Source organism: Argopecten irradians, chromosome 13 (assembly GCF_041381155.1).
Source record: "Argopecten irradians isolate NY chromosome 13, Ai_NY, whole genome shotgun sequence".
NCBI classification, from domain to species: domain Eukaryota; kingdom Metazoa; phylum Mollusca; class Bivalvia; order Pectinida; family Pectinidae; genus Argopecten; species Argopecten irradians.
In genome coordinates, this window is record NC_091146.1 from 36,539,471 (window position 1) to 36,599,646 (window position 60,176).

General features: G+C 39.0%; 3 protein-coding genes and 1 long non-coding RNA gene across 6 annotated transcripts; 3 read left to right on the top strand and 1 right to left on the bottom strand.

The window, feature by feature from the left end:
• Positions 1–2,196: 2,196 nt before the first annotated feature.
• On the top strand, positions 2,197–54,139 carry LOC138306359 (hemocyte protein-glutamine gamma-glutamyltransferase-like). The gene is given in 16 exon segments (XM_069246801.1): positions 2,197–2,818; positions 3,323–3,547; positions 3,767–4,027; positions 4,488–4,606; positions 6,591–6,698; positions 7,029–7,154; positions 7,157–7,205; positions 13,236–13,374; positions 19,184–19,290; positions 21,873–22,032; positions 28,076–28,197; positions 28,536–28,624; positions 29,296–29,494; positions 32,122–32,282; positions 32,449–32,585; positions 53,573–54,139. Coding segments are annotated over 16 exon segments (2,280 nt in total). The 5' UTR covers positions 2,197–2,685; the 3' UTR covers positions 53,718–54,139.
• LOC138306360 (uncharacterized) lies at positions 33,603–36,732 on the bottom strand. The gene is made up of 4 exons (XR_011205836.1): positions 36,521–36,732; positions 35,342–36,096; positions 34,194–35,051; positions 33,603–33,946 (listed from the first exon to the last, which is right to left on the bottom strand). It is a non-coding gene; the product is annotated as an uncharacterized lncRNA (long non-coding RNA).
• LOC138306358 (uncharacterized) lies at positions 38,417–41,802 on the top strand. 3 transcript variants are annotated; one of them, XM_069246800.1, is made up of 6 exons: positions 38,417–38,566; positions 39,161–39,225; positions 39,583–39,668; positions 40,086–40,175; positions 40,625–41,384; positions 41,416–41,802. In XM_069246800.1, the coding sequence occupies exons 4-5, from the start codon at positions 40,088–40,090 to the stop codon at positions 41,011–41,013; spliced, it is 477 nt and encodes a 158-aa protein (XP_069102901.1). In that variant the 5' UTR covers positions 38,417–38,566; positions 39,161–39,225; positions 39,583–39,668; positions 40,086–40,087; the 3' UTR covers positions 41,014–41,384; positions 41,416–41,802. The 3 variants fall into 3 exon arrangements, with proteins under 3 accessions (XP_069102901.1, XP_069102898.1, XP_069102899.1); XM_069246797.1 differs by having other exon boundaries at positions 39,583–39,651; XM_069246798.1 differs by lacking the exon at positions 41,416–41,802 and having other exon boundaries at positions 39,583–39,651; positions 40,625–41,403.
• On the top strand, positions 41,403–43,770 carry LOC138306554 (uncharacterized). Its single transcript, XM_069246998.1, has 3 exons — positions 41,403–41,481; positions 41,672–41,991; positions 42,155–43,770. Exons 1-3 carry the CDS (start codon positions 41,403–41,405, stop codon positions 43,280–43,282), a joined length of 1,527 nt encoding a protein of 508 aa, XP_069103099.1. The 3' UTR covers positions 43,283–43,770.
• Positions 54,140–60,176: the final 6,037 nt, after the last annotated feature.

Sequence of the window (60,176 nt, forward strand, 5' to 3'; positions counted from 1 at the left end):
TTTGTATTTCAAAAGAGAGAGGGCTTCTTCAAATAACTTGGAAAACGTGTGCCCAATCCCAGTATATATAAGATATCACAATAAAATATGTTTAAATCAATATTTCAAAAAAGGTATCCCCCCAAAACAATAATACATACAGACTCAGATGAAAAATACTACATATATTTTTACTCAGATGAAAAATTCCACATATATTTTCACTCAGATGAAAAATACCACATATATTTTCACTCAGATGAAAAAATACCACATATATTTTCACTCAGATGAAAAATACCACATATATTTTCACTCAGATGAATTTTCACCATAAAACCTTACATTTTTGTATTTTTGTTATTTTTTCTTGTGACCGTCTGGTATGTAAGACGTTAGAATTGTGCCTGCTGTCCCCATTGCATGATCGTAAAGGACGACTAAATCCTATCTTTTCTCTTTTTCCTTAATGAATCATTTCGTCTTTGATTGGACTCCACTTTTTAACATTAAGTTGAAAGTTTGCAAAATGTTTTAGTATCATTCTTACATACTGGTTTAAAACAAATTGTATTGTCAACATTAACTGATGGTGGCTGATATCGGTCAAGTCGCACTGTCACATTGGCGACCCCGCCATGCGATAATGCGCCAAACGATTGTATGACAGTGCGCCAAGGGACAACGCGAATACGCCAAGCAAAGGCCGACATTACGACAACGCACCATGCGATTGTGCGACATTACGCCATGCAACACTGTGCTATGCGACAGTGCGACCACATGGCACATTGAAATGGTGGCTGATTTTGCCCATGTCGTACTGTCATATTGGCGTCCCCGTCATATGATGATGCGCCTTGCTACGAGCGACACTGCGCCAAGCCAAGAGCGACAATCCAGCATGCGACAGAACGACAATACGCAATGCGCCATGCTACATTACGACAATCAGCCATGCGACAGTGCGACAATACGCAACGCGACAATGCGCCAAACAAAAAGCGACAATTCGCCAAGAAAAAATCGACAATGCAACAAATCGACATTGCGACTATGCGCCAAACGAAGAGCGACAATGTGTCATGCGACAGTGGACAATTCGCTATGCAACAGAAACACACTGTCGCATGGCGGGGTTGCAAATCCGGTACACTAGCTTTGCAGTAATATATAAACTTGACTTATTTCACATCGATTGAGAAACAAGTTATGCTTCTTATAGAGAATACACGGTTAGTATCTTACATTACAAGGTTTATTTTGATGCGAGACTTAGGAAAGCCGAGATCTCGGCTTTCCGTGTCGAGCACCAAAATAAACCTTGTATTGTAAGATACTAACCGTGTATTATGTTTATCCTGCAACCATTATGATATTCAAAACGAAAGCAAATTGCCAGTTATTTACTTGGTTTTGCTCGAAGCGAGACGCTTCTTTGATGCGGAGGAAAAGATTAATTCACTTATCCGAATGAGAGTGTACTCCTTTTTACTACCGTGGGAAATATATAAGCGCATTCGCAAACAGTACCAGTAATTCTATTTAGTGTGTAATATCACTGAAACGAAATGAAAAAATTGAAAAAAAATAATAATTACCAATTACAGGTTTTTTTTTTTTACAATACCTACTTTTGCAATGAGCAAAGAAAAAGACGCCATCGCCGTACGAAATGTTCGATATCGTAAAAATGTCGTCATTCCGGTGAATGTGACATCACTTATTAGCGGGACTGAATGACGTTTCATTCACTGGAAGGTTAAAGTTCAGGTTCAAGTTAGAAAATGCTCCGTCAGATTTGGAACAAATTCACGTGATTGTATTGACGGATAAAGCATATCGTATTGACGAATAAAGCATAAGTTTTATCCGGCAGTAGTTATCCGTCAGTATGTTGGACAGTTGCAGAGTAAAAAAAAAACACTTTTGATGGTCTGGTTAAAAGCGCATTCGTGAAGTGTCTTAGTATACAGTAAATCCGGTGTAACGAGAAGCATTCTATCTCGTCCAGATCTTTGAATCACTCTTTGCACTTTCGATTCACTTACATTTAAGATAGTTGATAATGATGTAAGAAAACGCTATGAAGTTAAATGATACAGACGGTGTATGTGTGTAACACATACTCAGAGTCATGTACAACAGGAAATGTCGATCATATGTTTTTATTTATATACACATACATGTACTAGGTCTGATGCTAGCTCCGCCGTGTAATTGTGTGTAACACTCTAACGGTATCTGCACTATTAATGTGTGTGCTGGGTAACGGAGACTGCAGTTTCTATCGGGTTTAAAAGCTGATTGGGACATCACGTGTACTTACACCAATAGAAGAACGTTACGTGTTCCAGGACGGATTTAACCGAACCAGATTTTGAAGTTTCTTTGTATTTTTCTATTGAATCAGTATATATATAGTAACGATGCTATGATTGGTTAGACACGAAGTTATTGGCAAGTTCTGACCAATCACAAGAACCGTTATATCACAGATAATTGATCTTACATGCCTACTAATCAGTGCAAGAGGGATTTTCCACCTATGACTGAAGAGGAGGCTTTAGAGTGATGACGTCATCAACTAAATGCAGATAAGAATAACGCGGAGCAATCGCAGCATTCGCAGCAGGGGACCAGACTAAGTTTAATGTTGAACTATCGAATCGTATCAGTTTAAAATTAACGTTAAAGGGAACAAGGATGGGCACTATATGTTCATGTCTAAAGCAGGGGAAAGGGGCTCCACCCCAACCTGTCAGTGACACAGTGACACGTGAAGGCAGATTCCCCCTTAACACGACCCCTAGCGGCGGCCAGCTTGACCCGGATATAGGTGGCGTATTGGCGTTTTGATTTACTAATATTTACATTTCCGTTTTTTGTCCAGCGATTCCATCAATTGACCGGCTGTTACATTAATCGTATAACGTTGAAAAAACGAAGTGTTATCTGATCGGATCATTAAAATTGAAAAGAAATAGTCGGTTGAAGTGTAAATATAAGGAATAATTGTTATTTTGTGTTGTTTACTGGGATGTAAACTTCATTTGTTGGACAGATATTTTAAATCATTCCTGAAATATGTACTAACAGAGACAACAAAGTGTCACTATAATAGTTTTATCTGATAACAAGGTTTTATACAAAAATGGAGTGAAACCAAGAGTATTTTTAATGCAATTAATACTATAAAATTCCTTTGTGTAATCTAAATTGAATTGTTCTATGGCTTCTGTATTTCTGTCTCGGCTTCTTACTCTGTACTTACAATGCATTCCGCATTTCTATTTCCGCCTCCCCTCAGTATTTACAACGCTTTCCGTATTTCTATTTTCAGCCGCCCCTGAGAAGGTCAAGGACGTCATCACTGTGAGTGACGTCAGATTTAACCTGTATGACGATACTTTCCACCATCATACGAACATATACGAGCTCACTGACAAACGCCCGGGCAAGGACGAGTTTCTCGTTGTCCGGAGGGGTCAATCATTTCAGACGACCTTGACCTTGGACCGACCATATGACCCGAAAAGTGATGAAATATGCCTTATCTTCAGCACAGGTAATCTCTTGAATTACAATAGAAACTTGTCATTCCAAACGACAAAAAATAACGATCTATCCTTGAATGATGTATTATTGGCTCGTGTCACGTGACTCATCAAAGCTTCAAGACCATGTTCATATCCACCAAATCACAAAATGAGATTCCCGCGGTAAAGGATTAGGTAAAGGTGATAGGTATGACGTTACTAATGTTGTTAATTTGTTGCGGTGATAGGTCCCACGCCAAAGCCTACCAAGGGCACTCTGGCAAAGGTCCCCGTCTCCGAGGACAGTGGGGCAAAACAGTGGGGAGCCAAGGTCACCAAACGCTCCGACAATGACCTTCAACTAGACGTCATGACCCCGCCAATTTGCGCAGTAGGACGCTGGAATATAAAGGTGCAAGCTGTGAAGAAAGGAGGAGATTCGGGCTCCGGTACTAAGGTTTATAGTCACCCGAAGCCTATCTACATCCTGTTCAACCCCTGGTGTAAAGGTAAACCTGTCTTTAACGACCACCACTTTACTAAAAACCTAACCATAGCGACCGTTATCATATAACCTGTCTACAACGACCACCATTGGACATAAGCATGTTTATAGTGACCATTCTGATAAAGTATGTACTGTATATATAACAACTATTTTAATGAAACTTATTTAAGGGGACATTCCCATATAACCCGTCTATAACGATCACCACTTCAATGACACCTGTCTACAGCGACCATTACCATAAAGTCTCTTTATAACGACCACTTTACTGAGACTGTCTATATCAATCATTTTCAGATAACCTGTTTATAAAGGCCACTTCACTGAGACCTGTCTTTAGCGACCATTTTCGTATAACATGTATATAACGACCACTCTTTTGAGACCTGTGTAGATTGACCATTCTTGTATCAAATACCATTTAATTCTCTCTGTTCACTGTTGCCTTATATTTTACACAGATGACCAGGTGTACCTCCATGACGACAAGCTGCTGGACGAGTACATTATGAACGAGACGGGAAAAATCTACGTCGGCAACACCAAGTCCATATATGGTAGAGGATGGAGCTTCGACCAGGTAAACAGGTGTCCATGTCTGACAGGGTGTTTGGGAATGGTTAGAGTGAGTGAGTGAGGAATGGGTGGTTAGAGTTGGAGATATGTTGAATGAGAGTGATTCGGAGTGAGTGGGAACGAGAGAGTGATTCGGAGTGAGTGGGAACGAGAGAGTGATTCGGAGTGAGTGGGAACGAGAGAGTGAGTGAGTGAGTGGGAACGAGAGAGTGAGTGAGTGAGTGGGAACGAGAGAGTGAGTGAGTGAGTGGGAACGAGAGAGTGAGTGAGTGAGTGGTCATTAAATTTGCAGTTTATTGTAATTTCAAGGCCAATTAATATTGTGTGTTAACTTTGTAGTTTTATGTTTTTAAGTTTTTTTGTGTTGTCGTTGTACATGGTTTGAAGGCCGTTAAGTTTTGTTTTCGTGAACGTTGAAGTTTGAAGACTGTTAAGTTTTGTTTGTTACGTTGTAGTTTGAAGACCGTTAAGTTTTGTTTGTTTGTAACGGTGTAGTTTGAAGACTTTTAAGTTTTTATCTATTAACGTTGAAGCCATTATTTTTTTCATCTGATGATGCTGGGCTATTCAAATCGTTTTACGTCCGTCATCCATCGTCCGTCCTGCCGTCCGTCTGGCCGTTCACATTTCTTGTTATCGCTATTTCTCAGAAAGTGCTGAAGGGAAATTTTCAAAATTTCACTTGTAGGTTCCCCTAGGGCCCTAGTTGTGCATATTGCATTTTGAGACTGATCGGGATGGCCGACAGGATGCCATCTTGGATTTTGACAATTGCAGTTTGTTACTGCTATTTATCAGAAAGTGATGAAGGGATCTGTCTCAAATTTCATGTGCAGGTTCCCTTAGGGTCTAGTTGTGAATTTTGCATTTTCGTATCGATCGGTGAACAAGGTGGCCGACAGACCGCAATCTTGGATTTTGAAAGTTAAAGTTTGTTTATTTATCAGAAATTTCTGAAGTAATCTGTCTCAAATTGTATATGTAAGTTTCCCTAGGTTTGCATATTACATTTTAGGACTGATCAGTGAACATAATGGCCGAGAGGATTTTAATAGTTATTTCTCAGAAAGAACGAAGCAATCTGTCTCGAATTGTATATGTAGGTTCCCCTAGGGCCTAATTGTGCGTATTACATTTTTAGGACTGATCGGTGAACAGGATGGCCGACAGGCCGCAATCTTGGATTTTGATAATTGAAGTTTGTTAACGCTATTTCTCGGAGAGTACTAAAGCGATCTATCTCGAATTTTTATGTGCAGGTTCCTCCCCTAGGGGACTAGTTGTGCATATTGCATTTTGGGGACCGATTGGTCAACAAGATGGCGACAGGCTACCATCTTGGATTTTGATAATTGAAGATTTTTACCGCTATATCTCAGAAAATACTGAACCGATCTGTCTCAAGTGTCATATGCAGGTTCCCCTATGACCTTAAAAGTGCATATTGTATTTTGGATTTGATAATTGAAGTTTGTTACTGCTATATATCTCAGAAATACTGAAAAGATCTTTCTATAATTTCATATGTAGTATATAGTAAAAGTTTTAAAAGCAGAGAATAGATCCCTCTTTCCATTGTCGGACATAGATCATTCTTTGGTGGGCGCCAAGATTCCTCTTGTTGTATGTTAATGATGTAATGTTAAGACCGTTAAGTTTTATTTGTGTTAACTTTGTAGTTTGAAGACCGTTAAGTTTTATTTGTGATAACGTTGAAGTTTGAAGACCGTTAAGTTTTATTTGTGTTAACTTTGTAGTTTGAAGACCGTTAAGTTTTATTTGTGATAACGTTGTAGTTTGAAGACCGTTAAGTTTTATTTCTGTTAACGTTGTAGTTTGAAGACCGTTAAGTTTTATTTCTGTGAACGTTGTAGTTTGAAGACCGTTAAGTTTTTTTTTGTTATCGTTGTAGTTTGAAGACCATTAAGTTTTGTGGGTTAACATTGTAGTTTGAAGACCATTAACTTTTGATTGTGTTAACGTTGTAGTTTGAAGACCCTGTTTTAGACTGCGTCCTTGACCTTCTGGACCAGAAAGGATTCCCAGCATCCAGCCGAGGTGACCCGGTCAAGGTCGCTCGTAAGCTCTCGGCCTTGGTGAGTTCGTGCTATAGATGCAATGAAGTACTTTACATTGGCTTATATTGATGATATTCTGTCACACCAGAGATTGTAATCCTTTCTCACGTAACAGGAGTTAAGTTTTTCAAAGTCAGGCGCTAACTTATTAACTGTATAAAATCATTATATCCATTTCTCCTATATACCCTTTGGTCCGTGTGAATATTTAGGATTTGTCACGTTTATGGATTCTATGGATTTTGTTTATGTTACTTTTTTTCATACCATTCTCCGCAGATTTTAATTTACATGTTTTTCCATTTTCTTTTAAATTGAATTATCTAAATTCGGCTTGGTATGCTTCAGGTTAATTCGTCGGATGAAAGCGGTGTCCTGGTTGGAAACTGGTCGGGAGACTATGAAGGAGGAAAGAAACCCACAGCCTGGACCGGAAGTCACGCCATCTTGGAGCAGTACCACAAGACCAAGTCACACCGGTCATGTTTGGTCAGTGCTGGGTCTTCTCTGGAGTACTGACAACATGTAAGTGGGTTTTATTGAAATATTTGTAGTATTGACCACATGTAAGTCGGTTTGATTGAAGTCTTTGTAGTACTGACCACATGTAGGTCAGTTTTATTGAAGGATTTGTAGTACTGACCACATGTAAGTAGGTTTTATTGAAGGATTTGTAGTACTGACCACATGTAAGTCGGTTTTATTGGAGGATTTGTAGTACTGACCACATGTAAGTCGGTTTTATTGAAGGATTTATAGTACTGACCACATGTAAGTCAGTTTTATTGAAGGATTTGTAGTACTGACCACATGTAAGTCGGTTTTATTGAAGGATTTGTAGTACTGACCACATGTAAGTCGGTTTTATTGAAGGATTTGAAGTACTGACCACATGTAAGTAGGTTTGATTGAAATATTTGTAGTACTGACCACATGTAAGTCGGTTTGATTGAAGTCTTTGTAGTATTGACCACATGTAAGTCGGTTTGATTGAAGTCTTTGTAGTATTGACCACATGTAAGCCGGTTTTATTGAAGGATTTATAGTACTGACCACATGTAAGTCGGTTTATTGAAGGATTTGTAGTACTGACCACATGTAAGTCAGTTTTATTGAAGGATTTGTAGTACTGACCACATGTAAGTCAGTTTTATTGAAGGATTTGTAGTACTGACCACATGACCGTCGGTTTTATTGAAATATATTTGTAGTACTGACCACATGTAAGTCAGTTTTATTGAAGGGTTTGTATTACTGACCACATGTAAGTCAGTTTTATTGAAGGATTTGTAGTACTGACCACATGTAAGTCGGTTTTATTGAAGGATTTGTAGTACTGACCACATGTAAGTCGGTTTTATTGAAGGATTTGTAGTACTGACCACATGTAAGTCGGTTTTATTGAAGGATTTATAGTACTGACCACATGTAAGTCGGTTTTATTGAAGGATTTGTAGTACTGACCACATGTAAGTCGGTTTTATTGAAGGATTTGTAGTACTGACCACATCTAAGTCGGTTTTACTGGTGGATGTGTAGTACTGACCACATGTATGTCGGTTTTATTGAAGGATTTGTAGTACTGACCACATGTAAGTCGGTTTTATTAGCCCACCATCATCAGATGGTGGGCTATTCAAATCGCCTTTCGTCCGTGGTCCGTCGTCCGTCCGTCCTTCCGTCCGTCCGTCCGTCCTTCCGTCCGTCCGTCCGTCCGTCCGTTAACAATTCTTGTTACCGCTATTTCTCTAAAAGTACTGAAGGGATCTTTCTCAAAGTTCATATGTAGGTTCCCCTAGGACCCTAGTTGTGCATATTGTATTTTGGGACTGATCGGTCAACAAGATGGCCGCCAGGCAGCCATCTTGGATTTTGATAGTTAAAGTTTGTTACCGCTATTTCTCAGAAAGTACTGAAGGGATCTTTCTCAAATTTCATATGTAGGTTCCCCTAGGACCTAGTTGTGCATATTGCATTTTGGGACTGATCGGTCAACAAGATGGCCGACCAGCCGCCATCTTGGATTTTGATAGTTAAAGTTTGTTACGGCTAATTCTCAAAAAGTACTGAAGGGATCTTTCTCAAATTTCATATGTAGATTCCCCTAGGACCCTAGTAGTGCATATTGCATTTTGGGACTGATCGGTCAACAAGATGGCCGCCAGGTAGCCATATTAGATTTTGATAGTTAAAGTTTGTTACCGCTATTTCTCAGAAAGTACTGAAGGGATCTTTCTCAAATTTCATATGTAGGTTCCCCTAGGACCCCAGTTGTGCATATTGCATTTTGGGACTGGTCGGTCAACAAGATGGCCGACCAGCCGCCATCTTGGATTTTGATAGTTAAAATTTGTTACGGCTAATTCTCAGAAAGTACTGAAGGGATCTTTCTCAAATTTCATATGTAGGTTCCCCTAGGACCCTAGTAGTGCATATTGCATTTTGGAACTGATCGGTCAACAAGATGGCCGCCAGGTAGCCATCTTGGATTTTGATAGTTAAAGTTTGTTACCGCTATCTCTCAGAAAGCACTCAAGGGATCTTCCTCAAATTTCATATGTAGGTTCCCCTAGGACCCCAGTTGTGCATATTGCATTTTGGGACTGATCGGTCAACAAGATGGCCGACCGGTGGCCATCTTGGATTTTGATAGTTAAAGTTTGTTATCGCTATTTCTCAGAAAGTACTGAAGGGATCTTTCTCAAATTTCATATGTAGGTTCCCCTAGGACCCCAGTTGTGCATATTGCATTTTGGAATTGATCGGTCAACAAGATGGCCGACCGGTGGCCATCTTGGATTTTGATAGTTAAAGTTTGTTACCGCTATTTCTCAGAAAGCACTGAAGGGATCTTTCTCAAATTTCATATGTAGGTTCCCCTAGGACCCCAGTTGTGCATATTGCATTTTGGGACTGATCGGTCAACAAGATGGCCGACCGGTGGCCATCTTGGATTTTGATAGTTAAAGTTTGTTACCGCTATTTCTCAGAAAGTATTGAAGGGATTGTTCTCAAATATCATATGTAGGTTCCTCTAGGACCCTAAATCTGCCTATTGCATTTTGCGACCACCATCTTGGATTTTGATAGTTTAAAGTTTGAAAAGCAGAAAAAAGAATTGTAAGTTTGAAAAGCAGAGAAAAGATCCCTCTTTCATTTGTCAGACATAGATCAATCTTTGGTGGGCGCCAAGATCCCTCTGGGATCTCTTGTTGAAGGATTTGTAGTACTGACCACATGTAAGTCAGTTTTATTGAAGGATTTGTAGTACTGACCACATGTAAGTCAGTTTTATTGGAGGATTTGTAGTACTGACCACATGTACGTTGGTTTTATTGAAATATTTGTAGTACTGACCACATGTAAGTCGGTTTTATTGAAGGGTTTGTAGTACTGACCACATGTAAGTCAGATTTATTGAAGGATTTGTAGTACTGACCACATGTAAGTCGGTTTTATTGAAGGATTTTTAGTACTGACCACATGTAAGTCGGTTTTATTGAAGGATTTGTAGTATTGACCACATGTAAGTCGGTTTTACTGGTGGATGTGTAGTACTGACCACATGTAAGTCGGTTTTATTGAAATATTTGTTAGTACTGACCACATGTAAGTCGGTTTTATTGAAGGATTTGTAGTATTGACCACATGTAAGTCAGTTTTATTAGAGGATTTGTAGTACTGACCACATGTAAGTCAGTTTTATTGAAGGATTTGTAGTACTGACCACATGTAAGTCAGTTTTATTGAAGGATTTGTAGTACTGACCACATGTAAGTCAGTTTTATTGGAGGATTTGTAGTACTGACCACATGTAAGTCAGTTTTATTGGAGGATTTGTAGTACTGACCACATGTAAGTCGGTTTTATTGGAGGATTTGTAGTACTGACCACATGTAAGTCAGTTTTATTGAAGGATTTGTAGTACTGACCACATGTAAGTCAGTTTTATTGGAGGATTTGTGGTACTGACCACATGTAAGTCAGTTTTATTGGAGGATTTGTAGTACTGACCACATGTAAGTCAGTTTTATTGGAGGATTTGTAGTACTGACCACATGTAAGTCAGTTTTATTGAAGGATTTGTAGTACTGACCACATGTTAGTCAGTTTTATTGGAGGATTTGTAGTACTGACCACATGTAAGTAGGTTTTATTGAAGGATTTGTAGTACTGACCACATGTAAGTCAGTTTTATTGAAGGATTTGTAGTACTGACCACATGTAAGTCAGTTTTATTGAAGGATTTGTAGTACTGACCACATGTAAGTCAGTTTTATTGAAGGATTTGTAGTACTGACCACATGTAAGTCGGTTTGATTGAAGGATTTGTAGTACTGACCACATGTAAGTAGGTTGTAATGAAGGATTTGTAGTACTGACCACATGTAAGTCAGTTTTATTGAAGGATTTGTAGTACTGACCACATGTAAGTCAGTTTTATTGGAGGATTTGTAGTACTGACCACATGTAAGTCGGTTTTATTGAAGGATTTATAGTACTGACCACATGTAAGTCAGTTTTATTGAAGGATTTGTAGTACTGAGCACATGTAAGTCGGTTTTACTGGTGGATGTGTAGTACTGACCACATGTAAATAGGTTTTATTGAAGGATTTGTAGTACTGACCACATGTAAGTCAGTTTTATTGGAGGATTTGTAGTACTGACCACATGTAAGTCAGTTTTATTGGAGGATTTGTAGTACTGACCACATGTAAGTCAGTTTTATTGAAGGATTTGTAGTACTGACCACATGTAAGTCAGTTTTATTGAAGGATTTATAGTACTGACCACATGTAAGTCGGTTTTTATTGAAGGATTTATAGTACTGACCACATGTAAGTAGGTTTTATTGGAGGATTTGTAGTACTGACCACATGTAAGTCAGTTTTATTGGAGGATTTGTAGTACTGACCACATGTAAGTCAGTTTGATTGAAGGATTTGTAGTACTGACCACATGTTAGTCAGTTTTATTGAAGGATTTTGTAGTACTGACCACATGTAAGTCAGTTTTATTGGAGGATTTGTAGTATTGACCACATGTAAGTCAGTTTTATTGGAGGATTTGTAGTACTGACCACATGTAAGTCAGTTTTATTGGAGGATTTGTAGTACTGACCACATGTAAGTAGGTTTTATTGAAGGATTTGTAGTACTGACCACATGTAAGTCAGTTTTATTGAAGGATTTGTAGTACTGACCACATGTAAGTCAGTTTTATTGAAGGATTTTAGTAGTACTGACCACATGTAAGTCGGTTTTATTGAAGGATTTATAGTACTGACCACATGTAAGTAGGTTTTATTGGAGGATTTGTAGTACTGACCACATGTAAGTCAGTTTTATTGGAGGATTTGTAGTACTGACCACATGTAAGTCAGTTTTATTGGAGGATTTGTAGTACTGACCACATGTAAGTCAGTTTTATTGAAGGATTTGTAGTACTGACCACATGTAAGTCAGTTTTATTGGAGGATTTGTAGTACTGACCACATGTAAGTCAGTTTTATTGGAGGATTTGTAGTACTGACCACATGTAAGTCAGTTTTATTGGAGGATTTGTAGTACTGACCACATGTAAGTAGGTTTTATTGAAGGATTTGTAGTACTGACCACATGTAAGTCAGTTTTATTGGAGGATTTGTAGTACTGACCACATGTAAGTCAGTTTCATTGGAGGATTTGTAGTACTGACCACATGTAAGTAGGTTTTATTGAAGGATTTGTAGTACTGACCACATGTAAGTCAGTTTTATTGGAGGATTTGTAGTACTGACCACATGTAAGTCAGTTTTATTGAAGGATTTGTAGTACTGACCACATGTAAGTAGGTTTTATTGAAGGATTTGTAGTACTGACCACATGTAAGTCAGTTTTATTGGAGGATTTGTAGTACTGACCACATGTAAGTCGGTTTTATTGAAGGATTTGTAGTACTGACCACATGTAAGTAGGTTTTATTGAAGGATTTGTAGTACTGACCACATGTAAGTCAGTTTTATTGGAGGATTTGTAGTACTGACCACATGTAAGTCAGGGTTATTGGAGGATTTGTAGTACTGACCACATGTAAGTCGGTTTTATTGAAGGATTTAATTATACATTGTATACAGTATGTGTCACATAGTAAATCATGATAGTATTTGTTTGTTTTAAATTCAATATTCTGTACGCGAAAATATAAAATATGGAAAGCTTTATGAATAAAAAATTATTGTAATCTTATCACCAGCAAAAAATGGGATGAACTTAAATTCAGCTTCAGAAGTTCATCATTTATACAGTTTTCCTTTCAGGATATGTTTCAGTATTTTCAGTTCTTTGATTTTCCATAAGATTGTCGAACTTCAGGTGAGACCTATAGATGCTAGAACTATGACGAACTTAAATTTCACTGGTGAATTTCATTGTATACAGTTTATTTTGCTTGAAGATTTTATGTCTATATTACATCATTTATACAAATTATTTTTAACGTTTCAGTACTTTCATCGTATAGTGTTTATTTTCCTTTAAGGTTTGAGTACTTACAGTACTTTGATTTCTCATAGGTTGCCGAACGCTAGGATTACCAGCTAGAAGTGTGACAAACTTCGCCTCTGCGCATGACACTGACGTCTCCATCACTATTGACTATCACTTTGACGAGGAGGGCAAACCTATGGAGGAGTTCAACGGGGACTCGGTCTGGTGAGTCTGGGTGTGGGAAGTACAGGGCAATACTGAGTTAAAAGTTATGGTCCCTTGTGAGAGAATGAGTTAACAGGAAAAGGGGAATGAAATCAGTTATGAAATAAATAAATGGAGTAAGTGAATGGAAAAAAGGAATGAGTGAATGGAAAATGTGAATGGAATAAGTGAATGGAGTAAGTGAATGGAAAAAAAAGGAATGGGTGAATGGAAAATGTGAATGGAATAAGTGAATGGGAAAAAAAGGAATGAGTGAATCGAAAATGTGAATGGAATAAGTGAATGGAGTAAGTGAATGGAAAAAAAGGAGTTAGTGAATGGAAAATGTGAATGGAATAAGTGAATAGAAAATGTGAATGGAAAATGTGAATGGAATAATTGAATGGAGTAAGTGAATGGAAAAAAAAGGAATATATGTGAATGGAAAATGAGAATGGAATTAAATGAAAGGAGTAAGTGAATGGAAAAAAGTAATGAGTGAATGGAAAATGTGAAAGGAATAAGTAAATGGAATGAATGAATAGAAAAAAGGAATGAGTGAATGGAAAATGTGAATGGAATAAGTGAATGGAGTGAGTGAATGAAATGAGGCAATTACGGAAGCGTATTATGCTCACATAGGAAAAATATTTTTCAAAAGAACGAAAATGTTTTATTTGGCCGCCGCTTAATACGCTTCTGTGGACAATGGGATCACATGGATCTGAGAACTAATTACAGTTTTATATCAATATGGACTCGCCAGACTGTCCATAGAACATTTTAGACGCCTTAAGGATCCAGATCAAAAATCGATAAAAATCATTTTCTACATGGTACAATACATGCCCATAAAGTCTGTTATCGTATATACTGCATTTATAAGTCCCACTAGACCCGCCCCCTAATACTGAAGATGACCATTGGGGACAAAGGAGTACCAGTAACACAACAACGAACGGATATGTGGTAACTTGTACTCGCAGAAACAGTGTGTCCATGTTTTGTCTCATATCGCAAATTACATTTTTCAAAAGCAAGAAAGATAACTCGTACAAACAAGAATGACCAATGCTGTAGCTTGAACACGTGGTTTTGATTAATGGCGTGGCTTCATGAGAGTAATATTGGTTCGCCCTGGGCAGTGTCTGAATGACCATCATGTTGTCCTATCATGTAAAACTCCTACTCAAAATGTGCCTACAAAAACAGCTTATCATAACGTCATATGTTTTAGAAACTTACCGTCTTTCAAATATTTCCCTCCATCAACTCTTTCGGGAATATTTCGGAAAGAAATCTCGCGAGAATAGAAGATGGCGATATTCGGACCAAGTCAATATTAGGTCCTTGTACGTTTATGTAAAATGTGATTTTTACCGATTTTTGATCTGAACTTCTAATACGTCTAAAATTATCTATAGGCACTCTGGAGGGTCCACATTGATACACAGGGACCTGGCACGATTTTTTTTAAACTAACAGTATACATATATATATATTATAGTATCAAGGGTATGAACTCGGCGGTCGAGAAAAACTTACCTCTTTTCTTAAAACCGTGATTATTTTAATAAATGGGCTCTATACAAAATTGATGCATATCTTACCTTAAAAAGAAATAATTTATCTTTCCATTGAGTGCTTGATGAACAAAATTGGCCAAGTATTGACGAAGTTATGGCTTGATGAATCGGGAAATTTACGAAAAATATGCTAGGTAGACATTTCCCTGTCCGGTCGAAATGTCGTTTCGGCTCTAATGGGTACCTCAAAAACCAAGCCAAAATCACAAAATCTACGCTTGTGGTGATAAACAGTACCCATAACTGTGTTCATTCACAATCTCCTTTGGAGGTGTCATGTGCCGTACTTTGTAGAAATTCCGTTTAAACATCGTGTAGCTCACTTACTTTAACAATCACCGCCATGTTCATTTGTTCTTCGGAACGCTTCTCGATTTTACATATCGGTACTACATGATGCAAATTTGTAGTGTTGTGCTTGTATGTAAAATCGAGAGGCGTTCCGAAAAACAAAAGAACATGGTTAAAGTAAGTGAGCTACACGATGTTTAAATGGAGTTTCTACAAAGTACGGCACATGACACCTCCAAATGAGATTGTGGATGTTCATCATGGTTTTAAAAAAATAGGTCAGTTTTCTCGACCGCCGAGTTCATACCCTTGATACTATAATATAGAGTTGTATAATGTTGGTTAAAAAAATTTCGTGTCAGGTCCCTGTGCATTGATATACTCTCTTATTACTAATGCTCAGATTCATATGAATGGGATACGTAAATGGCACGAATGAAAGGACTGAGTGAATGGAATAAGAAATATAATGTGTGAATGGAATAAGAAATATAATGAGTGAATGGAATAAGAAATACAATGAGTGAATGGAACAAGAAATATGATGAGTGAATGGAACAAGAAATATAATGAGTGAATGAAATAAGAAATATAATGTGTAAATGGAATAAGAAATATGATGAGTGAATGGAATAAGAAATATGATGAGTGAATGGAATAAGAAATATAATGAGTGAATGGAACAAGAAATATGATGAGTGAATGGAACAAGAAATATGATGTGTGAATGGAACAAGAAATATAATGACCGAATGGAATAAGAAATATGATGAGTGAATGGAACAAGAAATATGATGAGTGAATGGAATAAGAAATATAATGACCGAATGGAATAAGAAATATAATGAGTGAATGGAACAAGAAATATGATGAGTGAATGGAACAAAGAAATATAATGACCGAATGAAACAAGAAACATAATGACCGAATGGAATAAGAAATTTAATGAGTGAATGGAATAATAAATATAATTAATGAATGGAATAAGAAATATAATGACTGAGTGGAAGAACAAATATAATGAGTGAATGAAATAAGAAATATAATGACTGAGTGGAATAACAAATATAATGAGTGAATGAAATAAGAAATATAATGAGTGAATGGAATAAGAAATATAATGAGTGAGTGGAAGAAGAAATATAATGAGTGAATGGAATAAGAAATATAATGAGTGAATGGAATAAGAAATATAATGAGTGAATGGAATAAGAAATATAATGAGTGAATGGAATAAGAAATATAATGAGTGAATGGAATAAGAAATATAATGAGTGAATGGAATAAGAAATAACGATGAGTGAATGGAATAAGAAATATAATGTGTGAATGGAATAAGAAATATAATGAGTGAATGGAACAAGAAATATAATGAGTGAATGAAACAAGAAATACGATGAGTGAATGGAATAAGAAATACGATGAGTGAATGGAATAAGAAATATAATGTGTGAATGGAATAAGAAATATAATGAGTGAATGGAATAAGAAATATAATGTGTGAATGGAATAAGAAATATAATGAGTGAATGGAACAAGAAATATAATGACTGAATGGAATAAGAAATACAATGAGTGAATGGAACAAGAAATATGATGAGTGAATGGAACAAGAAATACGATGAGTGAATGGAATAAGAAATACGATGAGTGAATGGAATAAGAAATATAATGTGTGAATGGAATAAGAAATATAATGAGTGAATGGAATAAGAAATATAATGAGTGAATGGAATAAGAAATATAATGTGTGAATGGAATAAGAAATATAATGAGTGAATGGAATAAGAAATATAATGAGTGAATGGAACAAGAAATATAATGGGTGAATGGAACAAGAAATATAATGACCGAATGGAATAAGAAATATAATGAGTGAATGGAATAAGAAATATAATGAGTGAATGGAATAAGAAATATAATGAGTGAGTGGAATAAGAAATATAATGAGTGAATGGAACAAGAAATATAATGAGTGAATGAAACAAGAAATATAATGACCGAATGGAATAAGAAATTTAATGAGTGAATGGAACAAGAAATATGATGAGTGAATGGAATAAGAAATATAATGGGTGAATGGAAAAAGAAATATAATGACCGAATGGAATAAGAAATATAATGAGTGAATGGAATAAGAAATATAATGTGTGAATGGAATAAGAAATATAATGAGTGAATGGAATAAGAAATATAATGTGTGAATGGAATAAGAAATATAATGAGTGAATGGAACAAGAAATATAATGACCGAATGGAATAAGAAATATTATGAGTGAATGGAATAAGAAATATAATGAGTGAATGGAATAAGAAATATAATGAGTGAATGGAATAAGAAATATAATGAGTGAATGGAATAAGAAATATAATGTGTGAATGGAATAAGAAATATAATGAGTGAATGGAATAAGAAATATAATGAGTGAATGGAATAAGAAATATAATGAGTGAATGGAATAAGAAATATAATGAGTGAATGGAATAAGAAATATAATGTGTGAATGGAATAAGAAATATAATGAGTGAATGGAATAAGAAATATAATGAGTGAATGGAATAAGAAATATAATGAGTGAATGGAATAAGAAATATAATGAGTGAATGGAATAAGAAATATAATGAGTGAATGGAATAAGAAATATAATGAGTGAATGGAATAAGAAATATAATGAGTGAGTGGAATAAGAAATATAATGAGTGAATGGAATAAGAAATATAATGAGTGAATGGAATAAGAAATATAATGAGTGAATGGAATAAGAAATATAATGAGTGAATGAAATAAGAAATATAATGTGTGAATGGAATAAGAAATATAATGAGTGAATGAAATAAGAAATATAATATAGTGAATGGAATAAGAAATATAATGAGTGAATGGAATAAGAAATATAATGAGTGAATGGAACAAGAAATATAATGAGTGAATGGAACAAGAAATATAATGACCGAATGGAATAAGAAATACAATGAGTGAATGGAATAAGAAATATGATGTGTGAATGGAATAAGAAATATAATGAGTGAATGAAATAAGAAATATAATGTGTGAATGGAATAAGAAATATAATGAGTGAGTGGAATAAGAAATATAATGAGTGAATGGAATAAGAAATATAATGTGTGAATGGAATAAGAAATATAATGTGTGAATGGAATAAGAAATATAATGAGTGAATGGAATTAGTAATTGGGTAAGTAATTAACTAAGAAACGAAAAAAAAACCAACTTGATGTAAAGGGAGATAACCAGTGTCAACATTGCCAGACGATACCACGTGGTTGTAAGGTGTTTTGATGTCTAATAGTTTCAGAACATCATTATAATATATGTACAATCGCTAGGACATACTGTTATGCTTACAAACAGACTTGACCACGCCGCGATCAGCGTACGATTAAGACAAGAGCTGTTGGAGAACAGCAAAGCTCGCCTATTCAGAAGAAGTTGATGTTCAAGTATTTACTATTTAAACATGGAAATATGACAAATTAACAGACTCAAAAACCCCCTAAAGGACCCCAAATTGGTTGTATTATCACGTTCAGCATCCATACACATTAGGAAAATAAAATCATAAACATTTATGATGACTTAGGCTTAAACAATAGACAAAATAGAAACTTGCTCAAAAACTTTAACATGGAAATATGACAAATTAACAGACTCAAAAAACCCCTAAAGGACCCCAAGTTGGTTGTATTATCACGTTCAGCATCCATTCACATTAGGAAAATAAAATCATAAATATTTATGATGACTTAAGCTTAAATAATTGACGAAACAGAAACTTGCTCAAAAACTTTAACGTGAAATGGGACCCCAACGCTGACGCCGACGCCGACGCCGACGCCGACGCCGACGCCGGGGTGACAACATTAGCTCCCCCTATTCTTCGAATAGGCGAGCTAATGAAATTAGAAACACAATTTATTTTTTATCCGATCAGGAATTTCCACGTGTGGAATGATGTGTGGATGGCCCGACCGGACCTGAAAGACCAAGAGTACGGAGGATGGCAGGCATTAGATTCCACTCCACAGGAAACCAGTGACGGTAAGTTATAAGATCAGGAGTACGGGGGATGGCAGGCGTTAGATTCCACTCCCCAGGAAACCAGTGACGGTAAGTTATAAGACCAGGAGTACGGGGGATGGCAGGCGTTAGATTACACTCCCCAAGAAACCAGTGACGGTAAGTTATAAGACCAGGAGTACGGGGGATGGCAGGCGTTAGATTCCACTCCACAGGAAACCAGTGACGGTAAGTTATAAGACCAGGAGTACGGGGGATGGCAGGCGTTAGATTCCACTCCCCAGGAAACCAGTGACGGTAAGTTATAAGATCAGGAGTACGGGGGATGGCAGGCGTTAGATTCCACTCCCCAGGAAACCAGTGACGGTAAGTTATAAGACCAGGAGTACGGGGGGATGGCAGGCGTTAGATTCCACTCCCCAGGAAACCAGTGACGGTAAGTTATAAGACCAGGAGTACGGGGGATGGCAGGCGTTAGATTCCACTCCCCAGGAAACCAGTGACGGTAAGTTATAAGATCAGGAGTACGGGGGATGGCAGGCGTTAGATTCCACTCCCCAGGAAACCAGTGACGGTAAGTTATAAGACCAGGAGTACGGGGGATGGCAGGCGTTAGATTCCACTCCCCAGGAAACCAGTGACGGTAAGTTATAAGACCAGGAGTACGGGGGATGGCTAGGCGTTAGATTCCACTCCTCAGGAAACCAGTGATGGTAAGTTATAAGACTAGGAGTACGGGGGATGGCAGGCGTCAGATTCCACTCCTCAGGAAACCAGTGACGGTAAGTTATAAGAGCAGGAGTACGGGGGATGGCAGGCGTTAGATTCCACTCCTCAGGAAACCAATGATGGTAAGTTATAAGACCAGGAGTACGGGGGATGGCAGGCGTTAGATTCCACTCCTCAGGAAACCAGTGACGGTAAGTTATAAGACCAGGAGTATGGGGGATGGCAGGCGTTAGATTTACACTCTTCAGGAAACCAGTGATGGTAAGTTATAAGACCAGGAGTACGGGGGATGGCAGGCGTTAGATTCCACTCTTCAGGAAACCAGTGACGGTAAGTTATAAGACCAGAAGTACGGGGGATGGCAGGCGTTAGATTCCACTCTTCAGGAAACCAGTGACGGTAAGTTATAAGATCAGGAGTACGGGGGATTGGCAGGCGTTAGATTCCACTCCTCAGGAAACCAGTGATGGTAAGTTATAAGACCAGGAGTACGGGGGATGGCAGGCGTTAGATTCCACTCCTCAGGAAACCAGTGATGGTAAGTTATTAAGACCAGGAGTACGGGGGATGGCAGGCGTTAGATTACACTCTTCAGGAAACCAGTGACGGTAAGTTATAAGACCAGGAGTACGGGGGATGGCAGGCGTTAGATTCCACTCCCCAGGAAACCAGTGACGGTAAGTTATAAGACCAGGAGTACGGGGGATGGCAGGCGTTAGATTCCACTCCCCAGGAAACCAGTGACGGTAAGTTATAAGACCAGGAGTACGGGGGATGGCAGGCGTTAGATTCCACTCCTCAGGAAACCAGTGATGGTAAGTTATAAGACCAGGAGTACGGGGGATGGCAGGCGTTAGATTCCACTCCTCAGGAAACCAGTGACGGTAAGTTATAAGACTAGGAGTACGGGGGATGGCAGGCGTTAGATTACACTCCCCATGAAACCAGTGACGGTAAGTTATAAGACCAGGAGTACGGGGGATGGCAGGCGTTAGATTCCACTCCCCAGGAAACCAGTGACGGTAAGTTATAAGACCAGGAGTACGGGGGATGGCAGGCGTTAGATTCCACTCCTCAGGAAACCAGTGATGGTAAGTTATAAGACCAGGAGTACGGGGGATGGCAGGCGTCAGATTCCACTCCTCAGGAAACCAGTGATGGTAAGTTATAAGACCAGGAGTACGGGGGATGGCAGGCGTTAGATTCCACTCCTCAGGAAACCAGTGACGGTAAGTTATAAGACCAGGAGTACGGGGGATGGCAGGCGTTAGATTCCACTCCTCAGGAAACCAGTGATGGTAAGTTATAAGACCAGGAGTACGGGGGATGGCAGGCGTTAGATTCCACTCCCCAGGAAACCAGTGACGGTAAGTTATAAGACCAGGAGTACGGGGGATGGCAGGCGTTAGATTCCACTCCTCAGGAAACCAGTGACGGTAAGTTATAAGACCAGGAGTACGGGGGATGGCAGGCGTTAGATTCCACTCCTCAGGAAACCAGTGACGGTAAGTTATAAGACTAGGAGTTCGGGGGGATGGCAGGCGTTAGATTCCACTCCACAGGAAACCAGTGACGGTAAGTTATAAGACCAGGAGTACGGGGGATGGCAGGCGTTAGATTACACTCCCTATGAAACCAGTGACGGTAGGTTATAAGATCAGGAGTACGGGGGATGGCAGGCGTTATACTCCACTCCTCAGGAAACCAGTGACGGTAAGTTATAATTTATAATTTACAGCAGCCATTTGCATGACAAGATAAAAAAGACTCGATATGTATGCTTTTGTAAAGTCGAATCCTTTTAAACAAGCGCTCCTTGTAAATACGAAGTTTATTTTGGGACAAAAATATGTATATATGTATATTTCCCACAGGCCTCTATTGCTGCGGACCCTGCCCTTTACTGGCCATTAAGAAAGGGGACGTAACTGTGCCGTATGATGGGCGTTTTATTTTCGGTGAGGTGAATGCCGATAAAGTTTATTGGCAAATGAAGGACGGGACCATCAAGAAATTGAGGGTAAAAACCGACAGGTAAATATCTATTTAAAGTGACGTCACAGACAATCGTATAAAAACCGAAAGGTAAATATCTAATGTGACGTCACACTCAATCATCATGGTTCCTCCACGCCCAACTTCAAATCCACACAGTCAACCACACTGTACCGTTATACGGCTCTTTTTATGTACATCAAAGGACTTATTTACCTGTTCTGTTCTGTTGCCCCCAGTTTTACTATGAAATAGTCCAGGGGTGTAGAGATCGTAAGTGATCGGAACCCCTGGAGAATCGAGAATGACCTTCAAAGCCACAAAGTCAACCCCAATATACCGTACTGCAATTGTTATAATGTACATCAATTGACCAAATTAACTGCATTCTGTTGGTCTGTGATTGGTCAGTTCTGTTGGTCTGTGATTGGTCAGTTTTGTTGGTCTGTGGTTGGTCTGTGATTGGTCAGTTTTGTTGGTCTGTGATTGGTAAGTTCTGTTGGTCTGTGATTGGTAAGTTTTGTTGGTCTGTGATTGGTCAGTTTTGTTGGTCTGTGATGGGTAAGTTTTGTTGGTCTGTGATGGGTAAGTTTTGTTGGTCTGTGATTGGTAAGTTTTGTTGGTCTGTGGTTGGTAAGTTTTGTTGGTCTGTGATTGGTCAGTTTTGTTGGTCTGTGATGGGTAAGTTTTGTTGGTCTGTGATTGGTCAGTTTTGCTGGTCTGTGATTGGTAAGTTTTGTTGGTCTGTGATTGGTCAGTTTTGTTGGTCTATGATTGGTCAGTTTTGTTGGTCTGTGATTGGTCAGTTTTGTTGGTCTGTGATTGGTAAGTTTTGTTGGTCTGTGATTGGTCAGTTTTGCTGGTCTGTGATTGGTAAGTTTTGTTGGTCTGTGGTTGGTCTGTGATTGGTCAGTTTTGTTGGTCTGTGATTGGTAAGTTCTGTTGGTCTGTGATTGGTAAGTTTTGTTGGTCTGTGATTGGTAAGTTTTGTTGGTCTGTGATTGGTCAGTTTTGTTGGTCTGTGATGGGTAAGTTTTGTTGGTCTGTGATGGGTAAGTTTTGTTGGTCTGTGATGGGTAAGTTTTGTTGGTCTGTGATTGGTAAGTTTTGTTGGTCTGTGATTGGTCAGTTTTGTTGGTCTGTGATGGGGTAAGTTTTGTTGTGGTCTGTGATTGGTAAGTTTTGCTGGTCTGTGATTGGTAAGTTTTGTTGGTCTGTGATTGGTCAGTTTTGTTGGTCTGTGATTGGTAAGTTTTGTTGGTCTGTGATTGGTCAGTTTTGTTGGTCTGTGATTGGTAAGTTTTGTTGGTCTGTGATTGGTCAGTTTTGCTGGTCTGTGATTGGTAAGTTTTGTTGGTCTGTGATTGGTCAGTTTTGTTGGTCTATGATTGGTAAGTTTTGTTGGTCTGTGATTGGTCAGTTTTGTTGGTCTGTGATTGGTCAGTTTTGTTTGTCTGTGATTGGTCAGTTTTGTTTGTCTGTGATTGGTCAGTTTTGTTTGTCTGTGATTGGTCAGTTTTGTTTGTCTGTGATTGGTAAGTTTTTTTGGTCTGTGATTGGTAAGTTCTGTTGGGCTGTGGTTGTTAAGTTCTGTTGGTCTGTGGTTGTTAAGTTTTGTTGGTCTGTGATTGGTCAGTTTTGTTGGTCTGTGATTGGTAAGTTTTTTTGGTCTGTGATTGGTAAGTTCTGTTGGGCTGTGGTTGTTAAGTTCTGTTGGTCTGTGGTTGTTAAGTTTTGTTGGTCTGTGATTGGTCAGTTTTGTTGGTCTGTGATTGGTAAGTTCGTTTGTCTGTGATTGGTCAGTTTTGTTGGTGTGTGATTGGTCAGTTTTGTTGGTCTGTGATGGGTAAGTTCTGTTGGTCTGTGATTGGTCAGTTTTGTTGGTCTGTGATTGGTCAGTTTTGTTGGTCTGTGATTGGTCAGTTTTGTTGGTCTGTGATTGGTAAGTTTTGTTGGTCTGTGATTGGTCAGTTTTGTTGGTCTGTGGTTGTTAAGTTTTGTTGGTCTGTGATTGGTCAGTTTTGTTGGTCTGTGATTGGTAAGTTTTGTTGGTCTGTGATTGGTCAGTTTTGTAGGTCTGTGATTGGTCAGTTTTGTTGGTCTGTGATTGGTAAGTTCTGTTGGTCTGTGATTGGTAAGTTCGTTTGTCTGTGATTGGTCAGTTTTGTTGGTGTGTGATTGGTCAGATTTGTTGGTGTGTGATTGGTAAGTTCTGTTGGTCTGTGATTGGTCAGTTTTGTTGGTCTGTGATTGATCAGTTTTGTTGGTCTGTGATTGGTAAGTTTTGTTGGTCTGTGATTGGTAAGTTTTGTTGGTCTGTGATTGGTCAGTTTTGTTGGTCTGTGATTGGTCAGTTTTGTTGGTCTGTGACTGGTCAGTTTTGTTGGTCTGTGATTGGTCAGTTTTGTTGGTCTGTGATTGGTCAGTTTTGTTTGGTCTGTGATTGGTCAGTTTTGTTGGTCTGTGATGGGTAAGTTTTGTTGGTCTGTGATTGGTAAGTTTTGTTGGTCTGTGATTGGTCAGTTTTGTTTGTCTGTGATGGGTAAGTTTTGTTGGTCTGTGATTGGTAAGTTTTGCTGGTCTGTGATTGGTAAGTTTTGTTGGTCTGTGATTGGTCAGTTTTGTTGGTCTGTGATTGGTAAGTTTTGTTGGTCTGTGATTGGTCAGTTTTGTTGGTCTGTGATTGGTAAGTTTTGTTGGTCTGTGATTGGTAAGTTCTGTTGGGCTGTGGTTGTTAAGTTTTGTTGGTTTGTGGTTGTTAAGTTTTGTTGGTCTGTGATTGGTCAGTTTTGTTGGTCTGTGATTGGTAAGTTCGTTTGTCTGTGATTGGTCAGTTTTGTTGGTCTGTGATTGGTCAGTTTTGTTGGTCTGTGATTGGTAAGTTCTGTTGGTCTGTGATTGGTAAGTTCTGTTGGTCTGTGATTGGTCAGTTTTGTTGGTCTGTGATTGGTCAGTTTTGTTGGTCTGTGATTGGTCAGTTTTGTTGGTCTGTGATTGGTAAGTTTTGTTGGTCTGTGATTGGTAAGTTTTGTTGGTGTGTGATTGGTAAGTTTTGTTGGTGTGTGATTGGTCAGTTTTGTTGGTCTGTGATGGGTCAGTTTTGTTGGTCTGTGATGGGTAAGTTTTGTTGGTCTGTGATGGGTCAGTTTTGTTGGTCTGTGATGGGTAAGTTTTGTTGGTCTGTGATTGGTCAGTTTTGCTGGTCTGTGATTGGTAAGTTTTGTTGGTCTGTGATTGGTCAGTTTTGTTGGTCTATGATTGGTCAGTTTTGTTGGTCTGTGATTGGTCAGTTTTGTTTGGTCTGTGATTGGTCAGTTTTGTTGGTCTGTGATTGGTAAGTTTTGTTGTTCTGTGATTGGTCAGTTTTGTTGGTCTGTGATTGGTAAGTTTTGTTGGACTGTGATTGGTAAGTTCTGTTGGGCTGTGGTTGTTGAGTTTTGTTGGTCTGTGGTTGTTAAGTTTTGTTGGTCTGTGATTGGTCAGTTTTGTTGGTCTGTGATGGGTAAGTTTTGTTGGTCTGTGATTGGTCAGTTTTGCTGGTCTGTGATTGGTAAGTTTTGTTGGTCTGTGATTGGTCAGTTTTGTTGGTCTATGATTGGTCAGTTTTGTTGGTCTGTGATTGGTCAGTTTTGTTGGTCTGTGATTGGTCAGTTTTGTTGGTCTGTGATTTGTAAGTTTTGTTGGTCTGTGATTGGTCAGTTTTGTTGGTCTGTGATTGGTAAGTTTTGTTGGACTGTGATTGGTAAGTTCTGTTGGGCTGTGGTTGTTGAGTTTTGTTGGTCTGTGGTTGTTAAGTTTTGTTGGTCTGTGATTGGTCAGTTTTGTTGGTCTGTGATTGGTAAGTTTTGTTGGTCTGTGATTGGTCAGTTTTGTTGGTCTGTGATTGGTAAGTTCTGTTGGTCTGTGATTGGTCAGTTTTGTTGGTATGTGATTGGTAAGTTCTGTTGGTCTGTGATTGGTCAGTTTTGTTGGTCTGTGATTGGTCAGTTTTGTTGGTCTGTGATTGGTCAGTTTTGTTGGTCTGTGATTGGTTAGTTTTGTTGGTCTGTGATTGGTAAGTTTTGTTGGTCTGTGATTGGTCAGTTTTGTTGATCTGTGATTGGTCAGTTTTGTTGCTGTGATTGGTCAGTTTTGTTGGTCTGTGATTGGTAAGTTTTGTTGGTCTGTGATCGGGAAGTTTTGTTGGTCTGTGATTGGTCAGTTTTGTTGGTCTGTGATTGGTCAGTTTTGTTGGTCTGTGATTGGTCAGTTTTGTTGGTCTGTGATTGGTAAGTTTTGTTGGTCTGTGATTGGTAAGTTTTGTTGGTCTGTGATTGGTCAGTTTTGCTGGTCTGTGATTGGTAAGTTTTGTTGGTCTGTGATTGGTCAGTTTTGTTGGTCTATGATTGGTCAGTTTTGTTGGTCTGTGATTGGTCAGTTTTGTTGGTCTGTGATTGGTCAGTTTTGTTGGTCTGTGATTGGTAAGTTTTGTTGGTCTGTGATTGGTCAGTTTTGTTGGTCTGTGATAGGTAAGTTTTGTTGGACTGTGATTGGTAAGTTCTGTTGGGCTGTGGTTGTTGAGTTTTGTTGGTCTGTGGTTGTTAAGTTTTGTTGGTCTGTGATTGGTCAGTTTTGTTGGTCTGTGATGGGTAAGTTTTGTTGATCTGTGATTGGTCAGTTTTGCTGGTCTGTGATTGGTAAGTTTTGTTGGTCTGTGATTGGTCAGTTTTGTTGGTCTATGATTGGTCAGTTTTGTTGGTCTGTGATTGGTCAGTTTTGTTGGTCTGTGATTGGTCAGTTTTGTTGGTCTGTGATTTGTAAGTTTTGTTGGTCTGTGATTGGTCAGTTTTGTTGGTCTGTGATTGGTAAGTTTTGTTGGACTGTGATTGGTAAGTTCTGTTGGGCTGTGGTTGTTGAGTTTTGTTGGTCTGTGGTTGTTAAGTTTTGTTGGTCTGTGATTGGTCAGTTTTGTTGGTCTGTGATTGGTAAGTTTTGTTGGTCTGTGATTGGTCAGTTTTGTTGGTCTGTGATTGGTAAGTTCTGTTGGTCTGTGATTGGTCAGTTTTGTTGGTATGTGATTGGTAAGTTCTGTTGGTCTGTGATTGGTCAGTTTTGTTGGTCTGTGATTGGTCAGTTTTGTTGGTCTGTGATTGGTCAGTTTTGTTGGTCTGTGATTGGTAAGTTTTGTTGGTCTGTGATTGGTAAGTTTTGTTGGTCTGTGATTGGTCAGTTTTGTTGGTCTGTGATTGGTCAGTTTTGTTGCTGTGATTGGTCAGTTTTGTTGGTCTGTGATTGGTAAGTTTTGTTGGTCTGTGATTGGTAAGTTTTGTTGGTCTGTGATTGGTCAGTTTTGTTGGTCTGTGATTGGTAAGTTTTGTTGGTTTGTGATTGGTCAGTTTTGTTGGTCTGTGATTGGTCAGTTTTGTTGCTCTGTACGTGATTGGTAAGTTTTGTTGGTCTGTGATTGGTAAGTTTCCTTCCCCTAAACTGGTTTTAGTTTCAGTATGGCAGTCTCGAGTTGATACATAACTGACAGGGTCACTTTTCTGACATACTTTTATCTGATCAAAGCGACAGGAAACATATTTGGAAAGAAATAATACTGTTATTTGAGCTTCTTGTTGATAGATTAAACTTGTGCTCAATGTAAACTAATATGATAATGTGTTTATCATGATAATAAGGTGTACATCACTCATGAAAATAAAATATTTATCACTCATGAAAATAAAATATTTATCGCTCATGAAAATAAAAATATTTATCACTCATGAAAATAAAATATTTATCGCCCATGAAAATAAAATATTCATCACTCATGAAAATAAAATATTTATCGCCCATGAAAATAAAATATTCATCACTCATGAAAATAAGATATTTATCACTCATGGAAATAATGTGTTTATCGACTATGGTGTTCATTACTTGTGATTTTGTACATTAATATTAACATATCTGTTGTCGATGATATTATTTTTTTGTTTTTGTGGCTTTGTAGAGAACCATCAAATTCTCTGCCGTCAATGATATTATTTTTTGTGGCTTTGTAGAGAATTATTAGTTCTCTGTCGATGATGATATTATTATGTTTGTACTTCAGTGTTGGTCAGTACATCAGTACACACAGACCCAGATGTATGGGCCCCGCGGAAGTGAGCGTTAGGGACGTATGTAGGGACAAACGCTGGCACAACATCACCAACCAGTACAAATACACAGAAGGTGATCAAGTCTACACAAATCTTCCCTTCTTTTCACGTAGAGTTGTCTTCCTTGATCTCAACTATCCATCATTGATTCAGTAATGTTATAATAGTTTATCATGTCCACAGAGAACCTCCGTTGTAGGTACATCTAAATATCCACTGTGACGTCATTATTTTATGCGTCAAACTCACGACGTTTCGCTCACAAACACATCACGTCATAATCAATGCCATACTGCAAAGGCAGGTAACTCTGTAATATGCAAATACATAAGTGCTGTCTCTATTTCGTGTGATGTATTCGTGTATCATGACGCCAGAAACATTTCTGATGACGTATCTTTTATTGTATAGGTACCGGAGCGGAGAGAGCCGCTGTGTACACGGCTAACATGGCAGGTATCTTAGGCGGATTGTATGATCAACCCCTGGAGGAGAGTAAGGTAATGTTACTCCTCATTATCTCCCTTTGTCAAACAGTGATTACCTCCCCTAGGTTTAGTCAGCTTAATCACACATCGCATATGTATTCTTCCCTAATCAAAAAAGCATTATAGATTATCACTCAGAGCGTCTTTGCTTACTGACTATGGGTATCACTCGGAACGTCTTTGACCGATGGGTAGGGGTATCATCCAGAGCGTCTTTGGTCAGTGACTAGGAATATCACCCATAGCGTCTGTGGCAGCCGACTAGATATATCACTTAGAGCTTCTTTGGTCACTGACTATGGGTATCACTCGAAACGTCTTTGACCGATGAGTAGGAGTATCACGCAGAGCGTCTTTGGTCAGTGACTAGGAATATCACCCATAGCGTCTGTGGCAGCCGACTAGATATATCACTTAGAGCTTCTTTGGTCACTGACTATGGGTATCGCTCGAAACGTCTTTGACCGATGAGTAGGGGTATCACGCAAAGTTAGAGTGTCACTCGATCAGGACGTGTTTGGCCGCTGAGTAGGGTACTCCTCAGAACGTTTATGGTCGCATATGTCAGTCCAATATCACATTTACAAGACTTACCGCGAAAACTTTACAGACTTTATTTCATAATGAAGATCATCATTAAATGTAGTCCTGATTTTATACATGATTATTGCTGTATACAACAGGATGTTGTCGTGAAGGTGGTCGACAAGAAGCAAGGTAACTATGGGGATGACATTGAGGTAGAGGTCAACTTTGAGAATCTGTCAAAAGAGGATCGAACCATTAGTGGAACCTGGAGTCTACAGAGCTACTACTCGACCGGGGTGTTCGCTCAGAGAGTTCGGTCAGAGAAGATTGAAATGATTCTTGACCCTGCTCAAAGTATGTTGATAATATTTGTTTTGGCAACACATTCACAATAAATCCTTTGTTAAGAATTTGTAACTTATTAATCACTATTGTCTCTTCACATACAATGCGACCAAGGCTATTAATAAAGCATTGTTGAGTCAGAGACAAATAGCGTTAGTATTACACTTTTAAGTCAAAGGCAGAAAGCGCCAATATTACATATACATTACTGAGTCAAAGACAATATTACATTACTGAGTCAAAGACAATATTACATTACTGAGTCAAAGACAATATTACATTATTGAGTCAAAGACAATATTACATTACTGAGTCAAAGACAATATTACATTATTGAGTCAAAGACAATATTACATTACTGAGTCAAAGACAATATTACATTATTGAGTCAAAGACAATATTACATTATTGAGTCAAAGACAATATTACATTATTGAGTCAAAGACAATATTACATTACTGAGTCAAAGACAATATTACATTATTGAGTCAAAGACAATATTACATTATTGAGTCAAGGCAATATTACATTATTGAGTCAAAGACAATATTACATTATTGAGTCAAAGACAATATTACATTATTGAGTCAAAGACAATATTACATTATTGAGTCAAAGACAATATTACATTATTGAGTCAAAGACAATATTACATTATTGAGTCAAAGACATATAGTGTCAATTAGTAAGAAAATAAGATATACGACGTTTTAACTCTATCAATACTCGGAATGATAATTGAAAACTTCACATTGCAGGAGGGATTGATAATGCCGTCGTTATTGACTATAAGAACACACAGAATATTAAACTTGTTAATTTACATTTTATCTTGGATACATTAGTCCTTGGATACATTAGTCATTGGATACATTAGTCCTTGGATACATTAGTTCTTGGATACATTAGTCCTTGGATACATTAGTCCTTGGATACATTAGTCCTTGCAAGGACAAATTAGTCCTTGGATACATTAGTCCTTGGATACATTAGTCCTTGGATACATTAGTCCTTGCTTACTAGTAATAATTACACAGACAATGTTTCTTTTCCTTTCACGTGAATTTGTCCTCGTGAGGACATATTGTCTGTGTACCAATATAACTGACCACCGACTTCAATGTTTCTTTTCCTTTCACGTGAATTTGTCCTCGTGAAGACATATTGTCTGTGTACCAATATAACTGACCACCGACTTCAATGTTTCTTTTCCTTTCACGTGAATTTGTCCTCGTGAGGACATATTGTCTGTGTACCGATATAACTGACCACCGACTTCAATGTTTCTTTTCCTTTCACGTGAATTTGTCCTCGTGAGGACATATTGTCTGTGTACCAATGTAACTGACCACCGACTTCAATGTTTCTTTTCCTTTCACGTGAATTTGTCCTCGTGAGGACATATTGTCTGTGTACCAATATAACTGACCACCGACTTCAATGTTTCTTTTCCTTTCACGTGAATTTGTCCACGTGAAGACATATTGTCTGTGTACCAATATAACTGACCACCGACTTCAATGTTTCTTTTCCTTTCACGTGAATTTGTCCTCGTGAAGACATATTGTCTGTGTACCAATATAACTGACCACCGACTTCAATGTTTAATAATTAAAGTAATTAAAAATCACTTAAAAAATTTTGTTTATTAAACTTTTTAAAGGGAAGTCCTTTCCTTTAGTTATAGTAGATAGCAATTAAAAACATTAATAAGAAAAAAATTGCTTTTGATACTAAACTCTTAGAACAAAGGGAAGCAACTCTTAGTATAGAAACACAAACAAAACAACTGGAAACTTGTCAGTAACCACTACCTTTCCGGAGCAAACTTTAAATGTTTCTGAAAATCATTAATAACATAAGAAAATATACATCGATGGCCTAAGATGTGGTAACAACACCAAACATATGCAAGATTTCCTCCGTATTCAAACAGTGGAAATTCATTTTGCTGGTTTTTTTCCGTCTGGCGCAGTGATACTTAGAACGACGGCGGGAAACATAATACGACCCGCGTTTTGTAAATAAGCACCTTATTTGTATGAAATAAATTATTCAGAAGGTGATTATAAGTGTAGTATTAACGAAAAATTAATAAATTTTGCGACTCAACAAATTCATCTATCTCGTTTTTCATTCATTTAAAAAAATAAAAGACGTCTCGGAAAGGTAGTGGGCCTTTAAATTAACGGAAAAAATCAGTCAGTCATTTTGCAAACATATTTGTAGGGTTAACCATGAAGCGTCTCTCATCAATAACTCCATTTAATATCTGTTATACTAGAAACTCATCAATAACTCCATTTAATATCTGTTATACTAGAAACTCATCAATAACTCCATTTAATATCTGTTATACTAGAAACTCATCAATAACTCCATTTAATATATGTTATACTAGAAACTCATCTTGTTCACTGCAAAATATGACGTAATGTAACTCATCTTGTTTACTGCAAACACATGACGTCAGAATCATACCTGCCCACAAGAGCAGATAACTCTGTGATATACTGAAATCGTCTTTAGAATAAGAACTACAACTGTAGCCATTGCGTCTACAACCCTGATTTGCTAAGTGAGGGCCATGGGGGGCTATTCTCTCAGTATAGAGTACATGTGCACTTTGTTTCCAGAGATCACCAAGAAGATGCGTGTGGATTTTGACGAGTACAATAAGAAAACTATGGAGGGATGCTACTTCAAGACGTTGTGTATCTGCTCAGTCAAGGAGACAAACCAGACAGCTTCTGAGGATGACGACTTCAGACTCATCAAACCTGACCTTGACCTTCAGGTAAGTCAAGGTCAAGGTTATGTCTATAATTATCTTAGGGAGGTGTGATGTTGTTTGTCTCGGTAACAGCTAGCAAAGCAAACCAGCATCGCTGCTTTTCGTCAATGTGATTTATTTTTTGTCGTATGTAGAGTATCATACAATGCAGTATCATTATACATTGTAGGCGCCTGCCGAGATCCGCGAGGGAGAGACGTTCAAGGTGAAGCTGACCTTTAAGAATCCATTGCCCATCTCTCTAACTCTGTGTTCCCTTGAGATTGAAGGACCTGGACTTCTCAAACCGAAAACCTTCAAACTGGAGTAAATATAAATCTTATAATTGTTGTACACTAAACATTGAATCTGAGGTTGATATATAGACTATAGCCAATATTTTACGTCGAATTGGGTAATATATAAAAAAATATATACAGAACTGAGTTCATATCCAAACGAAATTTAACTCTTTACTCAAAACAAGCAACATTGGTGAATTAAACCCGTATGTTTTACTTCATATATCACACCATTAATCTAACACCTTGATACAATGCAATATTAGTCGATATCCAAACAAATCCCATTACAAATGCTAACCCTCATGAAAAAAACTGATAAGTCACCTATAAGTCAGTGATTGAAGGCACTTATAATTGAACTATATTTGACTCATAAGTGAAGTATAAGTGAATTATACCAGACTTATGCACATGACTTATAAGTAAATTATAATGCACTTATCCTGATTTTGTATGCAAATGAAGTATGTGGATTATACTTGACTTATAAGTGAAGATTTCATTTATGAGCCAACTATAAGTCGCATATAAGTTACGTACTTATAAGTATAGTTATAAGTCACTTATAAGTCTATGTACAAGCCAGTTATCAGTCTATGTATAAGCCACTTATAAGTCTATGTATAAGCCAGATATCAGTCTATGTACAAGCCAGTTATCAGTCTCTGTATAAGCCACTTATAAGTGTATGTATAAGTCACTTATAAGTCTATGTATAAGCCACTTATAAGTGACTTATAGGTAGCTTATTCTGTACTTTGACAGACTAGGACATCCAAGACATGGATATAAAACATATTGTGTTGTTCAATTGATTTGATGAATAAAATCATTGAAACCTAAATAAATAAATCGTGAATTCTGAAGACTGGATGTTATTGCAGTATCAAAAAGGTACGTATGAAGTCTATACATACCCAACAGCATAAAAACACAGATAAGCATGACCAATCTCGGGATGCAAGCAGGTATTCACTTTCTGCAAATTACACTGTACATGCATGCCTGCATGGATGCACTAGTATTAACCTGAAAAAAACTGTTCCTGGAACACTTGTATCATAAAAGTGATAAGACATACTCACTTTGGATTCTTCTATTTTCACATCAGTGATTTATTACTGTGTCATTATATTAAATCATTAATGACATCGTAAGAATATTTTATAATAGTATGAAGGAAGTAATGCAAATAAACTCAACAGCTTCTTGATGGATTTCAAAATTATAAATGTTTGATGTGTCTAAGATGATTTAAAACCGCTAAAAATCACTCTTTTGATTTAAGTCCACTGGCCTGTCTTGCATCCGAACACTTGTTGTTGATGGCCTGAATCAAGTCCTTTTCACTCACTTTTCCTTTTCGGTAGTCCAGACAGAATACTGAAATGTAAATAAACACCATTTAAACAATATACAGTGCTATTTTATCATCATGATAAACTTACAGATTGAATTACATTTTACAAAGATTAAAGAAAATTGACTGTGATTTCACAACATGTTTCCATAAAACGATATCAAAATAAAACGTCAGACAGTACGATGAACTGGTTTTTTTTAACCAGTAGATATTTATATAACCATTTCATAGAGTTTTGTCAAACAGAAAGTGATTATATGTACTTACACACAATGGCATCTAAAATTTTGAAATCCAGTGCCTTTCTTTTGGAAGTGCCTTTTGCACAGTTCTCTGCAAGTGTTTTTTGATCAAAAACACCAACAGTAGCAGTCTGGCCATTGCAGTGGGGCTATCTTTGACCTTTCTCCTGCACATGTTCAATTGGCTGCTGCCGACTTTCACACCAGAACCTGGATACAAATCGATCATTTGAGAATCCCCAGTTGGCTGTGAAAAGAGAAACAAAGAAGGGATCCTTAAGAACTACTTCATTTGTTAATATATTACTGGCAATGGTAACTTTAACCGATAATGCTAAAGTCTCGTCAATCAATGAACAAGCTCTAAAGGATTTGTTCATCAAACTCTTTTTCAATGTAAGGAAAGTATAATATGAAAACTAAAACCTCATTCAAGTCTTTTTTATGTTAACTTTCAATTGATCTGTTACCAGGCTCCGATTTCTCGAAACAAACTTAGTCAAAAACTGACTTAAGTCACAATTGTTCATATAAGTTGTGAAGGAGAAAAACTTAAGTTTTGACTTAAGTCTTCTCTTTTGTTTCGAGAAATTTGAGCCAGATATCTTTTCCTTTAATATAACATAATTCCATAAATAATAGATCTGATTTATATTATTGATAAATATTTGTCAGTGTTTGGTTACCTTTACAGTTTTCATCTATTAAAACTTTTATTTAAAATAATTTACCTTTGGTGATGTAATTTGATTTGCCTGTTCTGTTACAGCTACTGGAGTTCTTAGGGATGCTGATAGCATCTCATCTTCAGATTCCTGTGGGTGGCTTGCTGGAGGAACAGATACAGGTCCTCATCGAATGGTACTGGATGATGAATTACTGACTGCAATTGATAATAACAGAAAGTTATTAAAACATAACGACCATTTTGAAGAAAGAACAGTCAACTGTCTATTATAATATATAGTAATTAATATATAATTTACAAAGTCTACTACAGTAATCAATTCAAGAGGATACATATTATGAAACAATTTTATATCAACCTTCAAAATATAAATTTCCAAATAAAATTACTTCATCAAAAAAATATTTTCAAGCATCTTTAGTACTGCGGTATAACAGTTTTTTTTTATTCACGAATCAAATTCATTAAAAAAGAAAATGGCTCACCCTCAGATGAAAGTTTTCTCAGAAATTCCCTGAGGAGATTACTCTCAAGGAACTTAACCCTTTCCCTCTAATTCTGCAATCCTTGCATTGCAATGGCTGTGATATGTTACAGCAGGTACAGGATCAATGTATAGAAAGTTACCAGGCATGTGGGGCTGTCTGCATCTGGAACTGGAAATCATCCTGATCCATTTCATTTAACGTAGCGTTCGCCATTTGAATGCAACCAATCAGATTTTGGCTTTGGTCTGATCTGGTCAGTGTCTGCAGATGCTGTTGTGGTACCTGTAGGTTATCATTTAAGGGTGGCATATAGTAGATGCAGTATTCATGATGGTTGTGGAAGTTGGTGGTACAGCAGATGTTTTATGGATGGCGATGGTAACGTACAGGACACTTTTGTTCTAGAGCTCATGTCTGGAGGTGGCATTGTACATGGAAACATGTATGTACGGTCTTGCATAACTGGGGCACATGGTTGACTTGCTTGACTATGGGTAGGGGTAGGCACCAACTGTCCCAGTTGCATCGTTGATTCCGAGACATGTGGCTGCTGCACTGGGTCTTCGAATTCTTGCAAAGGCAATTGAAAGGATGACTTGACAGTTCTTTCAGTCATTGCTCTTGCGGCTGCTAGAGTGGCTTCCTGATTTTTTTCTTTTCCTCTTTCAGTAAATTTTGTTCATCTTTTTTTGACTTCTTGGCTGCTGAACTTTCCTGTCCGCTATCTGCATCTCTCGTTTTTTCAGTCCTATCTGAAACAAAATGAATTTTCATGGCATAACTAGGAAATAAAAGTTAAAGTGAATAGTCTGGCAAAGGAATAAAGCTAAAGTTGGTAAAAATACTGCATGGTTAGCAAGCTTAATATGTCCTGTTGAGTTAAGAAAAATGATTTTCATTAGTTTTCTTATAATTAGTTTACATTATTTATAATCCATTGAGCTGTGATTGAATACACATGTATATAGTTATCTGTGATTGAATACACATGTATATAGTTATCTTGGTCTAATCAATGAATTGAAACACCAAGTTTGTATTTTGATATTGCTGAATTCTACATGAAATTTATAAGCAATGTTTTTTTGGTTTTGTTGTTACTTTTTTAATAAAAGAATTACATTCATTTGCAAAACTTACCTGTTAATTTATTTGAAAAACAAAAAAATAACCTACCAGTGGCAGCGACATTCGAAGCTGGGCGCATGATGCTTTGAAGAGGTTCCTCAGGTTCATCGTTGTAATCTGAAAACACAATAACGGTATCCTATTCATTAAAAAAACGAGATATTCTGCTATATATAACTAATATTTGTTATGATTTACATTCGGCAATGCTGGATACTGTATTATCTAACGACTAACTTCGTAAAAATCAAGCAAACGACGAAATTGAATATTATATGTGTGTATAACCCGGGCACCAGTCATTTACGATCGTACGATCAAATCACGTTTTTTCGTTTAATTAAATTGGAAAATTTTATAAATACATAAATGACAAAATCATAGAACCTGTTTAAAATCGTGTAAAAGTGAATTGATCTTTACATTAGATCGGTTTGAAAACATCGTTTGAGCTAAAGAGTCTTAGGCCTCCTACCTGATTTCTTGATCACTTTGGCCGGGTAGAATTTCGAACAAAACTTTGCCGTATTTCCGTCTTTGCGGTCTACATTGCGTTCAGGTATCACGCTGTATTTATTCTCTTCTGTCCACAACACTAGCGCGTGCATAACTTGAGAAGTAGCCATCGTAATATTAATGTTGAAAGAAAGTAAAGAAACGCAGATTTCGCTGTACGATATTCGATCTGGACTGCAACATGTTATGTATGACAAATTGGCGGTATTCTATCAGCGACCAATGGGATGAGCTGTACCAAAAGGCTAGTCGGTCAGCATCCCAGTCGTATTTTCGTACAAAACAAAAGCATTATTTGGTATAATTCTGCATACGAAAGATAAATATTTAGTGAATATTTGCTGTCATTGAAGTTTCAGCTTAACTTGAATGTGTCTATTATATCCTTTCGAAAAAAATCGCCGTTTGACAAACGTTCGAAACTGCGGTGTTGATGAAGAGGGATCGCTGGGGGGTAGGAGGGGGCAAATTAGTCCGCTAAACCTGCCTATATTATTAGGCTTTTTTAATTTTTTTTTTTGCCTAATATATAGTCAGCTCGCGGTACCTCTTAAAAATGTGAAATCGTAGGCCAGATTTGGCCTACGCTACGTCAGCGGCATATTTCTAATATATCGTCCATGCAATGCCGGGAAAACGTACACATACCTATATATTGGGATCTTATGTACTCCACTGCCCCCATGTTACATCCCATTTATGAAATTAAACAACTCTGCACAATGAAATACTTCCGAGACCCTTCTATTTCACACATTTGTAATGGCCGCCGTATACACATTTAGTAGAGCAAACGGCAGCCAATCAACTTCGCTTCCGGTTTTATTTTTAAAAAACCACGTGTAGTTGAAAGATAAACAAAATGCTAGCCAGTTAGAGTTTTTATAGTGAAATTATGGTCGACATACACGACATGTTGTCAAATATTCAAATTGAACACGACTATTGCTGGTACCGCATCACTTTCGCGATATTCACGTTGCATATACATGTAGCATATACACGGTAGAATTTTGTTTATCTTTCAACTACACGTGGTTTTTTAAAAATAAAACCGGAAGCGAAGTTGATTGGCTGCCGTTTGCTCTACTAAATGTGTATACGGCGGCCATTACAAATGTGTGAAATAGATGGGTATGGGAAGTATTTCATTGTGCAGAGTTGTTTAATTTCATAAATGGGATGTAACAAGGGGGCAGTGGAGTACATAAGATCCCAATATATAGGTATGTGTACGTTTTCCCGGCATTGCATGGACGATATATTAGAAATATGCCGCTGACGTAGCGTAGGCCAAATCTGGCCTACGATTTCACATTTTTAAGAGGTACCGCGAGCTGACTATATATTAGGCAAAAAAAAAAAAAAAAAAGCCTAATAATATAGGCAGGTTTAGCGGACTACTACGTACAGTGCATAATTTATGGCGGGGTCGTAAACAAAGAATGGCAGAGAGAACGCAGAAAAAGGTGTTGAGAGTTCGAAAAGGACCATACAATCTTTACTTAAAACAACATGATCCGTTGCTCAACGCTCCTGTTTCACCGAGGAGACATATTCTGCGAAATTATCAGTCAGGTACGTTCTTTTTGTGACAGAAGCCTTCAGTACATTATCGTACTGAAACAAAGAAATGACGAGAAATGACCAACTAAACAAGTAAAAGTTCTGTGCGTTTTATAACAAAAACGTGTTACGTAGCGCATTCAATATTCCTCCCACTATAAACTTAATCTCGTACATTATAGACATGCGAGACTTCGTTTTTTTTTATGCTAGACTAGGCCTATATATAGCTACATTGTACGTACGGTAAGGCCAATGTGCAAAACGAAAGCCGGTGTGTGTATTTTCCCCGTTCTTCTACATATGTAGAAGAGTCGAGACATATACCTAAATGTTTCTGTATTAAAGCGAACACAAATCAAATGTCATCGGGCGTGTCGTTTATCATTATACTTTTTCATTGTTTATAAGTAAAAAGATCGTTTTCCATATGCAACGTATTGTTTAGTAATAGAATATAGAAAACGAACAATATGTCAATATGTAGATGGAATATAATTAGGTAGCTCAGTGTGATTACAACTGATATTGAACCATTTAAATCATGTGAAATTTAATTTATCAAAATGTTTATTATATTTCTTATTATTTTGAATAATTTTGCAGATACAGTGAGCGAAGGTGTTGCAACATGTTCACAATTAGTAGAAAATGGTGTAATTGAAATACATGTAGGTAACTATGGAATCAAATTTGCTTCATGAAAGTATCTTCTGAAATATTAAAGTGTAAATATATATAATCATAAATATTTATATATAATTTATAAACATTATAAATTGTGTTAGTACAAAATTGTACGTAGCAGGATTTGACTGGTAACGTTGATCATCAGTGACCAGGTAGCTCAGTGGTAGAGCATTCAGCTAGCGAGGTGCGGGATTCGAATCCTGTGATCCATTTTCTCCTCTCGTGTCACAGTCAAACTCAAGAAAACCTTAATTAATTTTCTAATTGTAGTGCACATACTACAATGAATTGTCATGCGTAAACCATCATTTTGATACATTCTTTTTTAAATTTTGTAGCAGAGAAACCCCAAGCTAGTAGTAATGGATACGTTCTTGAAAGGGAAGGTGAAGATGCTGTGACTATATGTAAGTGGAAGGAGAAGGTATTAATTCAAAATTTAATCTACAAGCTAATTATATGCAAGCAAGAAAATTTAGAATTACAAAACTAGATGGTCTTGTTATAGTCATGAATATTGTCAGAGGCTCATAATAGGGTTGTTACAAGTGTAGCGGGTTTGGACTGGGTCGATCATCAGTGACTAGGTAGCTAAGCTGTAGAGCATGCGCATTCGGCTAGTGTTCGGAAGGCACCGGTTTGAATCCCGGTCTGGCCGCTACATTTTCTCCTCTCCTGTTACACAATGCAAGCCAGGCAAATAGTTAACTCCAATATACCCAATATATACTTGCATGAAGACAGCAAGATTTAATTAAGTTGTTATAAAGAATATAAGAAAAGTTATTTACAAAATTTCATATCTTTGTTTTACACTGTAATGATGATAATTGTATTTCAGGTATGGAAACTGACTCATATTCCAAGACAGAACATGCTGAAAATAGTAATCTGCCACAACCAGCTGAAGATGGTGCTTTTATTTCTGATGGTAAATACACTTATTCCCTAATCCTTTGAATTAGGTCTGCTAACAGTTTGTCTCATATTAAAAAAACAACACACTGATTAATTAATAATATAAGAATCAGTGTGTTGTATTCATAAATTTATGAGACAAAATGTTTGCAGACCTAATTCAAAGATCATACAGGTTTAATTTAACTTTTCTTAAGGAGCTAAATTTGACAATGATAAATACTAATTTTTTATTCATCAAAATCTTTTGTTGGTGTTGTTCAGGGTAGTTTCAATAGCTTGTGATCTTTTCACAAGGTCCTATGATATTTTATTATTAAATATGTAATTTTTACTTATTCTTAATTCATATTTCTGATTGATTTTGAAAAAAAGGTCCACTGTACATGTAAAATAAATATGACTATCATATTGTTTAACTCTTCCAATACCAAGCCCTTAAGCTGTTGTTCCTCTTTTCAGAAATCATATCGAGTCATGTGCCAAGCCCAAACAAAGACATCAGTGCTTCAAGCAGTGACACAGACAGTGGCAATGAGAATTCATATGACATAGAAAATTCACTCTGTAAATATGACGACTACTCATACATGTACGACGATGTTGATGATGATGATGATGATGGTGGTGGTGGTGTTCCAGATGGACATAGAAATGAGGATATTCAGAATGAAGGACAGATACATGAGGATAGTCAGAATGAAGGACAGACAAATGAGAATACTAATAGTCAGGATGAAGAACAGAGAAAGGAGGATAGTCAGTTGGATGAAGAACAGAGAAATGAAAGTTTTCAGGAAGAAAATGAGCAGATTCACAAGAAGAATTGTTATACAAAGATACAAATTTAACTCTTGCAAGCAGTATCTTATTGATACTCAATTTTGCACTGAGATTCTCGCTAACTGGAGAAGGATTATATCAGTTATTAAATTTGATTTATATGCATTGTCCATCTGACTGTATATTGCCTCTAAGTAAGAGACAGTTTTGGCAGTGGTTTGAGGACGTTAAACAGCCTTTAGTATTTCATAAATACTGCATCAAGTGTCACTTAGTTTTAAGTGAAATAGACCTTCAGAATAGGATGTGTGGTAATCAACATTGCAGCCCGATCGGACATCTCGGACAGCGATGTTTCCTATTTCATAGAAGTTCCTATTGCAAAGCAGATAAAGAACTTATTTTCTAGACCAGCATTTAAGGATGATATTGGTCATAGGTTTAGAAGAAACAAGCGATGGAAGAATTAGGTTTAGAAGAAACAAGCGATGGAAGAATTTATCAATCCCTAGCCAAGGATGGAGGACCACTTCAAAGTTTGAACAATCTATCATTGTTGTGGAACACAAATGACGTACCCTGTTTTAAATCATCAAACATGTCTCTGTGGCCTTTATTTTTTCAAGTGAATGAACTTCCTTATAGCAAAAGAAAGGAACCAGACTACATGATTTTAGGAGGATTATGGTCTGGTCCACAAAAACCATCTATTTTTGTCATTTACAGAACCATTTCTTAAAAGTTTAAAGCCCCTCGAAACTGATGGCATTAGGATTCAGAATGCAGATGGAACAGTGTCAAACACTTGTGTTTTTGTGATTGGTGGTGCAGCAGATTTACCACCTAGAAGCTTGATGTGCAACACTGTTCAATACAATGGGAAGTATGAGTGCTGCAAATGTTTACAGCCTGGAGAAACCCTCAAAACAAGTCAAAGAGGCAATGTTCACGTGTTTCCTTTCAATGTAGAAAATCCAGAGGGACCATCAAGAACTCATGAGGGAATCTTGCAGGATATAAACACTGCTCTTGTTGAGAATAAAGTTGTAAATGGAATAAAGGGGCCAACATTTTTGCAACGTCTGTAGCATTACGACCTTGCAACCGGGGTGTGTATCGATTACATGCATGGCGTGCTGTTGGGAGTGACCAAATTACTTTTGACACTTTGGTTTAGCACAGAGAAAAGTGCAGAGTTTTTTCAGCTAGAAATCTGTAGAATTTGTAGATAAAAGACTGCACAATATTAAGCCACCAAATTCCATCAGCAGAGTACCACGATCAATTAAAGAGCATTTGAAACACTGGAAAGCTTCGGAACTTCGATCATGGCTTTTGTATTACTCTGCTCCTGTCTTGCAAGATGTACTGGCTGTCGAATACTACCAGCATTTTTTGTTATTTGTTCATGCTATATACATTCTTATTCAAGATAGTGTTTCAACAAATGATCTTTCAAACGCAAATGAACTGTTGCAGCATTTGTGTTGTCTCTTTGCAGCATTGTATGGTGAAAGATATATGACTTGTATTATACATCAACTGTTACATTTGTCAAGGATGGTTTATGATATGGGACCCCTTTGGGTTTATTCATGTTTTCCTTTTGAAAATGCAAATGGAGTCTTAATGAAACTTTATCATGGAACACAATCTGTTGATCAGCAAATCGCAAGAACAATATCTATTATGCAGTTTTTGCCCCATTTAGAAATCAAGCATATAAAGGCAGACACACCAGAGATGGAGTTCATCAGAGAACTGAAAGGGATACCGAAAAGGAACGACAAACATCTACAAGATGATTTTTACGTTGTCGGGGCAACAAACCACAACAGGCTTCAGCAGGAAGAAATAGACTGTTTAATGGCACATCTAGGGCATTTTCCATTCACATATCTTACTTTTCATCGCATCCGAGTTGGGAATGAAATTTTCCACTCTAGAAGATACAAAAGATGTTCAGCACGAAATAGCTTCACAATTGCCTACAGAGAAGATGGCACTGTTCAGTATGGTCAAATAGAATTGTATATGCAACTCCATACGTATTGTCACAAGCATGTCATCATGTCATCACAGTGTGGATGCCCAGCCCAAAATGTTGCTCTTGTTTTAACCTTCAACACAATTTTGGACAACAATTCCCATGGCCTCCTGGATTTGATGGATGCACGAGACATGCAACTTGAACATATATACGCATTGAAAGTTCAAAACAGGAAAAATATTATACCCATTCAAAGAATTGCATGCAAATGTGTTCTAGTTGGATTATGTGACAAAACAGATATAGTTTTTGTTTGCAAAATGACAAACATGTGTGAACGTGACTAAAGAAAATTTATAATTCAGCTTTATGTATGACTTTTGTAAAAAAAAAAAGAAAAAAACTCTTTGATTAGCATTTAAAGTCTCAGTTATAAAGTCAAACTTCACATTTTCTGTTTCTCGTTTATTTGGATCAATGTCTGTTATCTTCATGCAAACCATCAGCTGTATATAAATCCTGTCAACAGAAACAAAGACTATAATTACAAATTTAATTCTTTTGATTGCCATCTTTAAAACCTTCCATTAATTTAAAATGCACTCTTTTATTATAAGTGATAATATTACAAGTATATTAAATGCATGCAAATACATAACTAAAATTTGAGCTGTTAATTTTGATTTAAATACGGTCCATATATTTTTTTGTGAGATACACATTTATGTATTTAAACTTCTATTACAAATTGTATTCACTCTTAAATATGATCTTTAACTTTCTTTTTTGAATTGCTACCAAATAGCATTCATCCACATTTGCAAGCTAAAGATGATTTGCAAGTTTAGCAGATGATTTGCAAGTTTAGCAGTTTCTCTTGTATATTACATACCCATGTGTACCAGTTTATTGACGCCATACATGCACACATCTGAATTAATATATATATTAATATATGTAAAATATAATTTTTTATTCCTTATTTCTATATTTCATAATATTAAGTGTGTGATCATGTGATTATATTAGTGACCTAGAAATTACCTGGAAAAAAATGAAAAATTGCTAAGTCCATTGTTGGGCAAAAACGACTAAGTCCAATACTTCACTCAAAAATACTAAGTCTAGTTTGGCTTATACTAGACTTACAATTATTCTGTCGAAGAATTTCAAAGTCCGTTCTGACTTATAATTGTATATTGACTTATATCTCACTTATAAGTGAAATATAAGTCACAGAGAAATTTGCTTATAAGTGACTGATATTTGGCTTATACTTATTCATACTTATATTTGACTTACCCCCAAAATGATAGAACTTATAGTCAACTATAAGTTACTTATAAGTTACTTATAACTGGGGGATATTTTACTTATAAGTCCACATAAGTTTGTTCCGTAAGGGAAAGTAGCTCGTATTCAAACTACGAGTTTTATTTATTTATTTATTTGATATTTGATTGAAAGAATTTGGGATGAAAGAAATTTTGTTTATGCAATATGTGTGAACGCGCGTGTAAATAATGAAAAAAATCAGAAACTTACGTTGAACAACTTTCAACTTTGCGAATTCAATAAGAGGGCCATACCTGACAAGACTTGTGTATAAGAACCTTTACACAGATCCTTGCGTAAACCTTTTACATTTTCGTTTAATAAGACTAAGCAGTCCTTTATTACCTTCACATAGGAGAGTTACAATTTTTGTAGACTGGCCGCCTCAGTTACCTCCCTTGTGTACGCTTCACCTAGTGAGCGGAGCGCAGCCTGGCGGAGAGTAGAGAACTTAGGGAAGGGAACCAGTCTACAATTTTTGACGCACTGTATTCAGTATTCAGACCGGAAAGGACTATAAATCCGGAATACAATAATTACAAATACACAATAAAAATGACATGACAACACTTCTTCACATTTCCACTCCGAATCAAACGGCAATCTAACACATTTGTGAAATTGGCTATGTCTGCAAACATAAGAGTACTTATTTTTTTCTTCTTGAAAAATGAAGGCAATTCGTTGATAAAAATAAGGAACAGGTCAGGACCGAGTATCAAACCTTGGGGCACACCTGGAGTTAGATCATACCAACCGGATGTTGTCCTATTTACCGTTACTCGCTTTTGAAATACTGTATGTTGTAAACCAATTAAGCACACTTCCTCTTACACCATAAGATATCAACCTGTGTAATAACAATATGTGGTTAACTTTCCAAAGCCCTTAGAAAATAAGAATTAATAGCATGAAACTCAAGTTTACATCATATCCCTACATGTAACCATCACGTGCCCTCCACTGTAGCCATCACGTACCCACACTGTAGCCACCACGTACCCACACTGTAGCCACCACGTACTCACACTGTAGCCACCACGTACTCACACTGTAGCCATCACGTACCCACACTGTAGCCACCACGTACTCACACTGTAGCCATCACGTACTCACACTGTAGCCACCACATACTCACACTGTAGCCATCACGTACCCACACTGTAGCCACCACGTACCCACACTGTAGCCACCACGTACCCACACTGTAGCCACCACGTACTCACACTGTAGCCACCACGTACTCACACTGTAGCCACCACGTACTCACACTGTAGCCATCACGTACCCACACTGTAGCCACCACGTACTCACACTGTAGCCACCACGTACTCACACTGTAGCCATCACGTACCCACACTGTAGCCACCACGTACTCACACTGTAGCCATCAGTACCACGTACTCACACTGTAGCCACCACGTACTCACACTGTAGCCATCACGTACTCACACTGTAGCCCACGTACTCACACTGTAGCCATCACGTACTCACACTGTAGCCACCACGTACTCACACTGTAGCCACCACGTACTCACACTGTAGCCACCACGTACTCACACTGTAGCCACCACGTACTCACACTGTAGCCATCACGTACCCACACTGTAGCCACCACGTACTCACACTGTAGCCACCACGTACTCACACTGTAGCCATACGTACCCCACACTGTAGCCACCACGTACTCACACTGTAGCCACCACGTACTCACACTGTAGCCATCACGTACTACACACTGTAGCCACCACGTACTCACACTGTAGCCACACGTACTCACACTGTAGCCATCACGTACTCACACTGTAGCCATCACGTACTCACACTGTAGCCATCACGTACTCACACTGTAGCCATCACGTACTCACACTGTAGCCATCACGTACACACTGTAGCCTCACTCACACTGTAGCCATCACGTACTCACACTGTAGCCATCACGTACTCACACTGTAGCCATCACGTACTCACACTGTAGCCATCACGTACTCACACTGTAGCCATCACGTACTCACACTGTAGCCATCACGTACCCACACTGTAGCCATCACGTACTCACACTGTAGCCATCACGTACTCACACTGTAGCCATCACGTACTCACACTGTAGCCATCACGTACCCACACTGTAGCCATCACGTACTCACACTGTAGCCATCACGTACTCACACTGTAGCCATCACGTACCCACACTGTAGCCATCACGTACTCACACTGTAGCCATCACGTACCCACACTGTAGCCATCACGTACTCACACTGTAGCCATCACGTACTCACACTGTAGCCATCACGTACTCACACTGTAGCCATCACGTACTCACACTGTAGCCATCACGTACATACACTGTAGCCATCACGTACTCACACTGTAGCCATCACGTACTCACACTGTAGCCATCACGTACTCACACTGTAGCCATCACATACATACACTGTAGCCATCACGTACTCACACTGTAGCCATCACGTACTCACACTGTAGCCATCACATACATACACTGTAGCCATCACGTACTCGCACTGTAGCCATCACATACTCACACTGTAGCCATCACATACATACACTGTAGCCATCACATACTCACACTGTAGCCATCACGTACTCACACTGTAGCCATCACATACTCACACTGTAGCCATCGCGTATGTTATACTCACACTGTAGCCATCACATACTCACACTGTAGCCATCACGTATGTTGTACTCACACTGTAGCCATCACATACATACACTGTAGCCATCACGTACTCACACTGAAGCCACCACGTACTCACACTGTAGCCATCACATACTCACACTGTAGCCATCACATACATACACTGTAGCCATCACATACTCACACTGTAGCCATCACGTACTCACACTGTAGCCATCACACATACTCACACTGTAGCCATCACGTATGTTATACTCACACTGTAGCCATCACATACATACACTGTAGCCATCACGTTCTCACACTGTAGCCATCACATACTCACACTGTAGCCATCCGTATAGTAAACACTGTAGCATCACGTACTCACACTGTAGCCATCACGTACTCACACTGTAGCCATCACGTACATACCACACTGTAGCCATCACGTACTCACACTGTAGCCATCACGTACTTACACTGTAGCCATCACGTACTCACACTGTAGCCATCACGTACTCACACTGTAGACATCACGTACTTACACTGTAGACATCACGTACTTACACTGTAGCCATCACGTACTCACACTGTAGCCATCACGTACCACACTGTAGCCACCACGTACTCACACTGTAGCCATCACGTACTCACACTGTAGCCATCACGTACTCACACTGTAGCCATCACGTACTCACACTGTAGCCATCACGTACTCACACTGTAGCCATCACGTACTACACTGTAGCCATCACGTACTCACACTGTAGCCATCACGTACATCACACTGTAGCCACTACTCAACTGTAGCCACACGTACTCACACTGTAGCCATCACGTACTACACTGTAGCCATCACATACATACACTGTAGCCATCACGTACTCACACTGTAGCCATCACGTATCCACACTGTAGCCACCACGTACTCACACTGTAGCCACCACGTACTCACACTGTAGCCATCACATACATACACTGTAGCCACCACGTACTCACACTGTAGCCATCACGTACCACACTGTAGCCATCACGTACTCACACTGTAGCCACCACGTACTCACACTGTAGACATCACATACATACACTGTAGCCACCACGTACTCACACTGTAGCCATCACGTACTCACACTGTAGCCACCACGTACTCACACTGTAGCCATCACGTACTCACACTGTAGACATCACATACATCACACTGTAGCCATCACGTACTCACACTGTAACATCACTACTCACACTGTAGCCATCACGTACTCACACTGTAGCCATCACGTACTCACACTGTAGCCATCACGTACTCACACTGTAGCCATCACTTACATCACACTGTAGCCACTGTAGCCATCACGTACTCACACTGTAGCCATCACGTACTCACACTGTAGCCACACGTACTCACACTGTAGCCATCACGTACCTCACACTGTAGCCATCACGTACTCACACTGTAGCCATCACGTACTCACACTGTAGCCATCACGTACTCACACTGTAGCCATCACGTACTCACACTGTAGCCATCACGTACTCACACTGTAGCCATCACGTACTCACACTGTAGCCATCACGTACTCACACTGTAGCCATCACGTACTCACACTGTAGCCATCACGTACTCACACTGTAGCCATCACGTACTCACACTGTAGCCATCACGTACTCACACTGTAGCCATCACGTACTCACACTGTAGCCATCACGTACTCACACTGTAGCCATCCGTATACACTGAGTCACGTACTCCACACTGTAGCCATCACGTACTTACACTGTAGCCATCACGTACCTACACTGTAGCCATCACGTACTCACACTGTAGCCATCACGTACTCACACTGTAGCCATCACGTACTCACACTGTAGCCATCACGTACTCACACTGTAGCCATCACGTACTCACACTGTAGCCATCACGTACTCACACTGTAGCCATCACGTACTACACTGTAGCCATCACGTACTCACACTGTAGCCATCACGTACTCACACTGTAGCCATCACGTACCTACACTGTACATCACGTACTCACACTGTAGCCATCACGTACTCACTGTAGCCATCACGTACCTCACACTGTAGCCATCACGTACTCACACTGTAGCCATCACGTATCACACTGTAGCCATCACATACCTACACTGTAGCCATCACGTACTCACACTGTAGCCATCACGTACCTACACTGTAGCCATCACGTACTCACACTGTAGCCATCACGTACCCACACTTTAGACATCATGTACTCACACTGTAGCCACCACGTACCCACTGAGCAATCACGTACTCACACTGTAGCCATCACGTACTCACACTGTAGACATCAGTACCTACACTGTAGCCATCACGTACTCACACTGTAGCCATCACGTACCTACACTGTAGCCATCACGTACTCACACTGTAGCCATCACGTACTCCACACTGTAGCCATCACGTACTCACACTGTAGCATCACGTACTCACACTGTAGCCATCACGTACTCACACTGTAGCCATCACGTACTCACACTGTAGCCATCATGTACCACACTGTAGCCACCACGTATCACACTGTAGACATCACGTACTCACACTGTAGCCATCACGTACTCACACTGTAGCCATCACGTACTCACACTGTAGCCATCACGTACTCACACTGTAGCCATCACGTACTCACACTGTAGCCATCACGTACATACACTGTAGCCACCACGTACTCACACTGTAGCCATCACGTACCACACTGTAGCCATCACGTACTACACTGTAGCCACCACGTACATACACTGTAGCCATCACGTACCTACACTGTAGCCATCACGTACTCACACTGTAGCCACCACGTACTCACACTGTAGCCATCACGTACTCACACTGTAGCCATCACGTACTCACACTGTAGCCATCACGTACTCACACTGTAGCCATCACGTACTCACACTGTAGACATCACGTACTCACACTGTAGCCACCACGTACTCACACTGTAGCCATCACGTACTCACACTGTAGCCATCACATACATACACTGTAGCCACCATGTACTCACACTGTAGCCATCACGTACTCATACTGTAGCCACCACGTACTCACACTGTAGCCATCACGTACTCGCACTGTAGACATCACATACATACACTGTAGCCATCACGTACTCACACTGTAGACATCACATACATACACTGTAGCCATCACGTACTCACACTGTAGCCATCACGTACTCACACTGTAGCCATCACGTACTCACACTGTAGCCATCACATACATACACTGTAGCCACCACGTACTCACACTGTAGCCATCACGTACTCACACTGTAGCCACCACGTACTCACACTGTAGCCATCACGTACCCACACTGTAGCCATCACGTACCCACACTGTAGCCATCACGTACTCACACTGTAGCCATCACGTACTCACACTGTAGCCATCACGTACCTACACTGTAGCCATCACGTACTCACACTGTAGCCATCACGTACTCACACTGTAGCCATCACGTACTTACACTGTAGCCATCACGTACCTCACACTGTAGCCATCACGTACTCACACTGTAGCCATCACGTACCCACACTGTAGCCATCACGTACCCACACTGTAGCCACCACGTACTCACACTGTAGCCATCACGTACTCACACTGTAGCCATCACGTACTCACACTGTAGCCATCACGTACCTACACTGTAGCCATCACGTACTCACACTGTAGCCATCACGTACTCACACTGTAGCCATCACGTACTCACACTGTAGCCATCACGTACCTACACTGTAGCCATCACGTACTCACACTGTAGCCATCACGTACCTACACTGTAGCCATCACGTACTCACACTGTAGCCATCACGTACTCACACTGTAGCCATCACGTACTCACACTGTAGCCATCACGTACTCACACTGTAGCCATCACGTAGCCATCACGTACTCACACTGTAGCCATCACGTACTCACACTGTAGCCATCACGTACTCACACTGTAGCCATCACGTACTCACACTGTAGCCATCACGTACTCACACTGTAGCCATCACGTACTCACACTGTAGCCATCACGTACTCACACTGTAGCCATCACGTACTCACACTGTAGCCATCACGTACCTACACTGTAGTCATCACGTACTCACACTGTAGCCATCACGTACTCATACTGTAGCCACCACATACTCACACTGTAGCCATCGCGTATGTTATACCCACACTGTAGCCATCACGTAATCACACTGTAGCCATCACATACCTACACTGTAGCCATCACGTACTCACACTGTAGCCATCACGTACCTACACTTTAGACATCATGTACTCACACTGTAGCCACCACGTACTCGCACTGCAGCAATCACGTACTCACACTGTAGACATCACGTATTGTTATACTCACAATGTAGACATCATGTACCTACACTGTAGCCATCACGTACTCACACTGTAGCCATCACGTACCCACACTGTAGACATCATGTACTCACACTGTAGCCATCACGTACTCACACTGTAGCCACCACGTACTCGCACTGTAGCCATCACGTACTCACACTGTAGCCACCACGTATGTTATACTCACACAGTAGACATCATGTACCTACACTGTAGTCATCACTTACCCACACTGTTGCCATTACGTACCCACACTGTAGCCACCACGTGCTCACACTGTAGACATCACGTACTCACACTGTAGCCATCACGTACTCACACTGTAGCCATCACGTACCTACACTGTCCATCACGTACTCACACTGTAGCCATCACGTACTCATACTGTAGCCATCACGTACCTACACTGTCCATCACGTACTCACACTGTAGCCATCACGTACCTACACTGTAGCCATCACGTACTCACACTGTAGCCATCACGTACCTACACTGTAGCCATCACGTACTCACACTGTAGCCACCACGTACTCACACTGTAGCCATCGCGTATGTTATACCCACACTGTAGCCATCACGTACTCACACTGTAGCCATCACATACCTACACTGTAGCCATCACGTACTCACACTGTAGCCATCACGTACCTACACTGTAGCCATCACGTACTCACACTGTAGCCATCACATACCCACACTGTAGACATCATGTGCTCACACTGTAGCCATCACGTACTCACTCTGTAGCCACTACGTACTCGCACTGCAGCCATCTCGTACTCACACTGTAGTCATCACGTACTCACACTTCAGCCATCACGTACTCACACTGTAGCCACCACGTACTCGAAGTGTAGCCATCACGTTCTCACACTGTAGCCATCACGTATGTTATACCCACACGGTAGCCATCACGTACTCACACTGTAGCCATCACATACCTACACTGTAGCCATCACGTACTCACACTGTAGCCATCACGTACCTACACTGTAGCCATCACGTACTCACACTGTAGCCATCACATACCCACACTGTAGACATCATGTGCTCACACTGTAGCCATCACGTACTCACACTGTAGCCACTACGTACTCGCACTGCAGCCATCTCGTACTCACACTGTAGTCATCACGTACTCACACTTCAGCCATCACGTACTCACACTGTAGCCACCACGTACTCGAACTGTAGCCATCACGTTCTCACACTGTAGCCATCACGTATGTTATACCCACACTGTAGCCATCACGTACCCACACTGTAACCATCATGTACCCTCACTGTAGCCATCATGTACCCTCACTGTAGCCATCACGTATGTTATACCCACACTATAGCCATCAAATACCCTCACTGTAGCCAACACGTACTCACACTGTAGACATCATGTACCTACACTGTAGCCATCACGTACTCACACTGTAGCCATCACGCGCTAACACTGTAGCCATCACGTACTCACACTGTAGCCATCACGTATTTCATACCCACACTGTAGCCATCAAATACCCTCACTGTAGCCATCACGTACCAACACTGTAGTCATTACGTACCCTCACTGTAGCCATCACGTACCCTCACAGTAGCCATCACGTACCCTCACTGTAGCCATCACGTACCCTCACAGTAGCCATCACGTACGTTATACCCACACTGTAGTCATCACGTACTCACGCTGTAGCCATCACGTTTCCTCACGGTAGCCACCACGTACTCACGCTGTAGCTATCACGTTTCCTCACTGTAGCCGTCACGTACCCTCAATGTAGCCATCATGTACCCACACTGTAAACATCACGTACCCACACTGTAGCCATCACGTACCCACACTGTAAACATCATGTACTCACACTGTTTCCATCACGTACCACACTGTAGTCATCACTTACCCACACTGTAGCCATCACGTACCCACACTGTAGCCATCACGTACCTACACTGTAGCCATCATGTACTCACCACATCAGTACCATGAGTACTACACGCCAGCATCATGTACCACACTGTAGCCATCACGTACCCACTCTGTAATCATCACGTATCCACACTGTCAACATCACGTACTCACACTGTAGTCATCGCTTACCCACACTGTAGCCATCACGTACCCACACTGTAGCCATCACGTACCCACACTGTAGCCATAACGTACCCTCACTGTAGCCATCGTGTACCCACACTAGTACTGTAGCCATTACGTATCCACACTGTAGTTATCACGTACCTACATCTTTCTCAGTGGAACTGATTCTGCTTATTTGCATTTTGTTTACCTTTTCAGTTCTGTGGGTGCTAAAGATACCTTTATGCACGAGATCGATATGACAGCCTCTAAGCTTGGTACCAGGACGATCGTCGCCAGCTTCGACTCCAAGGAAATCGTCGATGTTAATGGAAGCTGTGAAATGGAGGTCAAATCAAAGTGATACATAGCAATATAAACTATCAATGTTTGTAACTGTATATAAGACCGCCAGCAATTATATGTTCACGTATGTCAAACCTTACATAGCGACCACCCAGAGGATATCATTTAGCCTCTACACAGACGACGCTGGGGACAGGTTTATATAGAGGCATTCGGAATAGACAGTGATTTGATTTAGACAGTGGTCTGATATAGACAGTGATCGTTACATTGATAGTCTTTTTATAGACATGTGATCTAGATTTATTTTGTCTGTGTCTTACAAAGGAATAGGTTAGAGGTTACACACAGGTATGAAATCCTCTATATACACCTGTCCTTTTACAATGTGATGGCTTTGTCCATACGTCATCAATATCACATTGGAATGTCGTTTGTATTTGTACACACTAATTCCACATACATTAAGCTTATCAAAGACATTGTCTTATGTTCCTCTTTGTGGTTTTATCGCTAATTGAATGCTTCTGTTGTCTTTGAAAATGAGAACATTGTAATATTGAATACATTATTATGTAATTTTACATGCAGCGGTATGAACATTTATCCAAGCTTATGCTTTAATTTGACGAACGTCACAAAAAAACGCCACTAACGTTGGGAGGAGAGTATCAGAGTAATGTACAGTCAAACCTGTCTATAACGACCACCCAAGAGACAGTCAACCCTTTCTATAACGACCACCCAAGGGACAGTCAAACCTGTCTATAACGACCACCCAAGGGACAGTCAACCCTGTCTATAACGACCACCCAAGGGACAGTCAAACCTGTCTATAACGACCACCCAAGGGACAGTCAAACCTGTCTATAACGACCACCCAAGGGACAGTCAACCCTTTCTATAACGACCACCCAAGGGACAGTCAAACCTGTCTATAACGACCACCCAAGGGACAGTCAAACCTGTCTATAACGACCACCCAAGGGACAGTCAAACCTGTTATAACGACCACCCAAGGGACAGTCAAACCTGTCTATAACGACCACCCAAGGACAGTCAACCTTCTACAAGGACAGTCAAACCTGTCTATAAGACCACCCAAGGGACAGTCAAACCTGTCTATAACGACCACCCACACCAAGGGACAGTCAAACCTGTCTATAACGACCACCCAAGGACAGTCAAACCTGTCTATAAAGACCACCAAGGGACAGTCAAACCTGTCTATAAAGACCACCCAAGGGACAGTCAAACCTTTCTATAACGACCACCCAAGGGACAGTCAAACCTGTCTATAACGACCACCCAAGGGACAGTCAACCCTTTCTATAACGACCACCCAAGGGACAGTCAAACCTGTCTATAACGACCACCCAAGGGACAGTCAAACCTGTCTATAACGACCACCCAAGGGACAGTCAAACCTGTCTATAAAGACCACCCAAGGGACAGTCAAACCTGTCTATAAAGACCACCCAAGGGACAGTCAAACCTGTCTATAAAGACCACCCAAGGGACAGTCAACCCTGTCTATAACGACCACCCAAGGGACAGTCAAACCTGTCTATAACGACCACCCAAGGGACAGTCAAACCTGTCTATAACGACCACCCAAGGGACAGTCAAACCTGTCTACAACGACCATCCAAGGGACAGTCAAACCTGTCTATAACGACCACCCAAGGACAATGGTCTCTAGAGTTAAGGGGTCTTTACACACAGGTTATATTGTGTTAAAATTGACCGTATGGGAGCCTAAGAATGTGATCTTATTAAGCAGGTAGCCTTTATACAGAAGTGGTCGCTAAAGCAGGGTTCATTGTAGTGACAGGGAGAAAGTATAATCCGGGATGAATGTGGGGACCGCTATGGACCCTGGGAGAGATTGAACCATTTCCTGTGGCTTCACTGCTACCAATCGTGACATCTCGGAAAAAAATCTGGCAATCTTCGGAATTATATTTCCGAAGATTACCGGATTTCTCGGAGTGATCCGATTGCCTTGCTATCTATCGCGATAATAATTTGTTACCTATCTCTCTATTAAAAATATCGGCATTAAATACAACAATATCATTAAAAAGTTTTAAGTTGTTCATGAGATCAGACAAAACAAAACATGTATATATCAATGCGCTTGAATGGTCTACCTGGTAATACGTCATCAATTACCAACATTAATGCGAGATGTATGTGAAAACATCCAAAATACTTCACAACCATTGTAGTGTTAAAGAGAAAGCCTGGCAAGGAAACTATCTTTCTTTCATACCTACGGGTGTAATAATTGCTGGTCCAGGGTAATACATTCATGTCGCCTGAGGCTGTATTGCATGGCTACCCATGTAATAAAGCCTCGTTGACAAATACGACTGGTTTTACTATAAAAGATGCAAACAACGGAATTTGTGTTGAAATATCACGTAATTTTTCATGTATGGAAAATTGGCCGGATTTTATAGCTGTAAAATTGCAATAAAACGTCAAGGTATGAAAGAAAAAAAAATACTTTTTCATAAGTGGAGATGAAGGATAGATATTCTACCCTCGGGATCACAAAATGTTGCAAAACTCTCGGCAAGCCTCGGGTTTTACTACATTTTGTGACCCTCGATTAGATATCCCTATCTTTTCATATCCACATATGAAAGAGTCTTATAATCTCAACTATGAAGATAAAATTTTGGTATAACGAACATTAGCGGATATTGATGATTTACTTGTTGATACTATATATGTTGCTTTGAATCTTGAAAATAAAACTTTATTTTCCCAACATAGATGGTTGTATTTTAATTAAGATATGATCAACTTCGAACGACCAATATTGATTGTCCACGAAAGCTTACTGATTTAGGAAATCTGGGAAAACCAGTCCAGATGTTGTCTATGCGGAACTAGGGCTAAATCTATGACATTTGACTGATATCTGACTAGAAGCTTTGGGCAAAGAATCCAAACAGCTCTTAAGTGTGACCTTACTAATTATGTAGGCGAAGAGAGTGACTTGACCTTTGACCCTTACATTCGTACTACTCTGACAATGTAGGCGAAGAGAGTGACTTGGCCTTTGACCCTTTTGGTGGAAGGAGGTACCTGCAATATTGTAGACTAGGCAGAAAACTGTGTCGTCTTTAGCCGATATATTAGGCCGGATATGTATATTCGTTCTAGAGGTGTGAGGGGGGACATAATTAAATACTCCATTCTGACGACCATACACACGCAATTTTAAATAGTAGTTTTGATTTGTTTTTATTTTATTGATTTTATGTTCCCCTGTGATCAAGGCCCCATGCAGCCTTCGTTGTAACAAACCCCTGTGGTCTTAGCCATGTTTCATACCCTACAGCTATGCACGGACGCAGATTGATAGCCAACTATTAACTGGCGCACGTGTTCCAAACAGGTTTGTATTCAAATACCTATAATTATCTGTGCTCGTGCATTGCAACGGGCAATACATTCAATAATAACCCAAATCAAAGGAGCTGTGCGGTATATCGGCACCCTTGTGTAAGTGAAACCAACAAAAAACTAACAATCGAGACAAGCACAGGGACTTGTAACGTAGGTTGTGAGAAAGTCTGTTGTGTATACATGTGTACGATATACTATATAAAAGGACATATTTATCCATGTTTGACGGTATTCCGTCAAACATGGATAAATATGTATATATTTAATACTAATATATTCTTAAATAAATTTTCGATACGGAAAACACAACTTCAAACACGAAATAATATATTAACATACCTCTATTTCACTATGAACGTGGAAAATGCAGTCAGATATAGAGTAATAAGAGTCCCAGTTACTCGACTTCCGGTTATCGTAAATATCTTTTTTTTCTTTATGATCTTTTTTATGTGTGCTTGCATTGAGGCTTAATGCTTCAAGTAGACCTACAATGTACCTATATTGTATATATATATACATTGTCATCGATAGGCTATATCCATTAACATTCTACACATGTTTTTACTGTAATATAGAGTGCACGCACGCGTACGTCTGTTAAACGATAAGCATTAACAGTAAATTATAAATCTCTTTACAGTAAGTAAAATGGTGTTAAAAATGCTCTATTCTGAAACATTGTGGTTCAATTTTCTTGAAAATTGACTGAAAAAAACAACTATGTCACTTTTTAGCCTATTACTTTTCTAAAAAAATTGAACTTCACAATTTTGACCTATTCTCATTTTTGTGAGAATGTTTTAGGTAATTTACATGCATCTTTTTTACCTAATTTCCACCAAAAATTATCACTAAAAATTAATTATGACGAGAAGTAAAGCATTTTTTCTTGAAAAAGCATTGAGATATATCATATCAATTAGGCAATACATATATCATAGAACATTTTGTTAAAGGTTTTTATTTTCGGGTCGGATTTAGTGCAGACTAATGCTGTTTTTTCATGTTTAGAAACTACTCAGAAATGACAAATTTGAATATTGATTTAGAAAAAATAGATGGTTCAATTTCTTCGAAACTTTGACAGAAGAAGATGCATAACAACATATTTACTTCATAAAACAAATATAAAAAATATTGAACTACAGGAAAATTTTGAGGAATGTGAGATTACCACCTTAACAATCGATACCTACCCCGCAAGGGAGCTAACTCTGTAATATGCAAAGACGGAATATTCATAGAAATATAGATATATATAATACTTGCAAGTCCATAATAAGGGCGCAGCTCTTCGTGCCCAAAGGACACGAAGTGCGAAATACTTCTAAGGTAACAGATACACGAAAATATAAGAAAAAACACAATCTTCAAAATTCAATACTACACATTGACAGCTTCAGTTTGCGGCCGCCATTTTTTTCATACATATGGGGAGGTTGGGTGTTGCTCCGGTAATTAAACATTTTTTTTTATTATTTTTTAAATAATGATAATAACACTTTGAAAATTAAAATCTACAGAATGCAGTCAAAATATCCACCAAGGCGAAGATTAGCTCAAGGAATCATGACGTCACATGACGTCAACAAATGGCGCGAAATCATAGGATTCTTTAAATTGTGTAAAATAACGTTTGTTGGTGGGACGCAAATTTAATGAACCAACAAACCCAACTGTTACAGGATTATAATTACAGGAATTACAGGAATTCAGGAATTACAACAGGAATTACAGGAAATATAGGAATTACAGGAAATACAGGAATTACAGGAAACACAGGAATTACAGGAAATACAGGAATTACAGGAATGTTATATATATGTGTATTATCTGGTCTACGAGATATCTGGTAAGATCATACTTATGGTCTAAGGGGAGATAAGCTAATTCCGGCATTGTCCATTTTCACTTTTAGTTTATACCAGAACCCGGAGATTCTTACCGGAAGTGATGTATTGATGTACAATTAGAACGTAATACAAATGGAGGAACATAACAGAGACGTTGACCATTTTTCCCCAAACAAGAACTACAACATGGTGGAGAATTTCAAAACGATCCCAACATCAAGGTGAACTTTGTATATCTATGAACTATGGATGAGACTTTTCAATTAGCTACCAGTAACGAACATGAGTTTATGATGGACCCTTCACTAAATTTACAACCCGCCACGCCAGAAATCACAGCAAATATGGCGGGAAACATGTGGCCATCCCAACCCTCCATGATACCATTACAGAACAATCAACCTGCCCAATCCCAATCTCAACCCCACGGTGTTATGGATAGGCAACCGATTATTATACAAGCTCCAGCGTATTTACCTGAAAAAACATTGAAAACATTTTCTGGGATGATGTCTGAAGACGGTGATAAATTTCTGACAGATAGATTCGGCGAGCCCACAGGCCGTGGCTGCGTTCCATCTGCACTTGACAGGTCCAGCATTAGTTTGGTTTGGAACTCTTTCACCCTTTTCAAGATCCAGTTTCTTCAATGTGCAAGCCTTGTTTAGGGAAGAACTTTGCTCCGACACAAATCCAGCTTTAGTAGCTGAAGAAGCTGCCTTCCGACATATGCTACTACGCCCAGAACAGCCACTAGAGGAATTTCATTCAACAGTACTCCAGAAGGGGAAGCGTCTTGGAAAGTCAGACAGGGACATTGCATTTAAATTTACGGAGGGTTTACCCCCACAGCTTGCCTTTTTTGTCCGTGCGGGTAAAGCGATAACATTACGGGATGCTTTACATTCTGCCAGAATCGGTGAAGCTCATGGTTACCGTCAACAGTTCCCTAGTCATATGGCCGCCGCAGCTGTATCTCGCCCAACTACGGAAAACCCTATGACACAGCTCTTAACGAAACTGGAGGATATTTCCAAACGATTAGACAATTTGGAAGTGACAGAGACCATGCAGCGTCCGGAAACATTTGTGGATACTCGAACATATCGCAGGAAGCCTCCCGTACAGAATTTTCTAATTTCTTCACATTAGATTTACATGAGAACTAAGTTAGTTTCACATTAGAAGTGTGTGCAAATGAGATTTTTCTCATGTGAGGAGGTTAGATCACCTTAGAA

Coding starts and splice junctions, on each gene's coding strand:
- LOC138306358 (XM_069246800.1), top strand. CDS start 40,088: ATGGAAACTGACTCATATTCCAAGACAGAACATGCTGAAAATAGTAAT. Junction 40,176..40,624: donor TGGTGCTTTTATTTCTGATG/GTAAATACACTT, acceptor TCCTCTTTTCAG/AAATCATATCGAGTCATGTG.
- LOC138306554 (XM_069246998.1), top strand. CDS start 41,403: ATGGAAGAATTAGGTTTAGAAGAAACAAGCGATGGAAGAATTTATCAA. Junction 41,482..41,671: donor GGATGGAGGACCACTTCAAA/GTTTGAACAATC, acceptor TGTCATTTACAG/AACCATTTCTTAAAAGTTTA. Junction 41,992..42,154: donor CTCTTGTTGAGAATAAAGTT/GTAAATGGAATA, acceptor TTTTTCAGCTAG/AAATCTGTAGAATTTGTAGA.